Raw genomic sequence first — 72,089 nt, 5'->3', positions numbered from 1 at the left:
AACAATTAACATAAAACAATAATTTGGATTCGGGAGATCTAACCTAGCAATCCTAAACTATCAGCAAATTAAAGCAATGAAACTGAATATAAGAACAAAAGAGAACCGTGAAGGAAATCGCAGAGGAAAGATCAAAACCGATTGCAAAAACAACTTTATTAATGAAAGAATGAACTAAACTAATGATTATTGAATTGTATGTAAAGAACTAGATGATGAAAACTGGATGCTTCAAACTGAAACCTAAGCTACGTTATATAGGATTACAACGTAGTTCTTATTTCCTAAAACCTAATTACGATGGGCTTCAAACTTCTCGTTCTTTTAATTTGCGTCAGAGTCACGGTCTGGTCGATCGACCACTGGGACCGGTCGATCGACTAACCCTCGTTATAAAGTAGCTTCTGTATGTCGTGCTCTGGTTGATCGACCATAGGAGGCAGTCGATCGACCACTATAGCTAGTAGTCCGCTTCTAATTCTTCATAAAGTTGTCTTTCAGTCCTCGAAATGCGCACCAAGTTCATTTCTTGTGTAAATACTTCATGTCAAATGCAATGCAAGGTACTCGGGGACGGATTTAGCTTGATTTCCGCTGGATTCTTCACATTTCTGCAATAATGTACAAAAACACGAAAGTAGACAGAAATAGAGAGAATAGTAGCATAAACTACATAAATGAGCTCTGAAATGCGTGTAAAATAGGGTGTAAAACATCATGTAAATGACACGCATCACCAGCCCTCAAACTCAATCACACAATATTCTATAAAGCCTCTAGTTTGCTCCAATGTACCTTTATAACCATACTAGAAAATGGTCCAAAACTCGGAATCTGACTTGCCCAGTAACACTAGTAAAGCCACCGCAAATTTCCACCATTACGATGATAAAACAGAGGAATAAACTGCCCTTAGACATGATGCAAAAGACTCTTAAACGCATCGTTATTTGAAACCTATGACGACCCTATAATTATCTTAAATTATTCATAAGGTTAAACACAACATAAATATCTATCCCGACATAAAAATAACAGTTTGATTATTACATATAAGACGTTTCGTTTGATAAAGGTTGTACCTTGGTCTGTCAAAGAAGGAATAGAATAGGCGACGGAAGATTCTGAGACGGTGTCTACACTGGTGGCGATATACGATCCTCTGATTGTTCTCGTTCTCTCTGTATCCCCTCTCCCTCTTTGCCTATTTTCTATATTTGTTTGAGTTTTGTGATTGGTAAAAACAAAGGGTATTGGTTGGTATATGGGGGTATTTATAGACTAGGCTAATGGGCTCCCTAAACCAACACACCCGGCCCCTTTTCTTCTTCTTTATTTTTTTTTGTTTATTATTACTATCAATATGATTATTATTATTCTATTTAATAAGTACGTATATTATTATAATAATATAATTTATAACATAATATACTTTACTATAATACTTCACCTTTACCGATATTATTATCGTTTTCTCATTTAATCGTAACAATAATTAAGTAATAAAATATTATTATACCGTAAGCCTTTTCACCCAGTAACTATATTAATAATATTCATAATAATAATTTATTCTAAAAGTAAGGGTATTACACTGGGCTTTCAATTCCGAGTTCAAAATTGATAATGCTTTGATGATGGCTCGAGCTATGGCGGCTCGTGAGCGGCACCTGAGTGGCCTGAATTGGTGGACAAAAGGAGATGCTGAGTGGTGGCAGGGCACGACGTAGGTAAAGTTGTGCGAATTTGAAGGTGGTGCATCGAAGAAGAAGGAGTAGGTGGTTCGAATGGTGGGCTCGTGTAGGTGATTACGGTGGTGCAAGGTTGACTCGATTCCGATTTCGAGTTCACAGTTGAAGATGAATATGGTGTTGGTTGCACCACTAGGTTTGTGTCGGCATTGTTGCTGGAGTAAGTGAGTAAGAGTGGCTCCGACGACGTCACAAGATGCACATGGAGTTTGCATGTGACGCGAATTGGCGATGGTTCTGTCCAGGTTGATGTCTGTGTTGCTGCGTTGGTGAGTGAATAATGGTGGACTGAATTTGGTGATGGTGTATGGTGATGGTGAACATAGGTGAGTACATGGGTGAATAACAACATGTCTTATAACGAAAGTAGCGGGAGCTAGGAGTTGACTTTGGGCTTTTATATGTAATTTTCACTCCATTTGACTTCCCTCTTGGACTCGTCTCAACTCGATTCACTTGACTCGTCGTTGCTCCGTCTCACTTATTTACCCCGCTTACTTTCCGACTTCCGTCTTCACCTTGGTACCTACAACATCAAGGACCAAAGAAGTACCTATTCTCCAATAATAACGAATTATTTGCAATTAGAACAATACAATAACAACTGTAATATCCCGAATTTCTATAGTTACTCGGTGCTACACTCGGCCGAGTTGAAGTCACTCGACCGATCGTGTTGGTCTACTCGACCGAGTAGACCTGTGTAGTGTTGAGATTTCTTCTGCCTGCTGTCACTCGGCCGAGTGAGTGGTTTACTCGACCGAGTGCGGTGTCACTCGACCGAGTGTCACGGGAATCGCTGAGTTTCGCGTGGGCTTGCTTTGATGGGCTTTTATATATATACCCTATTTTCTGATTTTTTTTCCATTTCTAAACCTTAGCTCCTTGTCTCTAAACCCCTCCCACCTCTCTCTATAATCCCTCCTTCTCTAAATCCTAGATCTACAACTAAGGGTAAAGATTTTGGAAGATTCATTCACATATTCTTATTCCTTGTCACATGATGAGTCTTATACTACCTTTTTCCCTTTAATTTGGATAATTCGTTTTAAGACTAAACCCTAGAATTTGGCGGTTTTTAATGGGTGTTGCTAATTAGTGTTTTAATTAGTATTAGGAGTAATTAATGGTTAATAATGAAGGGTTAATTAGTAGTATTAGTTGTTGTAGGATACTTTGTGATAGTTGTTATGGAATTATCTAGGATGAGACAGTTTTATGATATGGATGCTTGGTGGTTTCGGATTTGCTTGTGAAGAATGATAAAAGGTAGGTTAATCCTACTCGATTTCAATAATGTGATGTTGTTTATGTTGATATTGTACTTAGTCTTACATAATTAGGGCATTTGCATTATAACATATTTAGTGGTAATCACATCATTAAGAGGATGATTATGATATATTGAGTGTGGTTTATGTATTGGCTATTATCATATATGTTGGAGGATTTGTTGATGTTGTTGTTGTTCTTGTTTGGAGACGTAAGATAGTTGGGATATCGTCTTACGCTTGAGTCGCCTCTTGGAGCTTCCCACTCCAAGAGGGATGTGCACATTAATGGCTTGAGTTTGGAGGGACGCGTGTGGTTGAGACACGACGTCTGCCAAGGGATCCGGTTGGCTTCCGGACCCGGTACGTCTGTGCTTGTCCCGGTACCTGTTTGTGATTATCGGTATCTCTGGGCGTGTCCCGGAACCAGTGTAGTTATTGGTATATCTGGGCGTGTCCCGGTACCAATGTGGGTGTCGGTATGTCTGGGCGTGTCCCGGCACCAGTGTAGTTATTAGTAGTCATGTTGCATATTCACACACTTGAGTCGTGTCGCACTATATTGTTTATTGAAACTGACGTTTGTTATGTCCGTGTATTTGTCACCTGTCTCTTTTGGGGTGGCCTATGTCGATCCATATGATATCCTTTGGTCATATGGGGAGCAGGTTATGTTCAGGTTGTTTGGTTAGTACGCGGGAGACCGGACGAGCTTGATGATATCACGAGACGAGTCTAGTTGGCTAAAAGAGTATAGATGTCACGAGTTGTATTTTAATTATTCATTTGTTTACGTTTGTTTTATTCACTAAACATTATGTTGTTTATAAAATGTTCTTTTATCGAAGATTTGAAACACTACCTCGGAAAACCGAAATGGTAATGCTCCAATTATCTTGGTCGGATAGTTGGGGTGTTACAAAGTGGTATCAGAGCGACGATTTTGGAACCTAAATCAATGAACCAAATGAACATAGGTGTGTCTAATAAAATGAACCCGACATGAGTACAATAGGAGGTCGGTTTTGGGTGAGAAGGATCCCTCATTTGAAAACTGGATCTTATTGTTTTGGTTGGTCACTACGTGGGTGGTTATGAGTCGGGAAATGTGAAGTGAAATGTTGCATGATTACATGTGTGTTATAATTTTGCTAATTTCTTGCATGATATATTTGTTCATTTGGTGTATAGTGATGTGTGGAATTTGAGGGAAACAATTGATGAGCATGACATGTTTCAGGAATGCTTGTTATTTGTCGGTGTGTGAAATCTTTGTGAAATGTGGTGTGATTACATGCATTTTATATAAATTGATAGGATTCTTGCATGATGTAGTTATTCCTTTAGTACAATTTGATATGTGAAAATTGGATGAAAAGAAGTAATGTGTATGTAATACCCGCCCTTTTAGAGACCCTTTGACCAGCGTTGACTGACATTGGGAGCGGGAATAGCCTTGGAAGTGAGTGCCAATATCATCTTAGGTTACGTGTTAAGAGTGGTACTCGATAGAGTAGAGGAAACTCGATCGAGTAGCTAGGTTACTCGATCGAGTAGGGGGCTACTCGATCGAGTATGTTGGGTACTCGATCGAGTACCGAGTTTTCAGCGAGGGTTTTATATCGCGTTTTGTTAAATCCGCAAATCACTTCCGCCACTTTCCTCCTGTCCTTCAGTCGCCTCTTTCCCTTCCCTTCACCTCAAAACCTCCATGGAAGCCTTTGGAAGATCCTTGTGCCTTAGGAGAGCGTCACTTGAGTCGGGTAGCGGTCTTTTGCTGAGTTTCTCCCTATAGGTATGTCATAATCATCATCCGTGTCCTTGTTCTTTTAGTTAGGGTTTGCTTGTTAGTAATAGATAATTATATTGTGGTTATAGGAGTTGCTTGGTCGCTGGACATGTTGTTTGTCGGCATGGATTGGTTGCGGTTGCTTAAAGGTAGGTTCGCCTACTCAGTTTCTGTAGATGGTCTAGCGTGTCAGTTGTTGTGGTTGTTTTGTGTTTGCTTAGTGTCGTAATTGTATGGTGACGATTGTGATGGTGATTGTGGTTGTTATCTCTGGTTCTCGAGATGCGTCTCCGAGTGGGGTCACTTGCGGGAGTGACTTCACGCCCTAGTTTCGCCCTCCGTGGAACCCGCCACGGGAGGGGATGTGCACATTAATGGACAGGGTTGTCGCTCATTAGGAGGAGCGGGGATTTGGTGGGTACGGCTGCAGTCCCCCCTGTAGGACCGGGTCCAAAGGTGGACGATCGATGTGAGTTGGTTGAATTACCGTGATTGTGTTGAGATTGGTAGCATTGTATTGTGTTGATAATTGTAGTTGCCGATGTCGTATCTTATCTCAGTACTGACCTTGTGTGGTTGTTTGTTTGTTATGTGTCTGCCGTGATCCCTTATGGTGAGCAGTCGGTCTTAGCAGGTGTTAATGATGTTGATAGCTGGAGTCCGGGCAGGGATGAGTCCTCACGAGATATGATGGTCATAGCGAGTAGTCTTTGAGTTGTATCTTTATATCGTTTATTGGTTTAAATCGCTTGTAATATAACTTAATAGTTCTTTTATCGACATTTGATTATTACTATCCTCGGGTAACTGAGATGGTAACGCCCTTATATCCTAAGGAAGGCCTAGTTAAGGTTCCTCTGAATATGGGGGTGTTACAAAGTGGTATCAGAGCGATGATTTTGGAACCTGTAACAAATGAACATAATGAACGTAGGGAGTCTAATAAAATGAACCTGGTGTATGTGTCATGGGAGCCCCAGCTTATGCTAGGTTTTGGGTGAGTAGGCGCCCTCATTTCAAAATCTTGGCCCCATGACACTTAAGCCAGTCACATGTTATGGGAATGTGGAGTCCGTGTGTATATGTGTGATGTGTATGTTAAGTGCACCGGGGCTACCTCCGGTTAAGTCTTTGTTCGAATTAATAAGAGTGTGATAGTGATAAATTGGGCCGTGTATGGTAATTGTTGATAAGATTATTGAAGTTCTTTGAATGATTAGTGAGGTTATATGATGGTTATGAGACATGTGACGAAAGTTTACGAGATAGAGATGTGTGAAAATGTGGAATTGAATGTCGTGACATGAAGAGTGAACAGGTTGGTGTTTGCTATAAGTTGATGATGGCGATAGTCGTATACGAATTTATAGACCCTACCGTAACTACTATGATGATAGTTATAGAAATATTGAGTAATAATCCGAATCATAGCATATGGTAATGTGTATATGCTTTGTTAATTAGTTGAAACTTTTCCGCTGCGTGACATTTGATGTGAGTAAAAGGAATTGCTTATAATTGCATTAGAGAACATGGATAGATTGATTCGTTATGAAGAGTACATAATTATGTGTATTATAAAAGAACAAATTACTGTTAGTTGCATGTTTCATGTTATTGTGAAAGCGAGTGTGGTAGCAACATGTTAAGACAAGTTTTGAGTATGATAGGATGACGTGACTAAGCTTAAGAGTGACTCGGTAGCAGGTAAACCGAGTTGGGTAGTTGTGTAGCGTAAGGTGGCATACACCTTGTTAGTAAGGCGATACGTTGTGCGTGAGTAATGATTGTAAAACGTGATCGAAGGTGATAATTAGTGCCGAATTCCGAACTTAGTTTGGAATCGACACGATGTTGTTTTGCGGGTATCTTTGATTTACTTCGTACTTTTGACCGAGTACTTAACTATACTTGACCGAGTGCGGGTGTTTACTAGACCGAGTAGACCTCACTCGATCTAGTTAGGAAGCTATGATGTCGGGATGTGGGAAAAATTCCTGCAGATACTCGACGATTTAGCTCCTACTCGATCGAGTAGGGTGGTACTCGATCGAGTACCCCAGGCACTCGATCGAGTAGGTTACTGTACAGCGAATCCTACGGGTTTTCTAAAACCCCTAATCTTTCTATTTCTTCTTCTTATTCCCCTATATTTCGAAACACCTAAACTACTCTCAAACCCTTATTTCCTCTCAAATCCTCTCATACCCTTGGGTTAGTGGTGATTCTTGGGTTAATTTCTTTGCATAATTTCGTTTCTTTACTTTGTTAATCAATCAAGGTATGCTTTCCTTCCTAATTATACGATTTATTGCTTTGAATGTGTTAGAATAGTGAAATAATCTTAAATTTTCGATTCACATGGGTAGGTTGTTGCTTTTGATTGTTGAAATATGATTCACATGCCTCCTTTCCATGTTTGTTGGTGACTAATTGCTGTAAATTACATTAGAAATTGCAAAATTTGAAATCGAAATTTCTAGGGTTTCCAAAAAAAATTGAAATTGATTTTTGGTTGTTTTACAATGGTTAGATGGTAGAATTGAGCCCTATGTATCGTTTATATCATGTAGAAGGATAGATTTTGGGTGATTTTACCTTAGAAAGTTGCCTTAAAACTCCGTCTTAAAAGTGCCTCAAGTGGAAATTCGTGATTTATAATTGGAATTTGGTGTGATACATGACTGTTTAAGTGAAGAGTTAACTTTAATATGATAATAGGGATGATAATTGATGAAAATATGCCCAAATTATCACAGCTGTAAAGTCCGTCTGAAAATTTTAGTTGAGTTGTTGGACATAATATGAAGGTGATGATGATATGTTATAAGCTATTCTTTTTCATGAACTAGTAAGAATGCCTCACATGTGATTAGAAGTGTGTTTGGAACAACCTTTAGAATCATGCTAGGATATTCGAATTTGTTGAGTATATGTAATCACCATGATAATTTCTTTCACAACTATGGCTTATGAGTAGTAATAATCTGAGCTTGTATGTCAAATTTTGGAAACTGCTGGTGAACGTGTGTACTTAGCTTAATATTCAAAGTTAACGGCATAAATTATGTGCTTCACATGCTGAAAGTTGTTGATAAATTGGTGTGCCTAAATGAGTATGTCGAATTCAAATTACATGAAGTAAATGTTTGCATGTTTATACAAGTTGTTTGAACATATGCCTAAAGCAGATGCCGAGACTGAACCTTGGAACCCGCCAAAGTAAACGGGGGAGGGGTAATCCACCTGAGATGGGGGAAGGGAGTGGACCTGTGGTACCCGCAGTTCCCGAATACCCTTCAGTTGTTTTTGTCGATTTCAAGCAGAGGGAGCGTTTTGTAGCCTTACAAAAACGCAAAATGAGACCTACGAGGTGTATAGACACTACTTTGTTGGAGGAATTGGAGATAGAGACGGATGTCCGTCACATTTTTGAGACCTTGGGCCTTATGGGTTTGTATAGGCTGAGGAAACACTCTTATCCTTTTCTTACCTTGGAATTTATGAGCTCCTTTATCTATGACCCCGCTGGCCAGACCGTTGAGTTTCGGTTGATGAACACTAGTTTCTTACTTTCTATGGACCAGTTTGCTTCTCACCTTGGGTTGGCCAAGCCTCCCAAGGACTCCATCACCGATATCCCAGCTGAGTGCGGTGTATGCCGCCTAATGCCTTGCTTGACCGGGAAACCAGCTCCTACCTCGAGTAACATGCTGATTAATGACGTTCAGCATGTCACATTGAGGATCTTTCTCCGTTCTCTTTCAAACCTTCTTTATGACAGAAAGGATATAAGTAAGCTAAACAACCATGAGGTGTTACTTCTGATGTCCTACTTGAACCCGTAGAGGACCAGGAAAGTGGTCTTTAATGCTCCTTCCATGGTTTGTGCCGCCCTTGCCTTGATGGCCACTGCCTCTACCCGGTACTTGAGTTGTGGCGCTATCGCCACTCGGTTAGCTGAAAAGTTAACCTCTTTCGAGGCTTCTTCGGAGTACGTGCCTCTAGTTACCCCAGTGCCCACCATGGACCGTGAATACTATCTCGACCTGAAATGGTTGAGGACTTTGGCTGACGGTAGCCTAGCTTGGAGGGTGTGGGGCATGAGTTGGATGAAGATTCCAGCTCCTGAGCACCTCCCACCCACGGAGCCCTTGGAGCCGACGGTAGTGACGGTGGATTCCGACGATGAGGAGGAGGAGGAGGATGATGATAGACCCCGCCATCTGCAGACCTACCTCATCGACGACACCATTCTCGAGGTGATGCCGGAGCCGACAAAGGGCGAGAATGCATCGGTCGTGGCAGTAGAGAGACCTAGGTTGGGGAGAGGACCCCGTCGAGTGAGGGAGAGGACCTCAGAGACTAGACCACTGCCGGTGGCACCACAGCAGCAGCAACCTTTTCCGTGCTACCCTTACCTCGACACCCCGGAGACGCGGTCCGGCTACTTGGCGGGGAGAGTGTCATCTACTTTGACACTCAGGAACATGCACGAGATGGTGTACACTCAGGGGATAGGGACCAAGGGACCTCACCCGGTTTGGTGGAGTGGAGTTGGGGACTACTCGGGGGTTTTCCATTCCTACGGGGTGGATCAGTCGACGTGGGGGACACCTCAGTCCTTTGCCTACGGTGGCTTGACTCCATGGTACATGGGCCCAGGAGCAGGAGCAGGAGTAGGAGCAGGAGTGGACGCGGGGATTGGGTCATCGGGAGCAGGTACTTCTAGCGGTGGTGGTGATGATGAGGTGATGTTTGAGCAGCAGCAGCAGCAGGAGTGATACTCCTTGTACTTATCTTTGTTGATGGTAGTTGGTTTTAGGTGTTGGTATTGTTGTTAGACTTTAGTAGTTGCTTTAATTGAGACTTAGTTGGACTTGTATGGTTGGCCATAAGGCCAGATTTGATATTCTGACTTGTTGCAGGACGTTAGAAGTCGGGGAGTCGTCCCGACTCAATTTTATATGACAAATATGCGCATCTATGTTGGCTTATGACAGGTTGTATAGGGGAACTTGGCCTGTAGGTACTCGATAGAGTACCCCGTACTCTATCGAGTAGCTGCAGGAAGACGGGATAAAAAGCTTTCTGATCTGTAGGCTACTCGATCGAGTAACCAAGACACTCGATCGAGTAGCATGGCACTCGATCGAGTACCGCTACTTACTCGATCGAGTAGCACTGTTACAGGAGATTTTCGAAAATTAAAAATGTTCAATTGTTTTATAATTGCAAGTTTTCTGTTTAATATGGTTATTAGTGCGTAGTAACACCTTTGAACCGTTAATTTCATATATTGGACGTCGTGTTTGAAGTTGTATAAGCGTATTTGTCACAGTTAGTGAAGCGGTAATAGTCTCTTGTTACTTTAATGTTGCATACGCCCTGTTACGATCTATTTGTCAGAGTTGTAACCTCTCATACACTTGTGCATACCATATTAACATGTTGTCGACGGTGACTAGATATTCCGGAGATTTGTGTATGATTTCTAATTTAACGAGTATATAGTTAGTGAGTAATGTCCATAACAAATAATATGGTTTTTGTTCATGTCATGATGCAAGTAATAGGTAACATGTGTTGTAATTTTGGTGGTGAACTTCGGGGACGAAGTTCCTTTTTAGAGGGGAAGAGTAATGTCGCGAAAATTATCGCGAAATAAAAGGCTGATTTCGAAATTGGGTTTTGTTTGCCTATAATGTTTTGTTGTTTAATTGCAAAATTAACTAGTCCCTTGGTTACTTTACCTATAGGAAGCGTAATTGATTACCTTAGTTGTTGAGTAATTCATGCGTGGGAGTTTGAAAATGATAGTATGTGCGTAAAGAGTTAGTTGCGGTACAATGTGTTGTAATAGAATTGCGATGATGGTATAGTTGTGCGGCATGAAGCTGTTATGAGATATGTTCGGGTTGGTAGTTGTTGCCATATGATGGGAGATCGTGTTTGTGATGGTTTGTACTGTAGGTTGATGTCTTATAGAGGATAGTTTGTAAAAGTTGAAGTATACATATAAAGTGTCAGTCGATGTTAATAATGTTTGTATGATAATTGCAAGAGTCGATATATACGTAGGAGTAGAGCGTTAGACGGATGATGATGACTTGGGGGGGGGGGGGGGATGGTAATTAAGGAAGAGTAGTATCGAAAGAAGAGTGAGGTTGTCTTCCCGTGTCGAGTGTGTTGGAAAAGTGAGTTGAACTTCGGGGACGAAGTTCTTTTTAAGGGGGGAAGACTGTAATACCCGCCCTTTTAAAGACCCTTTGACCAGCGTTGACTGACCTTGGGAGCGGGAATAGCCTTGGAAGTGAGTGCCAATATCATCTTAGGTTACGTGTTAAGAGTGGTACTCGATAGAGTAGAGGCTACTCGATCGAGTAGCTAGGTTACTCGATCGAGTAGGGGGCTAATCGATCGAGTATGTTGGGTACTCGATCGAGTACCGAGTTTTCAGCGAGGGTTTTATATCGCGTTTTGTTAAATCTGCAAATCACTTCCGCCACTTTCCTCCTGTCCTTCAGTCGCCTCTTTCCCTTCCCTTCACCTCAAAACCTCCATGGAAGCCTTTGGAAGATCCTTGTGCCTTAGGAGAGCGTCACTTGAGTCGGGTAGCGGTCTTTTGCTGAGTTTCTCCCTATAGGTATGTCATAATCATCATCCGTGTCCTTGTTCTTTTAGTTAGGGTTTGCTTGTTAGTAATAGATAATTATATTGTGGTTATAGGCGTTGCTTGGTCGCTGGACATGTTGTTTGTCGGCATGGATTGGTTGCGGTTGCTTAAAGGTAGGTTCGCCTACTCAGTTTATGTAGATGGTCTAGCGTGTCAGTTGTTGTGGTTGTTTTGTGTTTGCTTAGTGTCGTAATTGTATGGTGACGATTGTGATGGTGATTGTGGTTGTTATCTCTGGTTCTCGAGATGCGTCTCGGCTGAGTGGGGTCACTTGCGGGAGTGACTTCACGCCCTAGTTTCGCCCTCCGTGGAACCCGCCACGGGAGGGGATGTGCACATTAATGGACAGGGTTGTCGCTCATTAGGAGGAGCGGGGATTTGGTGGGTACGACTGCGGTCCCCCACTGGCAGGACTGGTCCAATGGACAGTCAGTGACAGAGTTGGTTGAATTACCGTGATTGTGTTGAGATTGGTAGCATTGTATTGTGTTGATAATTGTAGTTGCCGTTGTCGTATCTTATCTCAGTACTGACCTTGTATGGTTGTTTGTTTGTTATGTGTCTGCCGTGATCCCTTATGGTGAGCAGTCGGTCTTAGCAGGTGTTGATGATGTTGATAGCTGGAGTCCGGGCAGGGATGAGTCCTCACGAGATATGATGGTCATAGCGAGTAGTCTTTGAGTTGTATCTTTATATCGTTTATTGGTTTAAATCGCTTGTAATATAACTTAATAGTTCTTTTATCGACATTTGATTATTACTATCCTCGGGTAACCGAGATGGTAACGCCCTTATATCCTAAGGAAGGCCTAGTTAAGGTTCCTCTGAATATGGGGGTGTTACAATGTATGACATGTTTTGAAAATGGTTAATTCGAGTTAGTGTGTGAGGAGCACTAGCCTCGTTCTTTGGCATGTTAATATCGTACATATAATGAAATGTCACCAATGCCATAGTTCGAGTGTGATTAGTAATAGTCATTAGTAAAGTAGTCACTAATATAAGAAGTAATTCTTAGTCGGAAATTACAAACCATAGAGGGGCACCCAGCCGAGTGCGAGCTAGTACTCGACCGAGTACCAGCCACTCGACCGAGTGAACCCCACCACTCGACCGAGTGAGCCAATTTCCAGAAAATTTTCAAGTTCTGGAAGTGAGTCACTCGACCGAGTGAAGTGGGCACTCGACCGAGTGCCAGTTTCTGGGCTGTAAGTCTCGCAAAAAAAATTGTGCTATTACCTTATTTTATTTTACCCATTATTCTTTCGTCATTTAAAACTACTCCTAAATTCCCTTGTTGATGTTTATTGTTCGGATTCGAGTTTTCTACTTCATGTATTCCTTAGCTTGGCTAATTTCATCATATAAGTGGTGTCTTCATTTCTCTTATTCTTTTTCGGTTTGGATTTTATTTAAACCTACACTAATTCTTTCAAATTTTGTCAACTAATGGTGTGTTGGTTTGATTCATAATGTTAGTCACCTTTTTACAACATTTACGATGTCAAGCATGAAATCTTTATATGGAACTTTGCTCAATTTTTTTTTATGAACTCGAAAATGTGTGTTTTGAGTCAATGATTTGATTTTGTGTATGTTGCATGGTTAATTGTTTAACAAAGACTAAAGCTTGGTTGTTGTTGCTAACTCTTATCATAAATTTGAAATTTTAATCTAAAATTTTTATCACAAAATTTTTGAAGCATTGGATGTTCATGTTTGAGTTTCGATTTATTCTGGTGCTTAAAACTTAGTTTAGTTGACCAAAGAGGCCCAAATAGCCCAATTTCATCTTAAAATGAATGATTATGATTTTTGCACTCATAACACTATCTAACTGTTTCTTGTGTTGCATGAACCTAGGAGTTTTGCCTTACAAATAGCCCCTCAAATATTGACATGTATGTTAGTTGTATCCAAAATGACCTAATCTTGATTTCATACTTCACTCTTATCTAATATTGTAACAAAGATTCAAATGTTATTTTACGAGGTTAAGCATGGTCTAAAAATTTGAGAATTTGGTTTTTAAAGATTTCTTGAATTAGTTGAGTAATAATGCTTCAATTTCCATTAGTAATATTACGTATTATCTTAAGTGGGTAATTTCGCCTTAAAATCTTGACCAAATTTTGATTTCCTTCTTTTATCTTAAATTTGGCTTAATGTGTTTTAAGGCAGTAATCTTTATGTGTATCACCGTAATAACATAGTTATGAGTGTGAAACATGTGTTTTATCGGGATTAATGTAAGTTTCGTTTGAGTTGGATTTGAACCGTGTAAGTAGATAGGTATATGATGTCGTGAAAGAGAGAAAGTCATTTGATGAATGAGGGTGCTCTTGGTCTAAATTTTGATTCGATAAATTGGATTCGGTAAGTGGTGATGTACGTATTCCGAATGAGGGAAATTGACTTTGGAGAAAGGACTCTTTTATGCGGAGTAGCGATCCAAATTTAAGGGTATGGTTAGCAGATTTAAAATGAGAAGCTGAGTTGTGATTTTGTTATACGGTTCTTGTTTGGAAATTAAGAGTATAAGAGAGTGTCTTTAGCTTGCGTAAGGTGTCATGAATTGAGTAAGATGGTTATATGACGTAATTTGTGGATAATGAGTGATGTGCGATCTAAGTTGAATATCTGTTGAGTGTTTGAAATCATGGATAGTGAATGAAGTTGAGTTGCATATTAAGGAATATTATTGTTAAGCATAACTTGGAAACTTTGGTTGATAGATGATTGAGATACATGACGGTAAAAATTAATATTACAAGTTTTGTTTTCGCAGTTATAAGAATAAAAGTGTGGCGTGTAATAATTGAGGATTCAATCATATTTTTGAGGTATTCGATCATTGGTGTTATAGAGTATAATCGTTTAATTTGAGTGGGTACACATGAAGTGTGAAAGTGGTTATGTGGGAATCTGACTCTATGAGTGGTAGTATAGATGTTGTATAGTTGCATCCCAATGGTCAGGTAGAGCGTCTATGGTATACATTGTGATCGTTTTATAGTGTCCATTTGGGTGATGATGTTGTTATTCCTTGAGAGTAATTAGTGGTTAGGGCCGTGTCCATGAGATAGTATAAGTGTTGTGGCTAACGACGTGACTATTGTGGTTGCTGATGACGGTAGCGTGATACCATCGTCGGGCATGGGGGAGAAAATAGAACGGTTGCGAAAATAACTATAAAATAGTATTTTGTGTCGGTAGTGTGTCTCGTATGTTTTATTCTTAATTGTGTGATGAGATGGCCATAAGGCCAAGTGTTATGCTTAAAATTTAGTTATTGAATGGTGTGTTAGGCACCATTGGAGCTTAATAGCATTTATGTGATGAAATAAGGAAGTTTGGAATCGAGATGAGAATGAAAACATTCTGCCCCAGGTGACACTCGACCGAGTGCATCATGCACTCAACCGAGTGGTCGCCTACTCGGCCGAGTGGCTTCCTACACTCGACCAAGTGGACTGCTTTGACCCTTGTTTTGTTAATATTTGACCAAATATTGAACATGTACCCTTATTTAGTGGTTTATATTAGTTGACTTGTGACCATGATTGACCCTACATAGGTGATATGTGTGAATTGTTTACGTTTGATCATATGGTGTGCCATTTTGCAAGTAAATGGAAATCGTTGATTCGACATGAATGGATTGATGATGAAAATGATGTGATAACCTTGTTTGATGTATGTTAATCGGCGTGATTTTAATTGGTTATGTAAAAGTAAGAGGAAATATGCAAATTTTGTGTTGCATAATAGCCGTTTGCATGACTGTGATTATGGTCTTCCATATAAATGGAAGTGTTGATGATGGATTGGAGCGGATATGGAAACACATGTGTGATCATGTGGTGGATTTGACGTGGTATATGCGTGGCATGATGTCCGAAAATGGGAATGTTTAACATGGTCGAGACACATTACGAGTAGTTTTGGCACTGTGTGATTGTTTCATGGAGTCCGCATGTTCGTGATTAATGTGAATACGTGTGAATGTATGAGTTTTGATGCGATATAGATACGTAATAATAATCAAGATATAGCCCGTGATAGATATGTTTACATATAACCAACATGAGTTGAGAGTTGTTCATAGAACTTATATTGGAACCGTGGTTTTAACCTGACACTTGACTTTTAGGAGGCTTGTAGATGGGGAGAATTAGATCATTGAAATTATAACTACATGAGGCTTGATAACGGATTGGCAATGGGTAAAAGAGAGTGTTAAACCTAGAACATAGTCATTTGAGGAACTTAATAATGACCGTATGAGAGCACGCTATGAGGTTTGATAGTTGAACTTCGGGACGAAGTTCCCTTTTAGGGGGAGTGAATGTAACAATTTGGAAATTAAGGAAAGAGAAAGTACGGAATGTGAGAAAGTAATGAGAATGGAGTGAAGAACTTTGGGATGAGTATGACGTTAGAAAGAGCGTATACGGTTGATAGACATGTGAGGTGCGATTGAGTGCATGAGAGTCAGTGATGAAACCTAAGGAGATTTTAGGTAAGGAGAGAGCGAGGTGAACTTCGAGAACGAAGTTCCTTTTAAGGAGGGAATATTGTAATAACCCGAATTTCTATAGTTACTCGGTGCGACACTCGGCCGAGTGGAAGTCACTCAACCGAGTAGACCTGTGTAGTGTTGAGATTTGTTCTGCCGGTTGTCACTCGGCTGAGTGAGTGGTTCACTCGACCGAGTGCGGTGTCACTCGGCCGAGTGAACATATCATTCGACCGAGTGTCACGGGAACCGCTGAGTTTCGCGTGGGCTTGCTTTGATGGGCTTGCATATATATATATACCCTATTTTCTTATTTTTCCCATTTCTAAACCCTAACTCCTTCTCTCTAAACCCCTCCCACTTCTCTCTACAATCCCTCCTTCTCTAAATCCTAGATCTACGGCTAAGGGTGCAGATTTTGGAAGATTAATTCACATATTCTTGTTCCTTGTCACTTGGTGAGTCTTATACTTCCTTTTTTCCCTTAATTTGGATAATTCGTTTTAAGACTAAACCCTAGAATTTGAGGGTTTTTTTAATGGGTGTTGTTAATTAGTGTTTTAATTAATATTAGGAGTAATTAATGGGTAATAATGAAGATTTAACTAGTAGTATTAGTTGTTGTAGGATATTTTGTGATAGTTGTTATGGAATTATATAAGATGTTTTATGATATGGATGCTTGGTGGTTTCAGATTTGCTTGTGAAGAATGCTAAAAGGTAGGTTAATCCTACTCGGTTTCAATAATGTGATGTTGTTTATGTTGATATTGTACTTAGTCTTATATCATTAGGGCATTTGCATTATAATATGTTTAGTGGTAATCACATCATTAAGAGGATGATTATGATATGTTGAGTGTGGTTCATATATTGGCTATTATCATATATGTTGGAGTATTTGTTGATGTTGTTGTTGTTGTTTGGAGACGTAAGATGGTTGGAGACCGGCTTACGCTTGAGTCGCCTCTTGGAGCTTTTCACTACAAGAGGGGTGTGCACATTAATGGCTTGAGTTTAGAGGGACGCCTGTGGTTGAGACACGACGTCTGCCAGGGGATCCGGTTGGCTTCCGGACCCGGTACGTCTGTGCGTGTCCTGATACCTGTTTGTGATTATCGGTATGTCTGGGCGTGTCCTGGTACCAGTGTGGTTATCGGTATGTCTGGGCGTGTCCCGGTACCAGTGTGGGTGTCGGTATGTCTGGGCGTGTCCCGATACCGGGGTGGTGGTTGTTGATAGGGGTTTATTCATATTAGTAGTCATGTTGCATATTCACACACTTGAGTCGTGTCGCACTTTATTGTTTATTGAAACTGACATTTGTTGTGTCCGTGTATTTGTCACCTGTCTCTTTTGGGGTGGCCTGTGTCGATCCATATGATATCCTTTGGTCATATGGGGAACAGGTTATGTTCAGGTTGTTTGGATAGTACACGGGAGACGGGACGAGCTTGATGATATCACGAGACGAGTCTAGTTGGCTAGAAGAGTATAGATGTCACGAGTTGCATTTTATTTATTCATTTGTTTACGTTTGTTTAATTCACTAAACATTATGTTATTTATAAAATGTTCTTTTATCGAAGATTTAAAACACTACCTCGGGAAACCGAGATGATAAAGCTCCAATTATCTTGGCCGGATAGTTGGGGTGTTACAGCAACATCAGAGCCTTAATCCCAAAATGATTTAGGGTCGGCTGACATGAACCATCCTTAGAACCGTCCATGGGTGAACGCACACCTCAAAAATGCGAAAAAAAGAAAAGAAAAAGTGAAAAACAAAAGGGGAGTGAAATATAATACAAAAGTCAGGTAAACTTACAGGTTTTAAAATCGAAGTCCGGATTTATTTTATATAAACTTAGAATTGAAATCCGGAATAAAGATTAAAATGATTTTGAAAACCGAAGTAAAATTTAAGGGTCTGGAATACCTTAAAAGTGAACCAAGTATTAATATATAAGAAAGTTGTTGGTAAAAAGGAGTAATAAATCCGAAAAGAACAAATAAATTTTACAAACTAAATGAAAACATTAAATATATCAAATAACGTCAAATACTAAAAATCCACATGTATCATTGCCCTCCATTGTGCCCTCTCTGTCACCATTCCCTCATCAAACCCGAGAAATCTCGTATCCTTGTGAATAGCGAAAACACTTAATTAGAACAATAAAACTAATAATTGTGAATTAATTAGTAAAATGAGCGTTAAAACGATAAAAGCACACAAAATCGAGTCGAAAAAAGTATATAAGTGGAGGTAAATCACTACATAAATACTATTTATCAAATCTCCCCACACTTAAACTTTACCGGTCCTCGAGTAATGTAACACCCCCATTTATCCAAGAGCCTTAACTAGGTCTTCCTAGATAAAAGGAGTTGTTACCATCTCGGATTGCCCGAGGTAGTGAATAACAAAGTATAGCAATCCAAAGTACTTTAAATAAAATTAACCATAATGATTTTATTATAATAGTTAAGATTAATTAAAACTATAATAATACAATTTACTACGCAGCGGAAATAAAAAAAGTGAATACGTAAATAAAAACTGTCTGAACTAAGTGAGCTAGACGACTAGTTAGACTCGGCCATCCGTCCTCACGCATCTCATGCCCCCAAGTAAGCTAATCTCAAGTACCTGTCAGCCAATCTGCTTCTCAATAATTGGTTCATCACAGGTGTTTACAGAATACACTGTCAACCAAACGGTTAAGTAGGAATATCTAAACAGCAATATTAGCCCAAATGATTAATTAAATAAACAAATAAACAACAGTAGTGGCTCAACCAACCGACCATGAACCATCATCACCACCTCCAACCATACTGCATACAAATCACAGACATCACTGGCAGTAGCACAACTTCCTCAACACCATGCTCAACTGGCAGTAGTACTTTCGTACCATGCTCAACTGGCAGTAGTACCCTCCATACTACGCAGAACTGTCTGGCAGCAGTACTTACGTACCATGCTCACCTGGAAGTAGCAATCTCTCTTGCTATGCACAACTCAAAACTCCAACACCATCCTTCCATTAACGTTAATAGATAGAATATAATCACAATACCAATCTCATGATAATAATCAAGCCCATTCCAATAGCATGATAGAATGACAAACTCAACATTCTCATAAACAACCAACTAAAAGTAATTCCCGTAATAACCATCCATCTAGTAACAACCATCAACATAATTCATCTTGCATAAACCGATTAACCAATTAATTAAATAAACAAGTGTGTTGAAAAAATTTCTACCTTCTAGCAATTCTTCAAAATAAAACAATTAAAGATCAAATAGAAGCGGTCCTCAACAAATTATGCATCTAAGCGTCATATAATAGGCATACAATTACTAATCTATCAATAAAATAACTATTAAGATAAGAATTTACCTCGAAATCACCCTCAAACTGCACGGTCAAACCCTCGGTCAAGGGGGTCAATGTTGGTTAATGCCGGTCAACGTCGGGGTCAAGGGTGGTCAAGGGTCAAACTTACATATGTAAACAATTGATTAAAGTGGGATTAGAAACTTACGGTAGATGAAAGATGAAAAAGCTTCTTATCTCTCTAGTCTTCTTCTCTTCCCCTCTCTATGTTTTGTGTTTTATAATTGTGAGCATTACAATAGTCAATATATGGTGATAGGTGATGGGAGTATATGTTGGGAAATGTGTCCTCAACAATAGTGCGATCACATGATTTAAATATCATAATTAAATCTCATTTCAAGAATACATGTGGGATGTAATATTTTACAGTCAACTGGTCCACACATATCGGTAATGATTGGCTGACTAGAGTTTGACATTATGTCGTGCGGACGGTGGTGATCGTTGATCCCCTTAGGTCATACCTATAGGGAAATACTCTTAATTGATTATTTAATTGATCGTATACCGATACGAGTTAATTAAATTGCTTAAAATTGACGGATGATTTTGTGAGTATAATTTACGTATCTTATTGTAAATATGATTAAATAAGACACGGTCTAAGTAATCGAATTATTTTATTACTTGGATGAAATTATTGTTTACAGAAACAATTGGAACGGAATGAATAAATCATTATAAATACAGAATGTTGTAATTTATAATCAGGAAACATTTTTGGTACGAGTAATTACGAATTACTAGTCAATTTTGTAACTGACATATTTTATGAGTATGTTGATTTTTAATATGAAAAAAATACATTACATTATGACATGTCATGTAACATGTTACATGTGACAAATTTGACAAATGACAAAATAAAATGGATTCTCCATTTTATGCCCAAAACCTAAAATAAAGGGGTGTGTACATAGTTTATATTGTGTTGTTTATTTTTAAATGAAAACACAATCATAACACTAGGTAGTAGGCTTGCATGCCTAGTCTCTTGTGAAGAGCACAAATGAAAAGTGTTGGGCAACCTACCCAAGCAATTTTCGGCCATCCCACAAGAGAAGAGCCCTTCTTTTTCATAATCAATTCATTCATTTTTCCACTACATAATTTTCTAGTGTAAGAAAGTTGATATTCTCTACATCTTATGAGATTTCTAGAGAAATAAACCACAAAAATACTCCCTCTTGACCGAAATTTCAAGAGTGAAAATGCAATTTATATTGTGTCAATTTTATAGTAAAACTAATATTATTACTAGATCTAAATAATATTGGTTATTAAGAGATTCCTTGGGTATATGCTTTTGGGAGGGATTCTACACTTGAATCCTTGTTCTTCCATTTGGAGAGCTCAAGAACAAGTGAGTAGGTGAACTCACTTGTGCCCATAAATCCGAAAATCACAATGTAAGATGATGGTTTCTTCTTTATATTGTTTTAATGTTTGCATGCATAAGTTCCACCATTTAATTTTATGACAAATTAAATTAAAATATATATGAGTATGTTAGTATATAGATCTTCCTTTCCTTCAATCGGTATCAAGAGCCACGGTTGTTTGCATGCAAATCGGTTAAAAGTTTTTCCGAGTTATAATAATAACATATAAAACTTGTAAAATTTGTGTTATTATGATATATCACGAAATTAATTCATGCATGTTAATATTTCTGGTCCTAAAATCTTTTAGGATATTTTTGTTAATTTTACGGATTTTTATTGTTCATATTATACAATAATGGCATTTAAATATGATTTTATGAGTAAAAATGTCATTTTCGGTCTAAAATTAGCTATACTTTGAATTTTCCATTGATTTTTGGATATGTTGTCACATATATTATTTTGAGATAACCTGTAAATTTGCATAATTTTTGGACTTGTTATGCTCGAAAAATGGATTTTTCATTATTAAATTCGGATTTAGGTGAAAAATAGGTTAAAATGAGTTAAATTTCGAATCTGGTCATATAAAATTAATATGTTGTTACATGCAATTTTACAAGATGTGTGTAAAATAATTGGCTATAAAGAAGTCTTTTTCCATGATTTATGGATTTTTGAAGAAAAATAGCATAAATAGTGACATTATTAGTGAAAAATTAATAAAACATAATCTATGACTTAGGAAAAACGTCTAATGTTGCATTTTATTATCTTTTTCAGATCTAAAATTGAAAAGTTTATGAATATAATTTTTCCATGTTTTTATGATTATTTTATTAAAAAATCGATAAACCGCAACATTGTTTTTCCGGAAAAATTTCGAAATTTTTTAACCTAAGATTTTGAACATTATGAGTGTCATGGTATTTTTCCAGAATGTTCATGAGTTTAAATTTCAAATTTTTAATTTATTTGAAATTTTGTGATTTATTTGAAGTTTATAGCTTATTTTTGTAATTTTTGGTCCATTTATGAACAAATTTTATAAATATGGGTTAATTATGGTCAAATTATTAGTGAAGACTAAATTTTGAGTCCTAAGAGGTTAGGGTAATTAACTTATGCATAAATATGAATTTATGTATTTTTGTGATTGTAAAATGTTGAAATCACGCAAATCCGTAAAAACCGAGTAATATACGATATTGGCTAATTAAAGGCGATTTAGCATAAAATTGAGCATGTTCATACATATTATAATGCTGCATTTTTCTTTATGATTGTCATAATTTTAATTTATGTAATTTTGAATTATGTAATTTTACTTAGTATGGCCTTAGATTTTAATTGGTATTTCCCGAAATGTATGGGAATATCGATTCGGTTGTAATTTATTGTGATCTCGTATCACCGTTTTGTAATTTAATAGATTTATTTTATTTTAGTTACAAATGTATAATAGGAAATTATGTAATTTATTATGTAATTTTATTCATTCCGGAGTTCCCAAAGACGGATTTCTTCAAGAATGGCGATACATAAAGACGGTGTTACCTCGAGATGCGTGCCACAACCGAAGTTCAAGGGACCAATGGAGTTGGTTTCCGAATATGTAATAGTTAAATAGTTTTTCTATTTTAGGAAAGGCCATACTAGGATTTATTTATCTTTATGCTTGCATTTTATTTTATGTCACATGCATCGCTAAATCGCCATAACTAAAACATGCATCCTTATTTTATCGAGTTTATCGACCGTGTCAATTAAAATTATCGTAGTTCACCGCTTTAGTTCACTTAAAACGTGATAGATAATAAATTGACATGACCTCTCGCTAAAATAAACAATTGAGACATAGCCTTACCAAATAGTAGAAACCATGAAAACCTATTTCGCGAGGGGAGTGCACTCGGCCCTACCGGGGTACAAACCTTGTTACGTAGGGGAAGTGGGTGATGAGTGTTAATCCACCGAATTCATGTTGATGAGGGTTTCATCGTCCATACCGTGCCCAAGTTGATGTGGATTTGGATCATGGACACATTTATTCGAAATTTGGATTGAGCTCAACGGAAGTATTCGCGACCGTAGTTGCATGTGTTCCGGGCTATAGATAAATATTAGAGTAATTTTATCGACCAAGAGTTCTAAAAGTAGAATCGATTAAAACGTTAATCCACCGAGTTATATTGATAAGGGTTTCATCGGCCATACCGTGCCCAAGTTAATATGAATTTGGGTCTTGGAATCATTTATCATAGTTGGGTAGAGGTCACTATGTAAATGCTATACTTGTTTACAAGTATTAATAAAACGATAAATGTTAAGTTTTCCACTATTCCGTTGTTATTATTGTTCTATTTCTTTACCACAATTCATATACGATATCATTTCGTTTTTGATTCAAATCTCCATTAAAATATCGTAACTAAAGACAAATTTGAATTTGCTTCTAAAACCTCATATGAACCATTGCTAAGGATCTCTTGTAAAGAGTATAGATTAAAGTTATTCATTATCAAACAAGTTTTTGATACTTGACTAACACATCTACTTACAATGGATTATTATTCATATACTTAATTGAATTAAGTACCTTGAAGCGATAAATTATTTTGGTAATTAGTTTTGTTAGAATTCGTAATTGACCAAAATAACGCAACCACTTCAATGAAAGTTTTAAGACTAAAACGATTAAATTGAAGAGTAATCTTCATAAGATTCAACTTTGCTTATCTAAGTAAAGACTCATTGAAATGAGTGGGAGCATTCTCTTAAACCGTTGTTGATACAAGAAGTAAAGATTATAATGGAATTGATACAAGGTAATGTTGAAAGTAAAGTTGTTGAGAATAGCAATACTAAACCTATCAATCCCGACCGATAAAGTTTCCATTGTCTTAAATGTTGGACACTAGAAAGGAAACTACCCCAAATTATTGAAGAATCAACAAATTAGTTGTGGGACATCTAATAGGATCTTCTTCTTTAAATGTTTATATGATTGGCATAAATTTTGCTAGTACCACTTCGTCAATATTAGAAACCGGTGGTGGTTTACATCGTTGTACTTGATACATAGAATGATTAGAATATGACGACTAGCATCAATGATGTCGAGAGATAGAGTCATTGTGTACTCAATCTAGTTTTCGGGTTTGGAGTTGTACTTAATTGTGACTATTAAGTACATAAACTCTAAATAAGAATACATACTTGTTAAGATACAAAGAGGTTTCACTTTTGTGACCCTTTTACACCACGATTTGATATATGGCTAGCCCATTATCAAGGTGATAATATTCTAAACCAAACTAGAACGATATATCATGAAGATGATGCAAGACTCAAATTGGTAACCCAAGATTAAACCTTAAATTTTGGAATGATGAACGCAAAGAGTTATCGAGTACTCTTGAAACCATTAGATTGTTAATGGTATATGCGTATCTTGTATTCAAAGCAAGATGTCTCGTGCCTTTTGGTTGAAAAGGAGATCGAGGTTGTAAATCATTGATCCAAAATAGGTTGATCATTTTCTTTTACCAACAATTTAAGTTGACGCTAATATGTTCACTTAATAAGGTAAATAGAGAAATCTTTGAAGAATTTCAAAGAGTTCAAGGAATCACGATTTAGTCGTGATGGGATTATCAAAGTAAAGACCTTGATATAAGCCAAAGGAAATATGATATAGTATCACAAGTTAATCTCTCTTAGCACACATTATGGAATAATGTGTGGTTGGATAAGAAATCAAACGCTATTCGATATGGTTTGGACTTCAATCAAGTTATTTTGAGTTACTTGATCCTTTTGTGGATTTTTATCATTTTTGTCTAAATTATTTTTCCACTAAATCGAATCATATGAGATATGAAATGGTAAGGGTACCATGTTTGTAAGTTTTCACAAGAAACAAATGCTCATTTTTCCCTTTTCAATTATCACGAGTACGACGGGTTTGCGGCTCGTGAAGCTGTCTTACTAAAATACAAGTTTATTTCTAGAAGACAGAGTGGGAGAAATTATTCAAGAGCCACAAAGAATGCCACAAAGAATGTTATATCGCAAGAAATTGGTCTTTCTTGGCTACATGAGACATTTTGTGTAAGACGTTGTTTCTTTAAAGCCTAGGAGGTTAAATTCGTCACTTGTTAAAAATGATGAATTCATGCTACTTTTAAGAAAGTGAAGAGCTTATAACTTACAAAAGAAATTGTTTGATTCAAGTTGATTACTTCTAGAAAGTAATGAACATATGACTTACATAAGAGTGTTTAAGTCACAACTCAATACAAGGCTTAGAGCCATGAAAATCCGAAACGAAAGGGCTTGATTAGTGACAAAGGGTTTTGCACTAATAAAGAGATATTTCAAAGCAAGATTGGTTGCAAAGGGTTTTGCACTAATTGAAATGCTTAAGTCTATTTGGATCTTCTTAGGGATTGTGTTTCATTATGAGGTTATGAAATACGAAGCAAGTGAATCTAAAACCCACTTCTTCAAAAGAAGAAATGTATTCAATACATGTCATGAGTTTTGTAGATTCTTGCAATCCTAAGATAATGTGAAACTTAAGAGAGAATCTTAAGTAGGACATCAATGAGTTGGAATCAACATTTTGATCATGTGATAAAACATTTCTCGATAAGTTGAGAAGTTATGTTTATACATGGAGTTTAGTGGGAGTTACGGAAGTTTTAATTAGTCCGATATGTGGATGACATATTGATCATTTAGAATGATTTAAGACTTTTGGAGTATTATAATACATCTTGAATATCCGGTTTTATGAAGATAAATCCACATGATATTAGCGTCAATAAGAAGTCTTACGTTGATAAGATTCATGACTAGTTCAATTAATTGAACATATTTGATTGATTCCATTTTCTTTCTTAGGATCAATTAAATGAGTAAAGATGTATAACACTTCATATACTTTGAGTATGATGAATTGTTTTCAAAATCGAATTTAAGTAATCTTCACAAAGTAAGCAATAAAGATTACCCTTAAGTGCTTGCAGAAGTATTAAGGCTATGATGCAAAGTGTTTATGATGCAATTTTGTGTAAGGGTGTTACACAAGTGACAATTGACAATTGAGATTGCACATGGTTTCAGACAAAACCATAATCAAAACACATTAGGATGGTTAAGATACCATTGTGGCAATGTTAATTAAGAAGTAGATTTTCTAGAATCGTTCTAGGCAATAAAGAACAATGAGAGATATTTATAACGGAATTTGAGTACACTTGCAATCATGAGATGTGCAAGAAGGATGAGTCCCGCACACTGTGAAAACAGTGGGAGCTATTCTTAGGCTAGAGGGCCTATGTCTTGATTGGATCTCGACACGTACTCAGAAAGTTTTGTAATGCAAATGTATACATTACAAAGGAAAACGAGTATGTAGTGAGGTTGAGTAAGGTACAAGAAATTGATAAAGCCTACTAACCAAAGCCTTCTCAAAGGCTAAACATGATGAGTCATGTCATTTCAATTGAATTGAAATGAACAACTATGTACAAGACCAAATTAGATTATAGAACATGAAATAGTAATCAGGCATTGACTATTCATATGTGATAATCGCATTTGTCGTTCGAGTTTTACTTTAAAACTCTTTTATTATACTTTGTTACATCCAAACGGGTTGTGGAGACAATTGAACCCCGTTAAAGTGAACACGGATTAGCATTGTATTCGCCCATAGTCACTTGTATGAGGTGACGTCTCGAAGTGACTAGAGTGTGATGCGATTGATGGCAAGTTCAAGTGCCATATAGTCATGTGAGATGACTAGTCGATCACATAGGCAGACTGTTAGGAACACTTTGTCGGGCCTTATGACCGCTTATAGAGTTCTGCAAATTTATATAGCCTGGTCGTGGCGAGAGCTGCTATAGTATTCTAATGAGTCGATTCTTTTGACTAAAGACTGTTCGCCTAAGATGGCACAGTTTCAGATTAACTTTGATTTGTGTTACTACGACCTTCGTAAATGGGGTCAAATGGGCATATTTTGGGTTATGATGGCTGTGGCTAGTCGAAGGGAATAAGTGCGATAGAAATTGTCCACCCCCTTGTCAGGGTTATAACAATATCTCAGGGCCACTCGAGGAGTAATGAACTGGAAATGCGTGGCCACGCTCGGAAGGTATCTATGATAGATAAATCCGGTCAATCAGTTATTCTCCAGATCGAGGAAACCACTCTCGGTATGATCACTTGCAAGTACGACCTGAAAGACACCTTGCATTGAGTGGGAGATAGTAATAGGACAAGAGAATTGGTGACGCACACTTGTCGAGGACAAGTGGGAGATTGTTGGGAAATGTGTCCTCAACAATAGTGCGATCACATGATTTAAATATCATTATTAAATCTCATTTCAAGAATACATGTGGGATGTAATATTTTACAGTCAACTGGTCCACACATATCGGTAATGATTGGCTGACTAGAGTTTGACATTACTGTCGTGCGACGGTGGTGATCAGTTGATCCCCTTAGGTCATACCTATAGGGAAATACTCTTAATTGATTATTTAATTGATCGTATACCGATACGAGTTAATTAAATTGCTTAAAATTGACGGATGATTTTGTGAGTATAATTTACGTATCTTATTGTAAATATGATTAAATAAGACACGGTCTAAGTAATCGAATTATTTTATTACTTGGATGAAATTATTGTTTACAGAAACAATTGGAACGGAATGAATAAATCATTATAAATACAGAATGTTGTAATTTATAATCTGGAAACATTTTTGGTACGAGTAATTACGAATTACTAGTCAATTTTGTAAATGACATATTTTATGAGTATGTAGATTTTTAATATGATAAAAATACATTACATTATGACATGTCATGTAACATGTTACATGTGACAAATTTGACAAATGACAAAATAAAATGGATTCTCCATTTTATGCCCAAAACCGAAAATAAAGGGGTGTGTACATAGTTTATATTGTGTTGTTTATTTTTAAATGAAAACACAATCATAACACTAGGTAGTAGGCTTGCATGCCTAGTCTCTTGTGAAGAGCACAAATGAAAAGTGTTGGGCAACCTACCCAAGCAATGTTCGGCCATCCCACAAGAAAGAGAAGAGCCCTTCTTTTTCATAATCAATTCATTCATTTTTCCACTACATAATTTTCTAGTGTAAGAAAGTTGATATTCTCTACATCTTATGAGATTTCTAGAGAAATAAACCACAAAAATACTCCCTCTTGACCGAAATTTCAAGAGTGAAAATGCAATTTATATTGTGTCAATTTTATAGTAAAACTAATATTATTACTAGATCTAAATAATATTGGTTATTAAGAGATTCCTTGGGTATATGCTTTTGGGAGGGATTCTACACTTGAATCCTTGTTCTTCCATTTGGAGAGCTCAAGAACAAGTGAGTAGGTGAACTCACTTGTGCCCATAAATCCGAAAATCACAATGTAAGATGATGGTTTCTTCTTTATATTGTTTTAATGTTTGCATGCATAAGTTTCACCATTTAATTTTATGACAAATTAAATTAAAACATATATGAGTATGTTAGTATATAGATCTTCCTTTCCTTCAGTATATATATACATATATGGTTGAGGTAGGTCAGTTTAGGATTAATATAATAATATTAGAATCAATTTAGGAAATAGTGGAATTAGGAAAGTAATTAACGCGTGTCCTACTCAGCTAGTTCAGCTTTGCGCACTAATTTTCAAACAGTTGCCATTTCTTCGTTACTTATCGGAATTAAGTTTGTGACCATGCGTTGGAAAGCTAAGACCATAAGCTTTCATCTTCAATTTGAATCACCCTTATCGGAGCTAGAAAACTATAGATATAACTATTTGAAAATTCCTCCAAAACAAGCAATCATATTTCCAATTTATAACACATTTGTTCAAATTCCTTATTATTCTTTCATAGTCTACACTATACTTGGACATACACAAAGAGTCCTATAACCTTAGAATATGAGGGGTATTACAGTCTTCCCTCCTTAAAATGAATTTCGTCCTCGAACTTCGCGCGTGCTACCTACTACTTTGAACTTACTCCACTTACACCTTCCTTAGCAATGTTATCATGACTAACTCACATTATGACACTACTTACACATATTAGACAACTATATACTTACCATTAACTTTAGTAGTATCACATTCTACCTCCCTTAAAAAGAATTTCGTCCCGAAGTTCCCTATCCATCATAAAATCCCAAATACCCATAAGTTCTTACTACTGCTCTCCCAAATACTCAAAAACATCATGGTGCACCAGCAACATTTACAACCACTTAACCCTCTAGTCCACCCTAATGTTATAACAGAACTCATCACGCTTACCAACACTTACTAAAACAAACAAATAACAAATAAAAATTTAATGCTACTTCCGCAATATGGCATCCTACCCCTCTTAAACTTAAGGTTACGTCTGCGTAACCTCAAAGACTACACAACACTTACCAAAATCTTCCAGACTTCTTTCCATGACTACCAACTCGCTTATACCTTAACTAAGTATTCGTCTAAAACATACAACTCATCGCTCTGCCAACAAAAGTATATATGTGACACCCCGCGATAATGCGGAAAATATAACTAATAAATTTAAGCGGAAAATATAAAATTTTCACATCCTTTTTTGACTGATTAACTTTAACGGTGTTAAGTTGCCATATAACCTAAAAGTAAGAGGAGAAAAGGCGGGAAAGTTAACCTAATACTCAATTAGTTGACCTTTCTTATTCTTCTATTACCCAGTATTATTATCCCTAAATCTTCTAAACATTCATTCTCTCTGAAACGCAAAAACCAACTCTAACTTCTCTTAAATTAATCTCCCTCCTGAATGCATCTTTATAAACTAAACTCTAAATCTTGATTTCTTCATCTGTTCAACATAAAGGTAAGATATTTTACTTGTTCTCATTATTTTTTACTGTTGAAATTTGTGGTTTATTATAGATTAGGGTTGTTGATTAAAGTTTTGGTATTTTGATGGTTTGCATGTAGCAAATTTTGAATATTTACAGCGTAAACTACATTTTGATTGCTTGCATGTACCAGATTTTGATGGTTGATCAAAGAAATATGCTTAGATTTAAATTATTGGTATTTTTCTGGTTATTTATTTGTATTTTTATTGTTAAAAAATGATAGGATGGCTGCTGTTCGGTTGGAATGTCATTACAAAGCTAAGTCCTTTGATTGGGCCATTTATGATGTTGATTTGGTCCAATTATTAGACCTAATTAGTGATTTTGGGGAGGAATCTATGAAGCAAAATGTTCTTATTCCTGATGTATACGATATGTATTACAAAAATGGGTGTAAGATATATATTAGGAGTGATGTGGATTTACTTAATATGTTTGATCATTTTGCTGGGCATGAGACAATTCATATTTGGATTGAGGAAACAAAGAACCCTATCAGACATTTTGAAATGTTGCGTGAGTTACAAAGAGTACAAAGGGAAGAAGCTAAAAGAAAACAGAGACATCAAGAGGAGAGGGATAGAAGGGAAAGGGAAGCTTTGGAGGTAGAGGCATTAACCATAGATATTCCTGTTGTTGATGTGGAAACAAATGAAACCATCTTTGTGAGTGTATGAATCTGAAGAGTTATCCAACATAAACCCCAATGTTACACAATCTGATCCAAATTCCTCTCATAATACAATGCCCCAAAATCCTGAAAATGAGTCAAATCCCCAAAATTATCCCACTAATAACAGGTTTACTTCAGACACCCATGACAACCAAAACCCTCCTAAGAATGGCACAAATACTCAAAATGAGCCAAATTCACAAAATGACACAAATGGGATAAATGAGACTCAATTTTCCCAAAACTGTCCCACTCATAACAGATTTATTTCATATATTCCTTATGAATACACAACACCAAACCCCTCAAAAAAATCTGATCAATCACAAAGGAAAATCCCTAAGACTACAGCTAGGAGGAAGGGTGTGTATGTGCCTTCATCATCTGGTAAAGGTCAGATTGTGGATGAAAGTGGAACTAGTAATGTGAGGCCAAGGAGAACTATGAGAGTAAAAGAACACATAGAGGAGGAGGAGGAGGAGGAGAGTTATGATAGAAGCAACGAGAGCACAGATGATGACTATAACACTGATGAAGCAGTAGTGATACTGATAAGAGTATGGATGAGGAAGAAGATGGGGTGAGTTATGGCTGTAATGAAGAAAATGAATGCATTGCTCAAAATTCAACAGAAATGCATCATTTTGATAAAACCATTAATGGTACCAATGAAGATGATGGAGAACACTACTTTGATAGGGCTTATAAAAATGGTAGAATGTATATACCTCAAAGATGGGGTGAAATTACACTTCAGCCATGGTTGTTGTTTATGTCAAAAGATGAGTGGTTGTCAGTGTTTTCTGATTATTGCATCCAGTAAGGCTTCAGTGTTGTTGTTTTAAAGTCTGACAAAGCAAGGTATACTGCTGAGTGTGGTAGTGAAAATGCACATGGAAGATCCATTGTTCAAGGTTGCTTGATAAAATGACATGGGCAATTAAGAAAATTGAGGGGGAGCATAACGAATTTTTTTTCCTGAAGAAGAATCCTATGGCAACAACAATATGGATGGTGAAGAAATTAGAGTCAGACCTCAAAGCACAACCTAATATGCCTGTTAATTCCATTGTTGATTTGTTAATGCTCAAATTTGGAATTGAGGCTTGTAGAAGAACTTTGTACAAGGTGAGAGTTGTTTCTTCTGAACTTATCTTTGGAGCCCATGAGAAGAGCTATAACCTACTGCCAGCTTATGCAGAAATGATCAAGTCAACCAACCCAGGGTCTTGGGAACTCACTACATGGCATTCACCCTGCAATGATGGAGTATTCAACTTTAAGGCTATGTTTGTGACCTATACTGCTTGGATAAGAGGGTTTTTAAGGGGATGTAGGCCAATTATTGGTGTTGATGGGTGTCACTTAAAGGGGAGGTATAAGGGAATGCTCTTATCTGCCATCAGCTTAGACAGTAACAACAACATCTTCTTAGTTGCTTATGCAATTGTTGGGAAAGAGATGACTGATACATGGTCCTACTTTTTTAGGAATTTGAAAGTTGCATTCCAACAACAAGGGTGTGTCAAATGGGATTGGACATTCATCAGTGACACACTACTACAAATACAGGCAACCACAACGGCCCTTTAACAACGCTTATTCACGAAAATCATCAAAACACGTTGTAGAATTGATTCCGCGAATTTTACCAAACTTAATTACAACGGTTCTGTGTTGTTAACCGTTGTGATTGGTTTTAACAACGGGTCATACTTGAAAAACCGTTGTTAATGAAAAAACTAATAACAACGGTTAAATTTTAATCGTTGTTAATGGTTTGGAGCCAAATTAGTGAAAAGTAATCACAACGGTTATATTAGAACCCGTTTTTAATACTTTTTAACAATGGTTGTAGACTCAATAACCGTTGTTATTAATATTATGAAAATCTTAAGAACAACAGATTGCTTTATTCTGCTATACGCTACAAAACACAAACACAAGCTAATACTGCTACTATATCATCCTCCATTCCTCCCTGATCGTCTCTCTGTCTTCATCTCCGTCACTGTTGTCACGTCTTCTCTCCCTCATCGTGTTTATCAATCAGGTATATATATGTTTCTTAGCAACGCTTATAGATATAGGATTTTTTGGGTTATTATCTTATTTGTTGATAATTTAGCTTAATTGCTTTCCTGAATTTTGTTTATTGGTTTGCCTATTATTGTATTTTCTGAATTAGTTGCCTATTATTACGAATGTAGAATAATGACTTGAACTTGGATGATTGATGCAAATATGAGTAACCGCACCTACAAGGATGGTTTAGCTGAATTTTATGAATTCGTTTCGAACAATTTGAAAGGTTCTTCTAGTATTGCATGTCCTTGTGAAAGATGTGGTAATATTAGCTATATGGCTTTTCCGGACGTTAAAATACACCAGAAAAGGTATTAGGGGTCGGGTTGAAAAAATTGTGACACGTGAAATGTTGCATTTAGCACACACGTATGTGCTAAACAACGAAGGTGAGGTGAAACCTTATATTCAACAACACAAAGATGAGCCCAAATACGATCACCCAAACAAGTCCGAGAAGTGGATTGGGAACGAGCATACGAAGACGTTTGCAGAGTGGTTTAGGAATATTGTCTTAGAGTGTACTGATCAAACTGGTGATGACATCACTCCCAGGTTACTACGTCTTGGTTTAGGTCCAAATGCCAGGGTCACCTTTTACAACAGTTTTGCCATTAATGGATATACTTTTTACACCCGCGAGCAAGATGAGTTGAGCACAATGCAAAATAGTGGTGTGAGTTCTGAATTTGAGGCAATGCACTTTGATACTTCAAAAGATAAAAAGCCTATTTGGGGAAAATGCCTTTATTATGGTGTTATTCAAGAAATATTGGTACTAGATTACATTAATTTCACAATGCCTTTGTTTCGATGTAACTGGGTTGATAACAACATCCATTGTGTCCGAAAGGATAAGATGGGATTTACGTTGGTCAATCTGGGTAAGGTTGGCAATAATAAGGATGATCCTTTCATAATGGCATCCCAAGCTAAACAAGTGTTCTATGTCACCGATCCTATGGATAAGAAGTGGTCTGTTGTACTGTCTATAAGGAGTAGAAGGAGTAGTCCATCCGATAATGGTGATGATGATCAGGATGTCGTTTTTGAGGGAATGGATCAGTCTACCACTGTATCTTATTTCGACGATGTTGACACTGATCATGAGGACACTGAAAGCATCTATATGCGTGATGACCATGGTGAAGGTATTTGGGTTAACGAAGAAACTATGACATCCAAGAAACGTCCCCGATCCTGAGATAGTTCATCAGGACACAGTGATATGGACGACCAACATTTTGAGTCATTTTCAGACCAATAATTTGATGGTTTAATTTATTGGTAAATCAATAATGGTCATTATATTGTTAAATAAAAATTCCCAAATTTGCATGGCATGGTAAATCCTGTAGCTTAGATATGCAAAGAGTATGCATGCATCTTTGGTGTTGTCTTATTTTCTTGATCTTATTATTAGATGTGGATCTTTGGTGTTGAAATTCTTTGAATAATGTTGCAAAGTATATGGTGCTTTCTTTTACAGTATGTATTGTTACTGAGTTTGGACTGTAATGGAATTACAGTAATTTTTTTAAAAAAAAGAGGTTCAACAATAACAACGGTTATATTTAAATTACCCGTTGTTAATACTTTCAACAACGGGTGTAGTACCTCTACCCGTTGTCAATGATTTTTTTGACATATTTCATTTGGCGCAAATTTGGTGAAAATATATTACAACAGGTATATTTTAACCGTTGTAATAAAGTTTTGACAACGGTTGAGTTTTATTGACCCGTTGTTATTAACATATAACAACGGTTCTTCTTTGAGCACCCGTTGTCAATAGTTTGTCTTAATAAAAAACTAATTTAGAAACCCATACAGCATGCCATACACAAACACACACAACATTAGTTCAACCGTTGGTATCCTGAGTTAATTCTTCTCTTTTCCTCGCTTTCTACATTCTCGTTGCCGGCCGTCGCCCAATTTCCGACGCCCATATTCTGTTGCCTTCCTTATCATCCTTCTCGTTCTCTTTATCATCATCATCATCAGGTATGTTCACTTTAATTTTGTGTTTAGTCATTAGGGTTTTAAGACGATCATCTTTTTTCTTTTTCATGCATCTGTTTGTTTTTCGTCTTCTTTGTTATCTTTATCATCCCGCATCATCTACTTCACTCCTCTTATTAGGGTTTAGGATTTTAGAAGCTCAATCTGTTGTTTTAAATTTTCATTCCTATTAGGGTTTAGGGTTTTAGATAATACTCTGCATGTACGTTGTTAAGTTGTTCATTTCCTATATCATTCATATTTGGGTTTTAGGATTATCATGGGTGAAAAACGTAAAAGAAGTCAAAAGAATAATAATCCTCAGGATAATAAGCCTGGTGAGAGGGGTGCTACGAAGTGCCAGAAAGTCCTTGCAGCTATAGCCGCTAAAAAGCCGTTGGAAATAACATGGAGTGAGATGGGTTTCCCTACTGGTCCAAATGTGGGTTTTTTCTCCAGTTGGATTGGTACTTGCACAAGACAGTTTGTGCCTATCCATTTAGATGATTTTAGAAATTTGAATCCAAAATTGGCGGAGCTATACTTGGCTCGTGTAAAGGAAGACTTTATTATACCCGATGAAAGCCATGATAAGTATTTAATGCATAAGGCAGCGGATGTCCACAGGCAGTGGAGGTGTGACGTTGCTAGGGATTGGTTGTATGTGGACAAGGCAACGGGGGAAATGCGTAAGAGCCCACCGAAAAACAAGTGTCCCACCATCAAGCAGGAACAATGGGATCTTTTCAAAAAGATGAGAACTACTGAGAAGTTTCAGGTTAAATATCCTCGCCTTTTAACGATTTACCTATCATTTTTTTAATTAATGAGTCCTTTATATAATCTTTTTATTATCTCATCTACTTGCGCTTTTGTATAATTATTTTAAGGCCGTTAGCAGAAGAAATCGTGCTAACATTTCATGCAAGAAGGGGAAATGGTATGGTTCTCGAGGCGGTTACAGAAAGATAGAAGAGAACCTCGTAAGTAGCATGCATTATTCCCCTGTGAGACATTATTTTTTTAATGACACTTGGACTTGCATTGATACACATTTACGTGTATAAATGTTACCATGTTAATGTGTAGGTGGCAAAGGGAGTGAAAGAGGTGGATCGGCATGTAACTTATAAAGAAGGACACACGCCTAAAGGATCCCGGTCGCGTGACAAATATGATGAGGAAGTGTTGGCCAACATAGTAAGCATTATTTTATTAAGACGAGTTCATTACTAACTTTATTATTTTAGTCACAAATATAATTTGAAGTTTATTTAATATATTATAGGACAACGTATTGAAAGAGGTAGAAGAAGGGAAATTCACTCCCAGTGGTCATAATGACGTTCTTGCTAGAGCGATCGGCCGACCCGAACATCCAGGTCGTTTGAGGGGCGTCCCGTTACAGGTTGGAGTAACGAAATATTATGTGACAACTGCCCCGATAAAGAAGAAAAGGAAGACTAAGTCTGAGAAGGCTGACATGGTAACATTTATTCTATTATTTTCATTTAAGTTCAATTCACATGTTATTGTTGGGATAAAAATTGCTGACACATTACATTCTTGGCACGCAGACTTGATTAATGGCATCCGTACTACTAAAGTGAATGAATCTTTGGAGGCAAGCTTTCCGAAGAAGAAGTGAAGATGATGGAGGATGTCATTTCTAAAGGGGGTAATAATAAGGTACAACAGATTGGTCAAGAGGCCGCTACTACCTTGGCAATACATGAGAAGGAAGTATCGGTCAATGAGATTCAGAAAGATCAGGTACCTAATAATGCTTCTGAAGTTGTAACAACTAAAGCCGATCAGGTACCTAATACTTCCTTATTTTTCTTTTCTTTTTTTTTTTGGGTAAGATCAAGGGGTGTGTTCCCTGCCAGCTCTAATGCTATAACTTCTGACTTGCTTGGTGCCATTGGTTAATTTTATTATTAGGTAAATAATGGGTCTGAAAAGGAGATGCAACTTGAGAAGACGGTTGATGGAAAACAGCATACATCTCCTTCAAGTCAGTTCCCTGTTTTCAGTAAGGTATGCATGAAGTGTTTAATTAGTTAAATTTATATGAATTCTATTAAATTTTGGGATATAATAATGTATGTGTATATTCTTCAGGCCGTAAACAAGAGGCCAGTTATTCTTGCTGACCCTAAAACCAAAAAGCCACATGTGCGTGTTGGCCGGGGTCTCGTAGAAATGCACACCAAATCTGCAGCAGCGGAAACTGTAGTTCATGGCGAAAACATTTTGCCGAATAATACCAAAGTAGAGATAATTACAGTCTTTCCAGGCCATGAAGACTTTCAACTGCCTGTCCCAGTTCATGACGACATTACCATTCTGGAAGATGTGGTTGGAAGTTTCATCCAATGGCCTGAAACTCACATCTACTTGGCTCGGCCGTCTCCGCCTAAGCAGCGGAAAGCAGTTGGGGTTAGAAGAAATACCTTTATATATATGTTAAATTTTTAATTGTTGAATGTTTTTATATGTTATTTTTTTTTTGTAGGGAACAAAAAAGCCGGCTTTGGCGGATAAGCCTAAGTCCACAGACATGCCAACGACCTCGTCGAGACAACAACTTGATGAGGTATTTAATTAACTTCTCCATTTTTTTAAAAACCTCGCTCCCTTTATTTATATTTTGTCTGTATTTATAAAAAGCATGGTAATTTTGTGTAGGGGACAAAAAGACTGATAAGCCTAAGTCCCCGGTCTTACTCGCTACTACTACCTCATCATTGAAAGAGCAGGTTGACGAGATATTTAATTAAGTACGCTTTTATTTTTATTACTCCAACTAGGATATGTTACCTTTGGATTTTTTATTATTTTAATTATCTACTACATGTGTAGGCTGGTGGTAGTAGCACAAAATCAAAAACTCATTCTTTCCCGGACCTGAAAGAAGTTAGGAGTTTAAACGACTCACAATATTCTGGGAAGGATTACATGCAAAAAGTAAGAACGGCGACGATGAGGAAAGCGCATGAGGAGAGGTGGCCATCGCATAGCCACCGAGCAATTGATAGTTATTCCGCTCGAGGAGGATATTCTGGGGGTTGAGCGCCAAGCACTTATATCATGGGATATGCTAGCCTTATGGGCTGGCCTAGACCAGATTGATGTGGCACACCTATTTGTTTGGATGAAGTAAGTTTCTTAATAAATAATTTCATATTCTAATATTCTGACTACTAGATAGTGTTTTAAATACCGGAATTAATACCGTAATAATGTAGGATATTGAAATTGAGAGTGATCCCCGAGAAGAATATTCCATCTGATCAATACGGATTCCTGTGCCCCTATGTTTTATCTTTATTTATTCCGATTTCTCGTTCAAGAACGGGTAGATTATATTGCTCAAAGCAATTGGCGACAACCAAGAAGCTGATTTTTGGCGCTTATAATGAAAAAGGGTAATAAACAAATTAATATTACGTTTCCCCCTACAATTGCATTTTCATAACTAATATATGTACTTGTTAATAATGATGATGTCTCTTGATGTAGGACTCATTGGGTGCTAGCAGCCATCATGCCGACAAGGAAAAAAGTATTCTGGTTGGACTCTATACATCATCCACCAAGCGAGACTTTTAAGCGTTTGATTAATAAGTAAGTTTATAATACTGATTTATTTATAATAACATTAAGTTTCAATTTTTATTTATAGAAAAAAGCTCATTTTTGCCCCTAAAAAAATGAGTTTCTGCCTCCTTTTTTATTTAAAAAAAAAAGGGCATTTGAGAAGAGAAGAGCAAACGAGCAGGATCAACCCGGAAAGATTTCGATGTTGGCCCGATTTTTATTACGATAACAGGGGTACGTGCTCAAATACAATGACATTAAGTGCAAAAATCTGTGTTTAATACTAATACAATACCTAAAGTTCAAGATTCTGATGTGAGCCTTCTCTCGTTTGTTTGTTTTTATGTAATAATAGGCCCCTCGCCAGCCAGATAGCATACAATGTGGATACTACGTTTGTCGGTTCATGTTGGAGATTATTAGGCGAAGATATATCATTATTCCAGAAAAGGTTAGTAATTTAATAATGTGTTTATTACTTTTTTTAAATTAGAGCTAATGTTGTCTTGCTTGCTGCTATATATACCATGATGTTGCTATGCAGTAATTGTTGTTGTTACAATAATGTCTTCTCTTTGTTTTTTCCGCAGTATGTAATCAACCCGTCACAACAGATTGAGGAGTACTCAAGTATAGATATAGACGAGGTAAGAGACATGTTAGGCAAATACGTCTTAGAAAATAGAAATGTATGATACTCAGAGTTTAGATCAACTTATTAGTAAAATTTTTGTTGAAGTTAGGGAATGATTAGTTCATGTAAATTCAACTCCTTGTAAGTATATATATATATATATGATGCTGCTGTTGTGGTTGAATTGAATCTATTGAGTTCTGATGAACCCAGCTGTGATTTATGCTGGTGCTGGTATACGGTGCTGCTGATATATGCAGGTTTTTGAATGGCATGAAACAAATTTAATTTTTCAAAATATTAGGAGTTCTTAATAAAAACGGTTACTAAAAAAAACCGTTGTGAATACCTTCCACAATGGTTAATAAAAATAACACCGTTATGAATGACTTTCACAAATACCGCGCATAATATTCAACAACAGGTTTTAAACGAAGAACCGTTGTTAAAAGTCTTAACAATTTTGGAGGTAAAGTTACAACAACGGGGTTTAAACTAAGAACCGTTGTTACTAACAAGTTCAACAACGGGTATGTATCATAAACCCGTTGTTAAAAGACTTCACAATTTTGGAGGGAAAGTTACAACAACGGTTATACATATGACAACCATTGTTATATTATTCCCTCCAAATTTTTGAAACACTTTCCACAACGGAGAACACCCAACAACAACGGCTTTTAACCGTGGTGAATACATTCGACAACGGTTTCATTAAATAAACAAACCGTTGTAAATACCTTTTACAACGGCCGCTTTAACAACGTCCGCTTTTTGTTTTTACAACGGTTTTTACCCGTTGTTATAGCCTGTATCTGTAGTAGTGACAGAATGAAGGGTGTTGAGAAAGCATTAGAGAAAGAGTTCCCTCAAGCTACAAGGAGGATTTGTGCACAACACTTGTACTCAAATTCCAAAGAAAAATTTCCTAGGCCTTTGTATCATCATCTGTTTTGGACTGCAGCCAATGCAACATCTTTTTATGTGTTTAATAAGATGTTGGACAAGATGGGAAGTATGTCACCAGCAGTTGTAGGGTACTTGTTAGATGTGCCACAACAATGGTCCAAGCACCAATGTGACACCCTCATTCATTGCGGAAAAGTAAACACGTAATTCTAGAATAAAACTGCATGGATATGTTTGTAAAAGGTTCATTTGGATAAAAACCTGTAATTTTTAAAACCTGAACCTGTTATAAAGATATCCAAATTGAAAGGTGTCAAAACATACAAGGTCTAAATAGAAGTTTCATAACATAACCATCGCTAAAGTCGCGAATAACAAAGTTATACAACCAAATGTAAAGAGGGAGACATATGTCCCTAAAATGTATGTGACATAAAAACTCGTATAAGAGTCTCTACAAATAAAACCAAATCTAAGTAAGTCCCAAGGTTACTTTGCTCGCTAGCTCGTCCATGAACCCCATATAAGCATCACCATACCTGTCGATCACATTTTATACAAATACGAAAGCCACAATCAGTGGGGAGTAACTCCGAGTTCTCCCAGCCACGAAATGTCATAATTAATATAACATGTAAACATAAGAATATGAATGTGAATAAAACATAGCCTTAGCATATAGATGCTAGACAATCGTGCTTATCATGTGACCAACAATATAACAACACACAGTCCTAGCATGTGAATACTAGACCGACTCATACTACACTATCATGTGAATCACATAACATCCAGGAATCCAAACTCTATCAACCATAGCCGGCTTGCATCTCACCTTCTATGATTGATAGAATCATCAAACAAGAAAGGACAATATATCTAGAGATAGGCATAAGTTCCTAGTACAGTCAATAGTCACTCTGTAACTCGAGTCTATACCACGAGGTAAGGTAAACACCCTAGTCCTAAACCTGCGCAGACCTAGCAAGATGCGGAAAACTACCGCATCCAAGACCCATGATAACAACACATGAGTACCCCTAAGGAGTCCACCAAAGGGTTGGCTAGTACTTAAGCTGACTACATACTTCTAAGAGTACGTCAGGAAGTCATACCTTAACTTGGATATTAACCCACCAAGCTAAGACACAAAGGCTATTAAGCGGTGAACATACACTCGTCAAAGACTATAAGGGCCTATCTAAGACGATGGTCTAAGATACCAACACCACACAAGACAAGTAGGACACCCACTTAACCATAAGAGGGGCAAAGAGTCCAAACTTGGCAACATAAATACTGATACTCAAATCAAGGACTCTAGGATAACATCCTTCCTTGTGAAAGGCTACAAAAATGTAAATTCAGCTAACAATCCAACAATATCCACAATCTCATTAGTAATCTAAAACTCAGCGAACCGTTAATCTCATAATTCATGAGAACAAGCTAAAATGGCAACAAGGCAAGAAGACTCAAGTATAAGGCAACCAATTCATCCAACAACCAACATATGAAAAGACAATCATACTCAAAGACAAATCCTCGACCTTAGTCCCGCGACGGGTCATCGGTCAAATCGAGGCTGACCGGTTTAAACCTAGCTTGACCAAACTCATTTGGTCAAATTGGCCCAGCTCAGAGTCTTGGCCCATTTTGGCCCACATCACGGAATTTACCACAATGTCATACTCTTGCCATTTTTAATTTCTATCATGTAAAAACTATTGACATAGAGAAAATATGCCAACTTATAAAATAACCAATTCAACGGAAATATTAGCTTAAACAATTTCCTACATGCCAAAATACCAACATACTTCAAAACATGAACCATAGGCCAAAAACATCAAACAATAGACCCAAGACCCGACCCAAAGTGACGGGTCAAAATCCGGGCCAGACCCACCGGGCCTGCCGGGTCTGCCGCGCCCCTTTGTGGGCTGTTTTGGGCGGATTTTCTGCCCCTTTTCCCTTTTTCCTACCAAAATCCGTCTCAAGCTCAATTTAATACCGTCTCAAGCAACAATCAACAATACCCATTTCTTTTCAATACTCAAGTATATTAAATAACCATAAATTAGTGAACTTTAACAACACAAGTCATGTGAAAAACGAAACTAACACATTATCAATCACCTAAACACTTAACAAACAACAAACACAACATCTATGTGACATTAAATCGTCGAGTAACTCGGAATAGTTACCTTAAACTAGCAAAGAGACAAGTAATAACTTGAGAAAGCTTCTAAAACCCAAAATTACTCTTCATCTTCAACCACATATGAGTCACCTAACTCATCTTCAAATTCATCACCTATAAGAACAACAAAAACACAATTATGAAGCTTAAATTCGAAACCCTAAAAGATGAGCCTTAAAACAAAAATTGGGGAAATGAAAGTAAAGCTTACTAGGAGATGAGGAATGAAAAGAGGATTCCAAGCATATAATTTTTATGAAATTTGGTGGAGAAATGGAGGATTTATGAAGGATTTAGGGTTTGTAAGGAGGATTTTTGGTAGGTTTTTGGTGTTTGAGAGAAGGAGGAGATAGATTGAGAATGGAGGAAATGAAAGTTGAAAGAGGAGACAAATGGAGGGAGGTGGGCGGTCCAATTGGCATGGGGAGGTTGGTCAATTGTTTACGTTTTGGGTTTGCTTCGACGGTAATTAGAAATATTCGTCGAACGCGATTTCCGAGAATATTAAAGTTCTTAAACACGATTTTACTAAAAGATTAAGTACTCATTTGCCCAATATCCAAACTCGTTTACCCAACGACCGTAAGAAATGGGAAAATCCCAATATTACGAATTTTATCAGAAATCTATTTTATCAAAGTAAAAGGTTTAAATATAGTTTAAATTACTTTTAAACATTTCTAAACTATCAAAAGTGATTACATTACTTCAAACTAAAATAAAATTATATTTTATCAAATTATTATTATTTCAAATAAATTAATATTAAATTAAAATGGATTAAAATATTACTTTTAAAATATAACAAAGGTCTTCAAATTTACGGGGTGTTACAATCATCCCTCCTTTTAAGAAGTTTCGTCCCCGAAACTTAGAAGAAGGAACATTGTATATATGTAGGTCTTTCTCTTTAAATCAATTAATCAACATCTTAAAAACATAAACTTATGAAAATATACGTGTCCTTTCAATGGAACGGAAATATCCTCGTCGGTCGCCCGAGAACACCAACATTCCAAATCAGAACAAAAATTCATTTTTACGCCAACAACTGAGAAAACTAATTATCGGACGTCTCCAATAACGAGCCTTAACACTCATTGACGTTAAAACCAGTGGGAAAACATTAAAACATTTTCAAAAACCTTTAGTTCGAAACTCTTCAATAAGGATAATGACTCCACTAATCATGACTAAACTCTAACTACGGCTCTTATACAACAAAGCAATGACTACTAACGCGGAGAATATTCAGGGAAGGAGAGGAACACTCGAAAGGATAGCTAAAACTCACAAGGATTAGATAAAGGAACGGAAAGTACCTCGCGAGAAGAGTTCGGGATATTTAGCTAACATAGAAGATTCAGGCTCCCAAGTTTCTTCTTCGACATTTCCACAACGCCAAAGGATACGAACTAGGGGCACCACTTTGTTTCTAAGTTGCTTGTTTGCCCTTTCGAGGATTCGGATCGGCCTTTCTTCCAAAGCAAAGTTAGGTTCCAAATCTGGGATTTATTCTTGAATAACATGGCTCGGATCACTAATGTACTTCCTCAACTGAGATACATGGAAGACATTATGAACCTTGCTCAAATTCGGGGGCAACTCTAAACGGTAAGCAACGGGACCAATCTTCTCAAGCACACGGAAAGGTCCAATTTTATTGGGACTCAGCTTTCCTTTCACACCAAAATGTTTCACCCCTTTCATACGTGACACCTTAAGGAATACTCGATCATCAACCTCAAAGGCAAGTGGTCGACGACGGGCATCAGCATACGATTTCTGTTTGTCTTGAGCGGCTTTCATACGCTCTCGAATGATCTGAACATGATTGATGGTCTCAGTCACCAAATCGGGTCCCAACACATGAGCATCTTGGACTTGATCCCAATAGACCAGACTACGGCACTTCCTACCATACAAAGCTTCATAAGGTGACATCTTGATAGAAGTATGATAGCTATTGTTGTAGGAGAATTCAATAAGAGGTAAGCACTTCTCCCAAGAAGTGTGGAAGTCTAAAGCACGAGCACGGAGGAGGTCCTCTAAAGTCTGGATAGTCCTCTCAGTCTGTCCATCTGTAGCGGCATGAAAAGCGGTACTCATTAATAGCTTACTACCCATAGCTTCTTGCAAAGCAGTCCAGAAACGGGAACAGAATCTCGGGTCACGATCTGAAACAATATCCTTAGGCACTCCATGGTAGCGTACTATCTCCTTCACGTAGGAACCAGCTAGGACATCTAATCTCCATGTCTCCTTGATAGGTATAAACCTAGCACATTTGGTCAATCGATCTACAACCACCCAAACCGCATATTTTCCACTAGCAGTCTTAGGTAAAGCCATCACAAAGTCCATGGAGATGGACTCCCATTTCCAAAGGGGAACATCCAAAGGTTGTAGCAAACCCCCGGGTTTCTGATGCTCAATCTTCACTTTCTGACAGGTAAGACACTTGCTAACATACTCTAGGACATCAATCGTCATCCTAGGCCACCAAAACTGTAATCTCAAGTCTTTATACATCTTGTCACCACCAGGATGAATAGAGTAAGGATAAAGGTGAGCTTTATCAAGGATCTTCTTCCTCAACTCGGCTACTCTCGGAACATACATCCTACCTTGGTAACGAAGGTATCCATCACTATCCACCACACAATCCTTAGCTTGCCCAAGTTGGATTTTTGCTTGAATGGACTTGAAAGTAGCATCCTCAGGTAGCCACGTATGGATCTCACGGTAAAAGTCGGGTTCTGCACTCAAGGCACTAAGATAGTCAAAGCCCTTCCCAATAAGGCTTATCCCTAACTTTTGAAATTCCGTGATCAAGTTCATTAGGTAACACACGGATAGTGCTCAAAGAGTGACTAGTCTTCCTACTCAAAGCATCGGCCACCACATTTGCTTTCCCTTCATGATAAATCAACTCGGCATCATAATCATTCACCAACTCTAGCCATCTTCTTTGCCTCATATTCAATTCTTTCTGGATAAAGATACACCTCAAACTCTTATGATCGGTATAAATGCGGCAATGAACTCCAATAAGGTAATGCCTCCATGTCTTCAAGGCATGTACCACGGCGGCTAATTCAAGATCATGAGTTGGATAGTTCACCTCGTGAACCCTCAGTTGTCGAGAAGCATAAGCAATAACCCTTCGGTTTTGCATCAAGACACGACCTAGGCCATGCTTTGAAGCATCACAATAAACATCGGAGTCCACACCATCCTCAGGTAAGGTCAACACCGGAGCGGTAGTCAACCTAGTCTTCAACTCTAAGAAGGCATTCTCACACTCATCGGTCCACACATACTTAGACTCCTTCTTCAACAATTGAGTCATCGGTCTAGCTAACTTAGAGAAATCTTTCACGAATCGACGGTAATAACCCGCCAAACCGAGAAAGCTTCGAATCTCAGTCACATTTTTCGGACTCTTCCAATCAACAACGGCCTCAATCTTAGAAGGATCTGCCATAACGCCATCTTTGGATATGACATGTCCAAGAAAAGTTACTTGATGCAACCAAAATTCACATTTCGAGAACTTAGCATACCACTTTTGACGATGTAGAATGTCTAAGATGATACGGAGGTGTAGGGCATGTTCTTCATCATTCTTTGAGAAAATCAAGATATCATCAATGAACACCACCACACACTTATCGAGGTACTCACTAAAGGTACGATTCATTTGATCCATGAAGATAGCCGGAGCATTAGTCAATCCGAAAGGCATCACTTTAAATTCGAAATGACCATATCTTGTGCTGAAAGCAGTCTTAGGAATATCGGACTCACGCACCGGAATTTGATGATAACCCGATCGGAGGTCAATCTTGGAAAAAGTAGAAGCACCACGTAATTGGTCAAAGAGATCATCAATTCGTGGAAGAGGATACTTGTTCTTGATTGTCACACGATTGAGTTCATGATAATCAATGCAAAGTCGCATAGATCAATCCTTTTTCTTCACAAAGAGGACGGGGAAACCCCAAGGAGAAGCACTAGGCCTAATAAAGCCTTTCTCAATCAAGTCATCAAGTTGAACTCTCAACTCCTTCAATTCAGAAGGTGACATACGATAAGGATCTTTAGCAATAGGACCGGTTCCGGGAACTAGGTCAATAGAAAATTCAACATCTCTTTCAGGAGGAATCCCGGGTAATTCATCGGGAAATACATCCGGAAATTCACAAACAATGGGAACATCCTTCAAGGGAGGAAGAGAAGGAGAATTAGAAGTAGTCATTACACATAGGAATGCTTGATGACCCTTCTTCAAAGCATTCACCATCTTCATAGCTGAGATCAACTTCAAACCTGTTTGCTTTCTAACCCCTTGATAAGATACGCGAGTACCCAAAGGGCTTTTAAGGACAATCTTTTGATCTCGACATTCAAATCGAGAATGATAAGTAGATAACCAATCCATGCCCAAAATAACATCAAACTCCTCAAGTGGAAATCGAAGGAGATTAGCCGGGAAAATAGATTCCGCTATCGATATAGGGACATCCGAATAAAAATAAGAACAAGAGAAGATGTCGCCGGAGGGTAAAGATATTGATGTACTATCTCCAAGTGAGGGTTCAAGAGGTAACTTGTCGGAGACTTTCATCGATATAAATGACAAAGAAGCACCGGTATCAAATAAAACCAAACAAGGGACATCAAATATTAAGAACGTACCAGTGACTATGTCTGGGTGTGCCTCAGCCTCAGCACGGCTCATCACAAAGATGCGACCTCTCGGCCTCTCAAGAACAGCAGGAGTAGTAGTAGTCTTCCTCTCAGGACACTCATTAGCCTTGTGTCCAGGCTTGTTGCAGGAGAAACACACAAATTGCTTATCAAAGCAACCAATTCCGGGATGCAAAGGCTTCTTACAATGATAGCACATACGACCCTTAGAATTTTTGTCGTTGCTAGGAGATAGAACACGAGCACCTTGATTTGCTTGTCCACTCGGAACAAACCTCTTCTTGTTAGGATAAGAGGGGGAAGAAGTAGGCACAAAGGGTCTAGAAGGAGCAACATAAGGCCTAGAAGTGGAATAGAGTGGCCTCTTGCCAAGGGAAGTACGAGAAGCACGAGCCTCTTCATCAATAGCCCGAATAGAGATCTCGGCCCATAATGCATCATCATAGATTGAGACAAAGGAAGTAGAATCCCTACGGATCAAGCTCTTAAGCTTTGGAGTAAGCTTGTCAAGGTAAGAGAAAGCCATTTCTTCTTCATTTTTGACAAGTCTAGAAGCATAGTGAGCAAGTTCATTGAACTTGTCGGTAAAGGCTTGGACAGAAAGACTTCCTTGCTTCAAATTCATAAACTCTTTAAGCCTTTGTTGTTTCAGCTCTTTTGGATAGAACCTAGTCTCAACTAGATCCTTAAAGCGATCCCAACCAAAACCAGGCTCAAGAGTGGAAGTAGGACTAGTCATGGTCCACCATCTATCAGCTTCTTTCACAAGGAAGTGAGAAGTCAATTTCACCTTGTCCTCTTCACGAACATTATACAAGACAAAGCTCTTCTCCAATTCTCGAGACCATTCGGTGAGTGCCACCGGGTCTACTTCATCACCATAAGTTGGAGTCTTGTTTCGAGTCAATTGACTTGCCACCCAAGTGTAAGAACCGGGTCTATCACCTTCTGGAAACTGAGGAGGGGGAGGAGGAGCTAGTTGGTTTTGCTGATTCTGAAGAATCTGAGTAAGAGCTTGCAAGATTGCATTATCTACGGATCTTGGAGGGGCCATCTTGTAAAAGAGAACATTGGTTAGCACCTAACAACTAGCAATCACAAAGAGACTACAACATAAGGTCCTAAGTCTACCCATCCTACCCATCTCTCAAGTTTATTATTTTATAGTCAAGTTATTTATATTGGGGGTGCACAAACGTGCGTCGGGATAAAATATGCTCTAATACCAACTGTGACACCCTCATTCATTGCGAAAAAGTAAACACGTAATTCTAGAATAAAACTGCATGGATATGTTTGTAAAAGGTTCATTTGGGTAAAAACCTGTAATTTTTAAAACCTGAACCTGTTATAAAGATTTCCAAATGGAAAGGTGTCAAAACATACAAGGTCTAAATAGAAGTTTCATAACATAACCATCGCTAAAGTCGCGAATAGCAAAGTTATACAACCAAATGTAAAGAGGGAGACATATGTCCCTAAAATGTATGTGACATAAAAACTCGTATAAGAGTCTCTACAAATAAAACCAAATCTAAGTAAGTCCCAAAGTTACTTTGCTCGCTAGCTCGTCCATGAACCCTATATAAGCATCACCATACCTGTCGATCGCATTTTATACAAATACGAAAGCCACAGTCAGTGGGGAGTAACTCCGAGTTCTCCCAGCCACGAAATGTCATAATTAATATAACATGTAAACATAAGAATATGAATGTGAATAACACACAGCCTTAGCATATAGATGCTAGACAATCGTGCTTATCATGTGAACAACAATATAACAACACATAGTCCTAGCATGTGAATACTAGACCGACTCATACTACACAATCATGTGAATCACATAACATCCAGGAATCCAAACTCTATCAACCATAGCCGGCTTGCATCTCACCTTCTATGATTCATAGAACCATCAAACAAGAAAGGACAATATATCTAGAGACAGGCATAAGTTCCTAGTACAGTCAATAGTCACTCTGTAACTCGAGTTTATACCACGAGGTAAGGTAAACACCCTAGTCCTAAACCTGCGCAGACCTAGCGACATGCGGAAAACTACCGCATCCAAGACCCATGATAACTGATGCGTGTCTATAATACGATGTTTTACATCTTTATTTCCACGCATTTTATGTCTATTATATGTAGTTTATTCTACTATTTCCCCTATTTCTGTCTACTCTCGTATTTTTATGTAATATTGCAGATTATTGCGAAAATGTGCAGAAAATGAACCAAATCTTGACCCCGAGAGCTAAGCTTAGGGAGGACATGAATATTTGACTCGGACTTGAAGTTTAGAATGCATTTCAAGGCCTGAAAGGTGTATTGGCGTGAGTATTAGAAGCGAACTACCAGCTATGGCAGTCTATAGACTGACCTACATGGTCTATAGACCGTCAGAATGCTGCTCGACATTGCAGGCTGCTTCAGATGGCTATATCTCGAGTTATAGAGCTGATAATCGAGTGATTCCAATTGGAGGTGAAAGCTTATTCTCTTAGCTTTCCAACGCCGCGTAGAACGCCTGATTTGACCAAGTAACGAAGAAATGGCAGCTGTTTTAAGATCGGTGCGCGCTGCAGGAATTATTAGAAGCTACTGTACAGCGTCTGTGGTCGATCGACTGGCCTCAGTGGTCGATCGACCACTCCACGAGCTGATGCGTGAATTAATAGAACCTGAATTTAGAAGCCCATCGTAATTAGGTTTTAGGAAATAAGAACTACGTTGTATTCCTATATAACGTAGCTTAGGTTTCAGTTTGTGGGGGGCAGTTTTCATCATCTAGTTCTTTACACATAACTCAATAATTATTAGTTTAGTTCGTTATTTCATTAATAAAGTTTTTTCCTGCAATCGGTTTGATCTTTCCTCTGCGATCTCCTTCACGGTACTCTTCTTATATTCAGTTTCATAGTTTTATTTCGTTCATAGTTTAGAATTGTTAGAGTAGTTTCCCAAAGCCAAATTATAGTCTCATGTCATTTGCTTGCTTAGTTAAATTAATCATGAATTCAACAGCTTTATTCGTTAATCTTATCGTTGTTTTAGTCATTGTCATGAGTAGCTAAATCCCTTGTGCTAGGATGTAGGGGATCTATAGCGTAGATGGCGTAGAATTAGGCGACCTGAATTAGGGCATTGGTCGATCGACTCGTTTCTCTGGTCGATCGACTGTGCTAGTTGGTCGATCGACTGCCTATAGTGGTCGATCGACTGACGCGTGTATGATTAGCATCGTTTTTAATTTATTAATAGCAATATTTGACAGCGAGACCGAGAGGGAACCTGTTAGATGCTCAGTATTGACCAACCCATTAAGATCTAGAGATAGGGGAGGGAAATAATTGATGAATTTGAACAACTAAATTGCTAAGATCGAAAGACATGTAATTTAGGCTTTAAGAATCACTTTTCAGTGCGAGAGCTAGCATTAGTGAGACTTAGGGGCCAGTAGCATAGGCCGAAAGGAGCTACTGGTTAACTTGGACCGTGAGGACTTGTTATTTACCCATCTACACGACTTTATTTCAGACTTACCTAGGATTATGCGCCATCGCAGCTATAGTGAACCGACCGTCTTAGCATTTCTTTTATATTTGATTTAATCCAGTTTCTTTAGTTTACTTTTAATTTCATTGCCATTAGTATTAGCCAACCAATTTCAAACCCCCATTTAATTGTTACTTTTATAGACTGAAAATAGCAAACAAAATCAACCTTGTCTCTCTGTGGTTCGACCCTTACTATCACTAGCTATAGTTTTAGTTTGGAATTATAAATTTTATTTTTGTACTAAACGACGGTATCAAATTTTGGCGCCGTTGCCGGGGAGACGGTGTAATTCTGTTTGCTTTATTTTTAGTTTATTTTTCTTGTCTCAAGGAACTTTGGTTCCTTGAGGCCGTTGCTTACCTTTGCTTCTAGTTTTGCTTTTGCACAGTTAGAAGACAGGTTTTTGAGAGGAAGGCTTGAGTACTCTCAGTTTTGCGAATATGGCTACAATATATGATAATCTTCAGCCAAAGGAGCACCACCTTCCAAAGGGGCACCAGTTACCTACCCCTACTACCGGTAATTTCGAGTTTCGTTCCTCTTATATCGATTTAGTGGAGCGCAATCAGTTTGCCGGTCTGCCTGATGAGGACCCCTTGAAGCATATGGAAACTTTCACAGACTACTGCTGTTCCATACCTATACCGGCTGGGGTAACTCAGGATGAAGTAAAGGGGTTAATGTTCTTATACTCTTTGAAGGATTCAGCACGAGATTGGTACCGCTACCTTAATAGGGTAGCAGCTGGAGTCACAGATTGGACGTCTCTAGCATTAGCCTTCTATAAGAAGTACTTCCCACTTTCAAAGACTGACGCCTTGAGAGGTAAAATCACAAGTTTTCAGCAAGAAGCTGATGAGGGTTTTTGTGAAGCATGGGGACGTTTCAAAAGTTTGGTCCGAGCTGTCCCTCACCATGGTTTCCAGCAGTGGTATCTTTGCAACTTATTCTACAATTCCTTGTATGATGATTACAAGGTTATCCTGGACGAGCTGCGAATGGTAGGTTCCAAAATAATACCGGTCAGAATAAAGGTTGGAACACTATTGAGGAGATGGCAGTCCATAGAGCTGAGTTTGGTAGTTCGCGTGGAAATTCGCCAAAACAAAGTGATGAAATGAGTGCCGTTGTGACACTTATTACTTCTATTACTGCCCGTCTCGAGAAGCTCGAGGCCTCTGAAGCTTCCAAGGAAAGAGTTGAAATTCCTATCCATAATTCAGATGAGACCGCGAAGTTGAGAGAAATGGTCCAAACTCTTTTGATTCAAGTGGCGAATATGGAAGCAGCTGGAATTGAGTCCTCAAAGAATTTTGTGAAGCAATTGGAGAATATAGAGGCTAAGCAAGTCGCCAATTCTTCAAGCAAATGTGAAGGGCCAATTGAGACGATCAATGCCATTAATCTCAGAAGTGGCCTCTCTTATGAAAGTCCCGACAAGCTAGAAGAAGACTCGGGAAATGATAAAGAAGCTAGTTTAGTTTCTAGCGAAAAAACGAGCTCAATTGCCAGTACTTCTAGTCGATCGACCAACATTGTCAGTCGATCGACTGGAGTGTCAGATAAAAGAGTTTCTGACCAGAAACTAATTGAACCCAGCGCATGTGGTCTATCGACCAACACAGTCAGTCGATCGACTGAGGTTCCTGACGAAGAAGTTTCTATCTAGGAACTGTTCACGCCCAGCCATATTGGTCGATCGACCGAGCCCAATGGTCGATCGACTGGGTCTTCAGCGCAGGACGCAAATCCGTCAATTAATTTGCATGATTCTACACTTATTAATGATTTGACGGAGGTTTTAAATTTACGGAAGCCAAAGGTTGCTGATCCTATGGCCAGTATTGCAGTCCCGTATCCGGAGCGTTTAGAGAATGCAAAGTTGGAGCGTCAGTTCGACAAGTTTTTGGAGGTCGTCAAGGGTCTTGAGGTAACCGTTCCTTTCATTGATTTAATTACCCAGGTACCTTCCTATATGAAATTTATGAAAGATATTTTATCCCGTAAACGACATATAGAGGATCTTCGTGTAGTAGCTTTCACTGCAACAGCCTTTGCCCATCTTGAAATAAGCTACCTCATAAACGATTTGACCGGGTAGTTTTTCTATATCTTGCTGTATTGGGACCCATATAGTTGATAACGCCCTATGTGATACGGGGGCTAGTGTCGGTGTTATGCCGTTGTCTCTTCTTTGGGAGACTTGGTTTCACTAAATTTCGCATTTCGATATTACGTGCGGATGCGGATGGCCGACCGTACCCAATCACGGCCAATAGGTATTTTAGATGAGATACTGTGCGGATAGGGAAATTCTTTATTCCGTTGACTTTTTGGTTTTGGATATTCCGAAGACCGACACACTCCTATCATTTTAGGATGACCATTCTGCGCTTGTTGGTGCGGTGATAAATTTCGGGGATAGGACCATGATGTGCGGGTAGGGGATGAAAATTTGACCCTTTACAGACCGGCGTTCATAAGGCACCAATGCAAGTCAAACCTTGTGACGCCATATCCTCTATAGATCCTATTACGGATCCTCCTAGTGTTATTCGAGTTATATTTCTTGTCATCGACACCTGCGCTGACTTGGGAGCAAATTGGAGGACCATACTTTTATTTCTGTTGCTGCAGGTCATGGCAGAGAGGGCATAGGAGATCCTGGTGATACTAGTGAGACGGAATTCGAGCAAGCTGCTGAGAGAGATAAGCCGGGCAAAGTGAAGAAGCGTGTCATTGATTATGCGACACCAGATACCCTTCCTCCGATCAGGCCGGTTGTCTGGAAGCCTAGAGTAGCGGTCCATACTGCTGAAAGGACTTCTTTTGGTCAAGTGCCCTGCTTTGGGGTAGCTTGTTATTGAGCCATAGTGCTATTCGGCTGTAATTATTTTGTAATTTTGGGTTTTTGTTGAACTATTTACTGCTTTTATTAGGACGTTTAGTTTTAGTTTTAGTTTTAGTTGAGTTTATTTGCGTTGACAACGGACAAGTTTTGGTATTGGTATTTTTGTATTTTGCATATTTGTGAAATTTTCAGGTAATATGGATTTGATAGAGGATAGGAAATCGTTCCATGGAGGTTGCCACGATCGAGCCCTGCTGATTCTTGATCGAGTTCTTGCCGCTGTGCAATTCGAGATAGAGGAGTTTTTCTCCTTTTCTCTCTCGTTTATTTCTCCTCCTTATTTCCTTTGTTTTTAATTTGTACATGCTACGTCCTTTACCTGAATTTTACAAATTTGTGCAATTAAAATTACCAATTTGTTTACCCAAATATTTTTCAAGCTTTAATTAAACCACATTCCGCTGCTTTTATTTTGGTTTAATTATGTTTTGTTGGGTAATTAATTTGAGTTCTTCCTCCCTATTTCTAATTGATTTATTGCAATTCCCTTTTGTCGGGAATTGGTTTGGGGAGGTTTGCTTTATTGTTTGATTACTTATAAGAACTCAAGTTGTTTGCAGGGTTGGATTGACGCGATTCACTGCTAGTGCACCTATTCTGTTGTGGCCCCTGCTGTTGCCGCGACGATGTATGCTCGTGATCCCTGCTGTATCACGGTTGCTTTTATCTCCCCGTTTCATGTCCTGGTTTGGGAGGCTATATCTTGTGAGTTTCCTACTCCATTTTATTTTATCTCCTTTAAGTTTAGTTTGCATTTTTACCGCCCTCTTACATTCTGCTGCTGTTGCTTGCTGTTAGGTAGTAGTTGGTCCAATGAGGACATTGTCCGATTTGGTTTGGGGAGGGTAATGCACACTTAAGTCTGCATTTGCATTTGTTTTGCATTCACGTTTATACATTTCTGTTTGCATTGTACTTATTTCTTATATATACAAAAATTCATACAAATTGAAAAATGTCCTAAAATTCAAAAAAATTCACGTTTCTTTTGCAATTTAGGTTGAGTCTGATTGGAGTATTTCATTGCTGAAACTGTTATTTGCTTAAGCTTGCACTTTATCACGTCTTTTAGCAAAAGTTTTCGCAATATCTCGAATTTCGTTTCAATATTTGTTGAACTAGTAGACTTGACTTGAAATTTTGGCAAACTACAAAAATCTTTCTAAGGATTAGAGCTTAATAAATCGGTGACATTCATGACCGATTTCATGTAGGAATGTGAGTAGTTACTCCTTATGAGACATGTTACATTAATATGCAGAAATATGAACTTGATCTACTTAATACCTGTATGCATTCGGTTTGTGGTTTGTTGACACATGTGGTAGAGATTTCCCTTTTCTTATTTTTCCCATGAACCCCTCATAGCCAAATTTAGCCTTTTGTCCCTTAACTACATCCTATATTTAGCCTGCCTTTGTCAAGCTAGTAGTATTAATCTTTGGGAACGTGTTTATTGCGGTTTGGTTATATTACTCTTTATCGAGATGTTGGTGAAATGGTGGAAGGAAAGGAAAGAAAAAGGTTTGAAAAGAAAAAAAAAGAGAAAAAAAAATGATTCGAAAAAGGAAAAAAAAAAAAGAGAGAGAAATGCGTGTTGTACTGTTGAGGGTGGTCGATCGACTGGCCATCTTAGTCGATCGACTGCAGCCCGAGAGAAAAAGAAAATTCGAAAATCACATGTTTCAACTATTATGATTTGGTGGTTTTTACTCCCATGTATTATTTATATCTTTTGGGGAGTTGACATATCTCGGAGGTTGTGAGATTTGTGCTTCAGTTAGCACCGTTCCGATTGATTAGTTGAGTTTGAAGTTGGGAAGTGCGCATTATTTGGATCCCGTTGTTGCTAGCTCGGTCTATTCACTCCACATATCCAAATCGTTTTAGCCCCTTCTTACCCATTACCTCACATATCCCATATTTATATCTCGGCATGTGTCATGGTTATTTGTTTGGTTGAAATGCATATGTACGGTCGTAGAGATCACTTTTATGTTATACTGCAGGCATGTTCTTATAGGTCGTAGTTAGGTGAGCGTCATTACAAATTTACTTCTTTCTATCCTTACATAATTTACTCACCTTGTGCTGTATCGTGTGATTGAGCGACCCGTGAGAGTCCAATTTTGAAAGTCTTGCAAGGTCAAACGTTCAACATCTTTTTGGAATATGCATAAATTCGTTTGCTTTACATTGCGCTATTAGTAGTTGATTCATATGCATTAAATTGGTTTAAGCAGACGGTTTTCAGTTTGTCCATGTTTTGCTCCTTTCTATCTAGATTTAGTTTTGCATTTAGTTTGCTTGGGGACAAGCAAAGGTTTGGTTTGGGGAAGTTTGATGCGTGTCTATAATACGATGTTTTACATCTTTATTTCCACGCATTTTATGTCTATTATATGTAGTTTATTCTACTATTTCCCCTATTTCTGTCTACTCTCGTATTTTTATGTAATATTGCAGATTATTGCGGAAATGAGCAGAAAATGAACCAAATCTTGACCCCGAGAGCTAAGCTTAGGAAGGACATGAATATTTGACTCGGACTTGAAGTTTAGAATGCATTTCAAGGCCTGAAAGGTGTATTGGCGTGAGTTTTAGAAGCGAACTACCAGCTATGGCAGTCTATAGACTGACGTACATGGTCTATAGACCGTCAGAATGCTACTCGACATTGCAGGCTGCTTCAGATTGCTATATCTCGAGTTCTAAAGCTGATAATCGAGTGATTCCAATTGGAGATGAAAGCTTATTCTCTTAGCTTTCCAACGCCGCGTAGAACGCCTGATTTGACCAAATAACGAAGAAATGGCAGCTGTTTTAAGATCGGTGCGCGCTGTAGGAATTATTAGAAGCTACTGTACAGCGTCTGTGGTCGATCGACTGGCCTCAGTGGTCGATCGACCACTCCACGAGCTGATGCGTGAATTAATAGAACGTGAATTTAGAAGCCCATCGTAATTAGGTTTTAGGACATAAGAACTACGTTGTATTCCTATATAACGTAGCTTAGGTTTCAGTTTGTGGGGGGCAGTTTTCATCATCTAGTTCTTTACACATAACTCAATAATTATTAGTTTAGTTCGTTATTTCATTAATAAAGTTTTTTCCTGCAATCGTTTTGATCTTTCCTCTGCGATCTCCTTCACGGTACTCTTCTTATATTCAGTTTCATAGTTTTATTTCGTTCATAGTTTAGAATTGTTAGAGTAGTTTCCCAAAGCCAAATTATCGTCTCATGTCATTTGCTTGCTTAGTTAAATTAATCATGAATTCAACAGCTTTATTCGTTAATCTTATCGTTGTTTTAGTCATTGTCATGAGTAGCTAAATCCCTTGTGCTAGGATGTAGGGGATCTATAGCGTAGATGGCGTAGAATTAGGCGACCTGAATTAGGGCATTGGTCGATCGTTGGTTTCTCCGGTCGATCGATCGTAGTAGTTGGTCGATCGATCATTGCCTATAGTGGTCGATCGACTGACGCGTGTATGATTAGCATCGTTTTTAATTTATTAATAGCAATATTTGACAGCGAGACCGAGAGGGAACCTGTTAGATGCTCAGTATTGACCAACCCATTAAGATCTAGAGATAGGGGAGGGAAATAATTGATGAATTAGAACAACTAAATTGCTAAGATCGAAAGACAGGTAATTTAGGCTTTAAGAATCACTTTTCAGTGCGAGAGCTAGCATTAGTGAGACTTAGGGGCTAGTAGCATAGGCCGAAAGGAGCTACTAGTTAACTTGGACCGTGAGGACTTGTTATTTACCCATCTACACGACTTTATTTCAGACTTACCTAGGATTATGCGCCATCGCAGCTATAGTGAACCGACCGTCTTAGCATTTCTTTTATATTTGATTTAATCCAGTTTCTTTAGTTTACTTTTAATTTCATTGCCATTAGTATTAGCCAACCAATTTCAAACCCCCATTTAATTGTTACTTTTATAGACTGAAAATAGCAAACAAAATCAACCTTGTCTCTCTGTGGTTCGACCCTTACTATCACTAGCTATAGTTTTAGTTTGGAATTATAAATTTAATTTTGGTACTAAACGACGGTATCAAAAACAACACATGAGTACTCCTAAGGAGTCCACCAAAGGGTTGGCTAGTACTTAAGTTGACTTTATACTTCTAAGAGTACGTCACGAAGTCATACCCTACCTTGGATATAAACCCACCAAGCTAAAACACAAAGGCTATTAAGCGGTGAACATACACTCGTCAAAGACTATTGATGCGTGTCTTTTATATGATGTTTTACATCCCATTTTACACGCATTTCAGAGCTCATTCATGTAGTTTATGCTGCATTTCTCCCTATTTCCGTCTACTTTCGTATTTTTGTACATTATTGCAGAAATGTGAAGAATCCAATGGAAATCGAGCTAAATCCGTCCCCGAGTATCCTGCATCGCATGTGACGAGAAGTATTTGCTTAAGGAACGAGCTTGGTGCGCATTTCAAGGCCCAAAAGACGAATCCACGAGTTTATAGAAGTCAAGTAGCAGCTCAAGCAGTCGATCGACCACCTCCCTTAGTCGATCGACCAACCCTCGGGTTACAGAAGCTACTGTTCACTGCCAAGCAGTCGATCGACCCCTCACATCAGTCGATCGACTACACTGCTGTTCCAGACGTGAATTAAAAGACCGAGGAACTTGAAGCCCATTAAGTTTAGGTTTTGGAATAATTGTTACGTATACTTTCTATATAACGTAACTGAGGATATCTAGTCTTTAATCAAGCTTTATTATCAGAAATTTTACATTGAGTTTTAGTTTATTAATTAGGGTTTGGGGATATTATTTTGCATTGAATTTTCATTGTGCTTTCAATCACTCCGTTACATTCCCTCTGCGAAATTCGGTATTCCTTCTGTTCTAATTTCCAGATTATTACTTATTTCGTCATTAGTATAGAATTGCTAGTTAATTCCCGCAACCAATTTATTGTTTATGTTAATTGTTTTCTCTATCGTTTCAAGCATGAATCCATTAGTTAATTTCATTATTAAAGTTATTGTTTTTACCCTTAGCATGAGTAGCTAAATAGTTTGTGCTAGGATGTAGGCGAATTTTAGCGTAGGCGGCAAAGTATTGAACACGGCCTGATTCGCGGGTCAGTCGATCGACTGGCATTCTCGGTCGATCGACTGACCTCGTGAGGTTACCCTTCGTTTTAATTGAATTTAATGTTGTATTTAACTAATCGAATGCATGCGACCAGTTAGATGCTTATTTTATGACTAACCCATTAGATCGAAAGATAGGGAAAGTTATTTGACCACCAATTAAAATGACTAAACTGTGCTGAGATCGAAAGATAGGTATTGTTTAGACCGTTAGTCACTTTTCAGGACGAGAGTCAGTATTAGTGATATTAGGGACCTATAGCGAGATCGAAAGATGTTATTTGTTAAGAGTGGACCGAGAGGACCTCTTGTTTCCCGCCTCACTTGTGTTCGATTTAGACCTGTTTAATATGCTGCCGCCGAAGCTTTAATGAACCGACCATCCTAGTACCCCTTCTTTATTTGTTTAAACCGTTTTTTTTAGTTTATTATCTTTATTTACTCTTAGCTGTAGACCAACTCAAATCAATCCCCACAATTGTTACCATAGACTGAATATAAATCAACTAGAATTTGCATCTGCCTCCTTGTGGTTCGACCCTGTTACCACTAGCCTAGGTTAGTCTTAATAGGAAATTATAAATCTTATTTTTGGTACTCACAACGACGGGTATCAAATTTTGGCGCCGTTGCCGGGGAGGCAATAGTTCTAATTTTAGTTGTTTTAATTTTAGTCTTTCTTAGTTTAAGGAACATCCGTTCCTTAAACTTTTCTTATTTTTTGTTGTAGTTTCTTCTTATGCGCAGGTCGCAGGGTGGTCCACTACTACCATTCGATCCTGAGATTGAAAGATCCTTGCACGTTAAGAGGAGATTATTTCAAGAGCAACAGTTAGAGGAAGAGCCTAGTTCTCATTCTAGCTTTTACGAGAACGAGCTGTTTGAAGAAGACCCACAGTCTTCACCCATTTCCACTTCTTCAGCCGAGACAGTTACTTCTCCAGAAATTCCAGTCATGGCCGAGGAAGCGAGTATAGCTAGTCATTCTGAGCCGACAAAGTAGAAAATTTATATAAGGGGTTCGAATTACCAGGAGATGCCGGGAAGTTCGAACCAAAGCCTTCATACATTAACATGGTTGAGAGAAACCGATTCGGGGAGCGCAAATGAAGATGCAGCCAAGCATATGGAGACCTTTATTGACTCACTGCATTGTTCCATACTTCCACCACCGGTGGCGTGACTCAAGACCAGATCAAGGAGACCATGTTCATCTTCTCCCTTCGTGATCTTTGCAAGGGAGTGGTATAGAGATCCGGACCGAGCCGTTCATGGGATTCTTATTTGGAATTCCTTGGCATTGGCATTCTACAAGAAGTACTTTTTTGCTTCTAAGACGATTGCTATTAGAGCCCAAATCACAAGTTTCAAACAAGGGCCGGATGAGAACTTCCACGAGGCATGGGTCCGATTTAAGAAGCTGGTGCGAACAGCACCGCACCATGGGTTCGAAAAGTGGAGCTTGTGCAATCATTTCTACAATGGGTTGTACGACGATCAGAGGGCCATTTTGGATTTGCAGCCCAATGGCCGATTTCTTTGAGAATTTGGGAGCAACCAAGGGGTGGAAGATCATTGACGATCTAGCCACCTACAAGGCTGAGTATGGTAATTCCGGAGGGAACCGGAGGAGAGAGCTTTGAATCTTCCTCTGTTCTTTGCGCTTGAGGCTCTCACTGCAAGATTTGACAAGTATGAACTAGAAGGAGTTTCTAAAGGTAGGATGTACCAAGTAAATGTTGTGTCAGACGGTCCTTTCGTCTGCGAAAGGTGTGGAGCTGAGGGACACGTTTCGAAGAATTGTCCTAGTCCCTTTGAGTCTTGTCTTTGCCTTTCAACACTATAGGCGGACAAACACCTACTATGAGCCGAATGCCCACCCAAACTTGAGTTGGAGGAGTCAAAATGTCCTGAACCCAACTCAACCTCCGCCGCAGCAACAACCTTATGTGCCTCCTCATCAAAAGCAACAACAATATCAGAAACCTCCCTATGTGCCGCAGCAACACCAATCGCAGAATTCTGAATTTTCCGAGCTTAAGAACTTGTTGCTAAAGGAGTCCCAAGCAAGAGAGGCCGGGATGAAGCTACTAGAGAGCCAAATTGCTCAATTGGCTAGCAAAAGCAACACTCGAGCTCCCGGACACTTGCCGACCCAAACTGACCAAAAGGAGACCTTAAATGCCATCACTTTGAGGAGTGGGTCCACCCTTGATGGTCCTGCCATGGTCGAGGACGCTGTTGAAAAAGATGAGCCGGAAACAATTCAAAAGAAAGCTTCAACGAATAAATCAAAAAACAAAGCGTCTACAGGTATATCGATCGATCGATCGATGTACCCGTCGATCGACCGATATACGGATTCTGGCAGCTTCGGAATCGTGTACAACGGATCGATCGACCGAGGACAAGTGGGCGATCGACCAAGGTTACTGGCGATAGCGAGGAATTTCGTCCTCCGATGCCCGATAACTTGAGAGACCATTTGTTTCGGGGCACGACGACTCGAAGGTGTTAGAACCAGACCGAGTCTTTGATGGGTCGATCCGGTTCAAGTTCGATCCGATGACGGTTAATGGTTTTCATTTGAGACGGTCTGAGGAGGGTTCAAGCTTCAATAAGGAGAAAGCGGTGGACTTCGGCCTAAGTCCACGGATCGGCATGCGCAACTTAGAGAGAGAGGGCTAAGGTACTTCTTACTGACCCCATATCCGGAGAGACTAGTGCCGACAAAGGAAGGTATCTTTCAAGTAAGTTTGAGAAAGTTATTCGTAGCTTGAATGTTCAGGTACCCTTCCTTGAGTTAGTTAACCAAGTGCCAACATACACTAAGTTCATGAAAAACTTGCTATTGTCTAAGAAAAAGTCGCTTGAACATGTTCACACTGTTGCATTAACTAAAGAGTCTTGCTCCTACTTGTCTCACACTGCGCCCCATAAGTTAGAGGACCCGGGTAGCTTTTCCGTTCCTTGCAAAATAGGTACCTTCTCTATTGAGAAGGCATTATGTGACTTAGGAGCTAGTATAAGCGTCATGCCTTTGAGTCTAGCTAGGAAGCTTAAATTGACTAGGTTCGCGATGATGAGACATGACAGATTCGAGATGGTCGACCGTCTGCGGTCCAACCCATAGGAGTCCTAGAGGACATCCCTGTCCAAATAGGGAAGTTTTTCTTTCCTGTAGACTTTGTTGTCCTTGACATGCCTGAGGATGCTCATATTCCCATTATTTTGGGTAGGCCATTTCTGCACACAGCTGGTGCAGTCATAGATGTCGGTCTAGGTACCTTGACTTTCAAAGTAGGCAAGCATTCTATTGTCTTTGCCCAACCGGCCAAGAAAAAGGACCCCATGTGGCCGGTGACTTGTAACACGGTTTCTGAAAAGAAATCGTACTTTGTGCTTCCTGAATTGCCTGTCTCTATTACTACTTTTGTGTTAACCCCTCCGCCCCAGATTGGGAGCAAGAAGGAGGAAGAATCTGTTGTTTTAGATAATGCAGGAGTTGGTGTGGGGAAGGAAGTGCTGCAAGTTGTGCCAGCTGTAAAGAAGCCGATCATTCAAAGAGGAGGTCTTGGTTGCCTGAGCTATGGGATTGATGAAGTTGTTGATAATGAGCCAGTCAAAGCCAGAAAGTCTGATCTGGATTCTGACAAGCCCGAAGAGATCCTTGACTGGGGAGATGATGAGAATGTTAATCCGTTGAGCCATACGGACGCGGAAGGTAAGAAGGGTGCAGCTGCTCAGATTAGCACCATTGAGGCTACCTCTAGTAGCCAGAAGCCGACGAAGTGGACCATACCGTGGTCCTTCTTGATCAACTATTAGTTGATCGAGTTCGTTATAAACTTCATTTTATTTGCTTTTGTTAAGACATTTTTTTTATTGCTTTTGTGTGCGCGAAAACTTCGCATTTTATTTCGCTTGCTTAGGATTTTTAAGTAATTTAGACTTTATTTTGGGTTTTGCGCAATTTAGGGCGCGTATTATTGTGCGTTTGCAGGTTTTTTAGACCTCATTTGCTCAAGTTATTGAGCAAATACGAAGAAGTAAGGAGTACAAAGAAGATTTGATCGATCGACTGGCTTCATTGGTCGATCGACTGAGTTGCGCTTTCCAAGAGTTTCTGTTCCTGTTCATCTGGTCGATCGATTACCCCTTTTGGTCGATCGACCGAAGACACTGCTGTACCTATTCACGAGCTCTCCCCTGCTGTGTTTGGTCGATTTACGGACTTAAGGGAGTTTTCTACTCCACTTTATTTTCCGTCCATTTCCTTATTTCTTCTATTTTCTCAATTGTGCACATATTTACCGCTTCAAAATTGTTTTTCTCAGTCTTATGCGTGGTATTTTTGTCTTTCGGTACTTATTAGTAGATCACTGCTCACTCGAAACCTCCTAGCTCACTTATTTGGTTTGGGAGGTTTCCTTGTCGCGCTTAAAGTCTTGTGAGTCTCCTTGTCTTCACTTTATGTCTTGTTTACTTATTTTCTCGCAAATTCCCATTTCTCTTTTATTTCATTACATGATTTTGCACAATGGGGACATTGTGTGATTTGGTTTGGGGAAGGGTTTTGCGTCGCATTTGCATAAGTTTTATTGCATTTCTGTTTCACGTTTATATTTTTGTCTTGCATTGTTTATTTCATTTCATCCATATATACAAAATTCAAAAAAATTGAAAAATTTCAAAAATTTCAATAAATTGCACGTTTATTTTAGCATATAGTTCGAGTCGGAACGGTAGTATTTCAATGATGACATTGCATTTGCACCTGTTTTGCCTGAGCCTTGCTTATCATCATGTTATTAGTGGAATCGTAATTGCATATCTACGAGTTTTCGTTAAATTATTTGCTGGACTTGAGACTTGACTTAGAAAATTGGCAAACTACATCATATATTCTGAGAATTAGAGCCTATAACTGGTGACATTCATGACCAGTTCATCTAGGAATGTGAGTAGTTACTCCTTATGAGACATGTTTCCTTAATTTGCATAAATATGAACTTGATCTGCTTAATATCTGTATGCATTCGGTCTGTGGTTTGTTGACACATGTGGTAGAGGTCCCCTTTTCTCATTTTACCCATAAACTCCACACTGCCAAAAATATCCCTTTTTGTCCCATTTACTACATCCTACATTTAGCCTGTCCTTTGTCAAGCTAGTAGTCTGTGTTCTTGGGGTTGTTACTCATTTTTGGTGGCATATGCTCTGTTGAGATGTTATTGGGAAGATGAAATAAAGGAAAGAAAGAAATAGAAAAAGAAAAAGAAAAGAAGAAAAAATATTTCGAAAAAGAAAAGAGAAAAAGAAAGTTCTGTACTGTAGAAGCAGTCGATCGACTGCCATTTATAGTCGATCGACTGGAGTTCGAAAGAACGAAAAAGGGAAAATCAATTCGCATGATTCAGTCTTTATTATTTGGCGATTTTTGCTCCCATGATTCATTCATATCCTATGGGGAGTTTATTGATTTAGTATTTTGGAGATTGTGAGTTTTGTGCTTGCTATAGCACCGTTTCGTTTGATTATGAGCAAGAAGTTGGATGTTGCCATTTGGTTCCGTTTTGGTACTAGCTTGATCACCTGTACCTCCACTTTACCATAAAATGCTTTGCCTCTTCTTACCCATACCTCACATATCCCATATATACCTCGGCATGTGTCATTGGTCATCTGGTTGGTTGGAATGCATATGTACGGTCATAGAGATCATTTTCATATTTTATTGCTGGCATGTCTTCATAGGTCGTAGTTAGGTGAGAGTCACTACCAAATTAATTCTTTCTATCTTACATATATTCACCTGTACTTATTGAGTGATTTGAGCGACCCGTGAGAGTCCAATTTGATAAGTCTCTACAGTTGACGGTTCAGTGGTTTTTGACGGCTTCATAACTCGTTTGCATGATTCATTTGCTAGTTGATTGTTGGTTGTGCATTAAATTGGTTTAGGCTTGACAGTTTGCAATTCGCTCTGAGATTGAACTCGTTCCATTAGGTCATTAGATCGAGTCTTGTTCTTGCTTGGGGACAAGCAAGGGTTCGGTTTGGGGAAGTTTGATGCGTGTCTTTTATATGATGTTTTACATCCCATTTTACACGCATTTCAGAGCTCATTCATGTAGTTTATGTTGCATTTCTCCCTATTTCCGTCTACTTTCATATTTTTGTACATTATTGCAGAAATGTGAAGAATCCAACGGAAACCGAGCTAAATCCGTCCCCGATTATCCTGCATTGCATGTGACGAGAAGTATTTGCTTAAGGAACGAGTTTGGTGCGCATTTCAAGGCCCAAAAGACGAATCCACGAGTTTATAGAAGTCAAGTAGCAGCTCAAGCAGTCGATCGACCACCTCCCTTAGTCGATCGACCAACCCTCGGGTTACAGAAGCTACTGTTCACTGCCAAGCAGTCGATCGACCCCTCACATCAGTCGATCGACCACACTGCTGTTCCAGACGTGAATTAAAAGACCGAGGAACTTGAAGCCCATTAAGTTTAGGTTTTGGAATAATTGTTACGTATACTTTCTATATAACGTAACTGAGGATATCTAGTCTTTAATCAAGCTTTATTATCAGAAATTTTACATTGAGTTTTAGTTTATTAATTAGGGTTTGGGGATATTATTTTGCATTAAATTTTCATTGTGCTTTCAATCACTCCGTTACATTCCCTCTGCGAAATTCGGTATTCCTTCTGTTCTAATTTCCAGATTATTACTTATTTCGTCATTAGTATAGAATTGCTAGTTAATTCCCGCAGCCAATTTATTCTTTATGTTAATTGTTTTCTCTATCGTTTCAACCATGAATCCATTAGTTAATTTCATTATTAAAGTTATTGTTTTTACCCTTAGCATGAGTAGCTAAATAGTTTGTGCTAGGATGTAGGCGAATTTTAGCGTAGGCGGCAAAGTATTGAACACGGCCTGATTCGCGGGTCAGTCGATCGATTGGCATTCTCGGTCGATCGACTGACCTCGTGAGGTTACCCTTCGTTTTAATTGAATTTAATGTTGTATTTAACTAATCGAATGCATGCGACCAGTTAGATGCTTATTTTATGACTGACCCATTAGATCGAAAGATAGGGAAAGTTATTTGACCACCAATTAAAATGACTAAACTGTGCTGAGATCGAAAGATAGGTATAGTTTAGACCGTTAGTCACTTTTCAGGACGAGAGTCAGTATTAGTGATATTAGGGACCTATAGCGAGATCGAAAGATATTATTTGTTAAGAGTGGACCGAGAGGACCTCTTATTTCCCGCCTCACTTGTGTTCGATTTAGACCTGTTTAATATGCTGCCGTCGAAGCTTTAATGAACCGACCATCCTAGTACCCCTTCTTTATTTGTTTAAACCGTTTTTTTTAGTTTATTGTCTTTATTTACTCTTAGCTGTAGACCAACTCAAATCAACCCCCACAATTGTTACCATAGACTGAATATAAATCAACTAGAATTTGCATCTGCCTCCTTGTGGTTCGACCCTGTTACCACTAGCCTAGGTTAGTCTTAATAGGAAATTATAAATCTTATTTTTGATACTCACAACGACGGGTATCAACTATAAGGGCCTATCTATGACGATGGTCTAAGATACCAACACCACACAAGACAAGTAGGACACCCACTTAACCATAAGAGGGGCAAAGAGTCCAAACTTGGCAACATAAATACTGATACTCAAATCAAGGACTCTAGGATAACATCCTTCCTTGTGAAAGGCTACAAAAATGTAAATTCAGCTGACAATCCAACAATATCCACAATCTCATTAGTAATCTAAAACTCAGCGAACCGTTAATCTCATAATTCATGAGAACAAGCTAAAATGGCAACAAGGCAAGAAGACTCAAGTATAAGGCAACCAATTCATCCAACAACCAACATATGAAAAGACAATCATACTCAAAGACAAATCCTCGACCATAGTCCCGCGACGGGTCATCGGTCAAATCGAGGCTGACCGGTTTAAACCTAGCTTGACCAAACTCATTTGGTCAAATTGGCCCAGCTCAGAGTCTTCGCCCATTTTGGCCCACATCACGGAATTTACCACAATGTCATACTCTTGCCATTTTTAATTTCTATCATGTGAAAACTATTGACATAGAGAAAATATGCCAACTTATAAAATAACCAATTCAAGGGAAATATTAGCTTAAACAATTTCCTACATGCCAAAATACCAACATACTTCAAAACATGAACCATAGGCCCAAAACATCAAACAATAGACCCAAGACCCGACCCAAAGTGACGGGTCAAAATCCGGGCCGGACCCACGGGGCCTGCCAGGTCTGCCGCGCCCCTTTGTGGGCTGTTTTGGGCGGTTTTTCCGCCCCTTTTCCCTTTTTCCTACCAAAATCCGTCTCAAGCTCAATTTAATACCGTCTCAAGCAACAATCAACAATACCCATTTATTTTCAATACTCAAGTATATGAAATAACCACAAATTAGTGAACTTTAACAACACAAGTCATGTGAAAAACGAAACTAACACATTATCAATCACCTAAACACCTAACAAACAACAAACACAACATCTATGTGACATTAAATCGTCGAGTAACTCGGAATAGTTACCTTAAGCTAGCAAAGAGACAAGTAATAACTTGAGAAAGCTTCTAAAACCCAAAATTACTCTTCATCTTCAACCACATATGAGTCACCTAACTCATCTTCAAATTCTTCACCTATAAGAACAACAAAAACAAAATTATTAAGCTTAAATTCGAAACCCTAAAAGATGAGCCTTAAAACAAAAATTGGGGAAATGAAAATAAAGCTTACTAGGAGTTGAGGAATGAAAAGAGGATTCCAAGCATATAATTTTTATGAAATTTGGTGCAGAAATGGAGGAATTATGAAGGATTTAGGGTTTGTAAGGAGGATTTTTGGTAGGTTTTTGGTGTTTGAGAGAAGGAGGAGATAGATTGAGAATGGAGGAAATGAAAGTTGAAAGAGGAGAAAAATGGAGGGAGGTGGGCGGTCCAATTGGCATGGGGAGGTTGGTCAATTGTTTACGTTTTGGGTTTGCTTCGACGGTAATTAGAAATATTCGTCGAACGCGATTCCCGAGAATATTAAAGTTCTTAAACACGATTTTACTAAAAGATTAAGTACTCATTTGCCCAATATCCAAACTCGTTTACCCAACGACCGTAAGAAATGGGAAAATCCCAATATTACGACTTTTATCAGAAATCTATTTTATCAAAGTAAAAGGTTTAAATATAGTGTAAATTACTTTTAAACATTTCTAAACTATCAAAAGTGATTACATTACTTCAAACTAAAATAAAATTATATTTTATCAAATTATTATTATTTCAAATAAATTAATATTAAATTAAAATGGATTAAAATATTACTTTTAAAATATAATAAAGGTCTTCAAATTTACGGGGTGTTACAACCAATTTGATCCAGAGGTTGCTTGTGACCACAATACATCTAACTTTGTGGAGTCATTCAATGCTGTGATCAATGATTTGAGGGAGAAACCAATACTGGAACTAATGGAAGGGATTAGAACAAACTTCATGGAAAAATTTGCTGAAAGGAAAGACTGGAGTGAAAAGGTAGAAATGGATGGTCCAACCCCATATGCTGCTGGTATACTTGAGACAAATTGTGCACACTCTAGAATTTATGGGGCAATTAGAGGAGGTAATGGTGAATTTGAGGTGCATGAAGGTGGCTCAAGGTTTCCTGTAAACCTCTTAACTGGTACATGTTTGTGTGGGGAATGGCAAATCACAGGAATTCCTTGTAAGCATGCTTGTAGAGCTATATATGCTAACAGGGAAGAACCAGTCCATTATTTGCATGGTTATTACTCTGGTCAATGCTATAGGATGACTTATGTAGATCATATGCATCCATTACCAGATAAGGACCATTGGCCAACATTTCAATTTCTTGAAATTTTACCACCAGTCCAAGAGAGGGGAATAGGAAGACCAACAAGACAAAGGAAAAGAAAGCCTGGTGATCCAAAGAAAAGGAAAGGCAAGAGAGCAACTACCATTACTTGTTCCATTTGCAAGACATCTGGTCATAATGCAAGGTCATGTCAAGGAGGTCCCACAGCAAAACAAAAGAAGGTTGCTGCTGCTGCTGCTAGTGAAGCTACTGGAGGTGCTGCTCCAACAAGTGGAAGAGGTCGTAAAAGAACAAGAACTGATGGAGCTTTATCAAGCCATCCTTAGTTTGGTATGTTATAGTTAGTGACTATGTTTTAGTTTTAAGTTTATATTTTGAATTTCAGTTCATCTTTTAGATGTTAGAGTCAGTCCATATTTTGGGGGCATATTCTGATGGGTAACGTTTTGCTAAGACAATTGCTAGTTTGGGCTGAAATAAGTAAGATGATAGAAAAACATTGAACAATCATGATGTAAACTCAAGTGCTTATGAAGAAGCAATATTTTGATATATAAATCATCACTTTTAACTGGCACATGTTGTTGATCCTACATTTTCTTTATTTGTTATCTTTTAGTACAACAAATAATAAAAACATGTACATGATTAATGCAACTTTGATGCTAAAGTTAAGAAATTTTGACATCTCTTGAATTATCTTCTCTTCCTCCTTCATGTTTGTCTTCATATCTCGTGTTATCTTCTCCAACTGCTGGTTTAATACTTGTTCAACTTCGTCCATTGCCCTATAATGGTTTGTTGCTTCACTTTTAACATTGCACCATTGGAACCATCCACAAGAATCACATTTATGGTACAACTTGAATGGGTTTGCTGCAGTAGGTCCAGAAGTTCTTATTTGAGATCTTATACTGCATCTTGGACATATTTTGTTTTCCACTTGAATTCTATTATTTGAAGATATACTTGTATGAAACATATTAATTGTTTGTTTTGGTGGGTTGAGTGTGTTTATTTGGTGAAATGCTGCAGGATGCTCTAATTTTATACAAAGATTCCAACGGCTAGTTTGGTAAGATAGCTGTTGGTCTTTGTTTGCCTGTTTAACAAACAGGGCACCATGTGCAATACAATATACTTCAGGGGTACCATATGCCAAAACAATTGCCATGTCAGACAGAATCACCAACTAACTTTCACACGTCACCAATATTTATCATCATTTATATTCTATTAAATATGTGATCACGGTGGACCACTAAATATTAATACAAGGTTACATTGTGCATGATCTTAAATTCTTGGATACCACGTGAAAAATGGCATACTTCGAGGGTACCCCGTGAATTTTTTTATTACTAGTTAAAGTTGAACATGGGGGAGTCACTAATAAAATAAAACAATTGCAACGATAAGCAAACTTACGTTATTACAAACCAAGTCTAGCAAAAAAGGGGGAAACGATATCCCACGAATAACAAGTCTAAAAGGTGAGTCTAACCATAACGATAGACAAAAATCCAACGGTCAAGGTACTCGCTAGCTCACACATGTCTTCACCCCAAATAAGTACCGATCTGCAACATGTTCATTCATTAAAAATGAATGCCACGGTCAGTGGGGAATAACTTACGGTTCTCCCAGCCACATTATATCAAAATGAACATAGCAAAGAACTCAAATAAGGCAAGGCATAATAAATACGGGATATAATTCACTTGAACAAATAAGCATGGGATCATTCATGTTAGAATAATAAGAGAAAGCGAGATAGGATAGCAAATGAGCATGTCATAGGCATATTTAAATAAGTGAAGTAAAGGAAAGAACATATATACGGTTAGTTAATCACAAGCACGAATTCCAATGAAATGTGACATATGCAACTATCCAAATTACACAAAACTAGTACTTAAGTCATGTGAAATAGATAAACGAGTAGTCAATCATCGCAATACATATAGTTAAAAATCATGCATAGCCATTACTTTGGAAATCTTCTAACAAACATTGCACGGCACGTGGCTATTAACGTCACATGTGCACTCATGGCTTTTATCTCACCATGAGAACGGATGGGAGCATCAATCCCGGCGATCATATCGCAAGTGGAAGGCTTGCATCTCACCTCTAGTGTTCAATAGGACCAAGGCACGGAAATCTATAAGAATAAAGAAAGATAACTGAAGAAGACTATACGAAGAAAAGAGTTGAAGCAAGGAGTACTTGATCAAGTTGCCTTGTACTCGATCCAGTGGTGTGTACTCGATCGAGTCCTCTTGTACTCAATCGAGTATACCTCGATCTGACGTCTTTTCGCACAAGTTTCCTAAATCGGTTTATGTTTATTATAAATACCCAATTCGTGCCCTATTATATTTTTACGTCTTATTTTACCAGCTACGCATATTTACATTAAAAACTCTCTTAGAAACCCTTAGTTTAGTATTATTGCTATTGTTCCGGATCTACGCACTTTAATTACGGTATTCATTAATCTTCTCCTTGTTATTTTTAATTCAAAGTTCTAGTTTATACAATTATTTCATTGTTCATCTATTATGCTTGCAATTATGTCTTTCATTCATATTATTGTTGTTGTTTATTCTAGTATGAATAGCTAAACCCCTTATCTATAGTGAAAGGGGATCTAGGTTGCTAGAAGGGGGTTTTATTAATGAACTGATAGTTAAATTGCTTTTGATTATTGTTCAGTTATTGTCTTAAATCCCATTGATTAACTACTGGCTAGGATTAGTTAATTAGCATTGCGAACTAGGATTATTACCGACCGGATTAAGACTAATAAAGGCTACGACAATTAAATAGGCTAACTTAATGATAGCGACCGCATGTTAAGTTTAGACCTAAAGGACATATTAGAATCGACCGATCATATGACCTTAAACAACATAAATTGCTCTATCAATTAGTTAAATCACACCCCCGGTTAACTACCTAGTGCCCGATCCCTAGACTCTTTAATATTATTGAATTTTTCTTATTTACTTTCGCAATTAGTGTAATACCCGCCCTGTTAGGGACCCGTTGACTAACCTTAGACATGTGTTTGATCTCTTGCAATCTTTACACTATCGGCCTTGCGTCTTAGTAACCTTGGGGGATTGGGAGCTCGATCTAGCGTAGGCCACTCAATCGAGCAGTCTTGTAACTCGATCGAGTAGAGACCACTCGATTGAGTATGGCGGGTTCAGCGTTCAGATATAAATTGTGAAGTCGTAAACTCAAATCAGTTTTTCATTTTTCATTTCTACTAAAACCTAGATCGACAACACTCTTTATCCCTCATCATCCTTTTGAGTCCCTAACTCTTGGAGTCTACCATGGGGATGGAGGCTCGAGTCAGGTTGCGGTCTTGTCGCCGGTATGCCAGGCATAGGTAAGTCATCATCATCATCCTTAGCTTTCGTTTGTGGTTATGGTTGTTGTGGACAGCGGGGGCCCACGGGGGCGCTTGGGAAGAAAAGAGAAACAAGCGTTTGCATTTTTGTATGGAGTCGCCACCAATTTTTATGGGAAATTGGAACCGTTCGAATACCTCGTGTCATGTCAAGACACAAAGTAGTGACATCAACACTAAGCAATCGTTACCCTTAGCATTCTATGTCTAGAATGACTCTCGTGGATGCCAATGAACACGGGTGTTCACAGATATCTGGAGTAAGGGGTGAGGGTACGTATTAGGAAGCTCTTTTGATCGAACACCTAATCCCGCCCGCCTCGATAGCGGCCTCTACTAATGATTAGGGAAGTTATTCGTACTTGATATATCGTCGGCTATATGCATGCTATGCAACATCCAAGTTTTGATCCTAACATGTGAAAATTAATAATGTTGACGAAACGAGAAGGACTAAGATATCGATTAGTGATGCTCGACGCGAATGCAAAGAAAGTGCCCTCGTAAGAGGAAAACGATTAGATTAA

At 38.3% G+C, this 72,089-nt stretch overlaps 1 protein-coding gene and 1 non-coding gene across 2 annotated transcripts; one reads left to right on the top strand and one right to left on the bottom strand.

Moving 5' to 3' along the window:
- The first annotated feature begins 31,379 nt into the window (after nt 1-31,379).
- Nucleotides 31,380-34,042, top strand: LOC141649946 (uncharacterized). Its single transcript, XM_074458615.1, has 2 exons — nt 31,380-31,972; nt 34,027-34,042. The coding sequence occupies exons 1-2, from the start codon at nt 31,380-31,382 to the stop codon at nt 34,040-34,042; spliced, it is 609 nt and encodes a 202-aa protein (XP_074314716.1).
- Nucleotides 34,043-50,985: 16,943 nt separating this feature from the next.
- Nucleotides 50,986-51,092, bottom strand: LOC141619451 (small nucleolar RNA R71). The gene has a single exon (XR_012531711.1). It is a non-coding gene; the product is annotated as a small nucleolar RNA R71 (small nucleolar RNA).
- Between the last annotated feature and the right edge of the window lie 20,997 nt (nt 51,093-72,089).

The sequence above is a fragment of the Silene latifolia genome, chromosome 1 (assembly GCF_048544455.1).
Source record: "Silene latifolia isolate original U9 population chromosome 1, ASM4854445v1, whole genome shotgun sequence".
NCBI classification, from domain to species: domain Eukaryota; kingdom Viridiplantae; phylum Streptophyta; class Magnoliopsida; order Caryophyllales; family Caryophyllaceae; genus Silene; species Silene latifolia.
Note: the sequence above shows the minus strand (reverse complement) of the source record. Positions and strands in the feature narration are given on the sequence as shown.

Excerpts from the sequence above, each read along its gene's own strand:
- LOC141649946 (XM_074458615.1), top strand. The coding sequence starts at position 31,380 with ATGACATGGGCAATTAAGAAAATTGAGGGGGAGCATAACGAATTTTTT.